A 72089-nucleotide genomic window follows, 5' to 3' on the forward strand; every position below is an offset into this window, starting at 1 on the left:
AGCTTTCTCTTAAATTTAAATGTTTATGGCATCCCTCGGGCAAAATAAAAAAATGACAGTGAAAAAAAAAACAAATTAAGTCACTTTACGCAGTGCATTTGTTCATATTTTAATAAAAAAATATAAAACAAGTTTTCAATGCTTAATAAAATAAAGTACTAGTTTTTGTTTGTACTGTAATTTATTTAAAATGAGTTTAATTTTTTCAAGAAAGTTTATTTTATGATCTAAACAAATTAGCCATGATTTAATCTAGACAATACAATTGATCTAGAAGTACAACGAAGAAGTCAACAATAAGTTTAAGTACCGAGGAAAAACTATAATTGCATGACTGCAATGTAATTTTTTCATGTAGTGAACTTTCTACTTATTTTCTAGAACTATTACGACGGAGTCAACAATAGTTTTTGTGGAAAATTGCAGAAAGTTTTTTTTTCTGTGACGTAACAAAGTAGAGAAGAGAGTAAAAAAAGAAACAAACTTTTCTTAGTAAGTTAAAATGATGTTTGGTTGGTGTGTGGGGTGTTGTTGGACGGAACGGGCGTAAGAGACAGTCAGCATTAGTGTAAAGTGTAGACGGGGTTTTCCAAACTTTTTTTCAAATTGCCCCCTTTGAAGAAATTAAAAAGGCTATTGCTCCCTCCAACAAGACTACCATTTAAAACACATAAGAATTTTTTTTTTGCTCTTCGTCTGCAACTCAAGAATATCTAGTGTAAGTTTCAAAATTTTAAAATCGCCCCCAGGGGGCGGTACCGCTCACTTAGGAAAACCTTGCTGTGGAGGAAAATTTATCGAATTGAAGTAAGATAGAAGAATTGACCTAGTCGTTAATGGGTCTCAGCCGATAGTTAGTTACTAAGCTTACGAAAGCCTCGAGTCAGTTGTGGTCATCTTTATACTTTTTATCTCATATCATTGTTTTTGTAATCGCATCATAAAAAGCACATTTAAGTTAAAACTGCTTTGTTAACATTAGCTTAGTAGTAAAATTGATACATTAAATTTAACGAGCGTTCCATTTGAACTTTTGTAATACTGTAATTAAGTAACCTACTAGATAATGTCGTCTAAACGCTTATCGATAGACGACATAAACAAACGTATTACAAGGTAGCAGGCTCGGGGAAAAACCCAAATTAATAAACCCCATAACTTAACCCTGACCGAACCATCGGTCAGAAGTTATAAAGCGCGTTGCTAAATTGATTAAGCTTTTTTTTTTGCTAAATAAGCTATTAAAAAATATCTATTTATGTTTACAAAAGCTAGTAAGTTTAGTATTTTTTTATTCAAATTTTCTTCAATCACTTTAGTCTAATCAGTTTTTGTAGAAGTTTTGTACTACAAACAAAAAAAGTATATAGTGGTTATTTGATCAGTAAGTGAAATGCACAAGTGTATAGTTTTGGAAACAAAATTAATGTTAAAACGTGCTAAATCAGACTACTGAATGCAAAACTTCAGCTAGAAAGTAAAAAGCATAATTTTGTTTTAGTTAAGACTTTTCAGGCAGTGATTTTGTACTTGTTAAAAAAACTATCAGATTTAGAAAATTTACAAACTCAAATCATTTTCTTTGTACTTGTATTAACCAACAGGTATTTAAGCTTTTTTTTTTATAGCTTGAGTTGTTCCATTATAAAGATAGCTTTATAATTATTTTAAAAACTTTATTTACATACTGCAGTTAGTAAAATCAAATCGTTTATAACTTTTTTTAAAATAAAAATAAAATAATGGAAGTTAACTGCATGTTAATTTCATAAGTCTAATATTTAAAGCATAAATAGTTTTAGAAACATTAAACTTATTTTTACTTCTACCAAAAACTTAGATTAATACAATTTATTGTATGTAATTAACGAAGAGATAGAAATATTCGGATAAATAATGACAGAAAACTTACAACAACAGCTTGTAGATCAACCAGCTGTTACAACAAATAAAGATGAAAAACTACTTAAAACAATCAAACACATAAGTGTTAGTGTTTAAATAACAAACGCGTAGATTTAGATGTAGTTTTTAAATATTCTTTTTACAGATTGCAGTTATTATTACTTCGGTCATTTGCTTTTTATGTGGCATCTCAAAATCTTTCATAGATTCACTATACTGGTTTTTAATATGGCTATTGGTTAGATTTTGTTATTAAAATTTTGCCATTTAAGTTGCACTTCTTGGTTAAAACAGCTAAAAAATATATTAACTTTTCAGCCTTTTGTTGCTGGAATACTCGGACTGGATTCAAAATCCAGTATGATGGTAAGTCTACTTTACACAATTATTACTAATAAAGCACGAATTTAAAATACTAATTGTCTAAGACTTTTTAAAGTTGATAAAACTTGCTGTTCAAGAATTTATTACTATTAATGTTTATCTTAAAGTATTGTTGCTTGAAAATTTCCCTAAATTCTTTAAGTTTACAGACAAAAGCAGTAACCCATTTAAAAACGCATAGCTCTTCAAAGTGTTTAAATATATTTAAACGTTAAAATTAGAGCTTCAAAGTATACTTAGTATTTGCATTTTTCTGTAAAGTTTCATAATAAAAACCATAAGAAAAAATATTAATGAATTAAATATTAAAAACTAAACATAACAACCAGTCAGACTGAAGCTTTAAATTATTACTAAGTGTTATGTTCATTAAACAAGGTAAAGTAAATGTTTTTTAAACCATTTTAATTTAACTCATAAATGCTAACAGGCTATATATAGAGTTGCTGAAAAGTTGGTTAGAGTACAAATATATTTTTATATTTTCTATTACTAACCCTTAAAATAAAGTTTGTTTACACTATTTAAATTCATTGTAAAATCAAGTGATAAATTTTATGTAAAATTATTTACTTGATCGTTCATATTTAAAAAAAAACAAGGAAATTTCAAAACTTAAAATATTATCAAACTACATCAGGTTTAAATTTAAAGTTTCTGCTAGTTCATGCTACAAAATAAGTTTCAACGTGATCAAAATTAAACAATTTGACAGAATGGAGTTTTTATTGGTTTCGCTGTGGTCGGAACTAACTTTCGGTTGCTGATATCGCTTTAGAGTGTTGGTGGCTCGTAACAGTGGGTTTTAGTTTAGATAGAATTAATTTAACAAGCAAACATTAAGTGAAAGCTTGGAAGTTTTTAAATAAAAAGATATTATATTTGTTATTTAAAATTAAAAAGCTTACATATATGTGATTTAAAAGTAACTAGTTTTAGTTTCCAAAAAGGCTAAATCTTTATTTTTTCTTTCTAGGGACTTCCTTATAAAAGGTTGATTGAGGGTTACGGGTTGGTATTTTTCATAATAATGTGCGCATGCGTACTGACCGTTTTGCTCATCACTTTGACTGTACTTGGATTCATGCGCTGCAGTACGGTCTGTAAATATTAAACTGTTTTGTTTGAGCAAAAGTTTTTGTTTATTATTCTGTTTTGTAACGAGGCTTTTTAACTTATTAAGTGCTATTTGTTGAAAAAAAAACAATACACTTTTACTCATTATGTTCTAGCCTACAAGTTGTAATTTTTTATTATTAAAGTTTAAAATTACCGTAATTCGTTTTGCAGCGAAAAACTAATCAAGTTGTATACGTGCAATCAAGCATCGTTCAACCAGGTTCGTGTTACGTTAAAAAAAAAGTATACCAAGTTTATTGTTTTTTATATATTTTTTAACTGTGGTGTAATGTAACTTTATCAAGGTTTTCAAAACCTCTATTCGGAAGAGTTGATTAAAAGCTTGACATGAATAAACAAATTGTATTTGTTTGTGATTCAAAACTGGTTTGTATTAAACTATGTGCACTTTAAATAAGTAAAACGTTATAGTGATGTTCATTCTTTTTGAAAATAATATATCAAAAATATTGATTTATTGCTTATGCTTATTGTAGAAACTAACAAATAAAACTAAAAATTTCAATTTACTTAATCACACATGAACAAAATTCAATTATCACGAAAATTCGTTTTTATTGTACACTTAATGTAACTCCACATTTTTCTACGGAAATAAGTAGAAAATAAAGAACATATCTATTTATTAGTTTAGTCTTGTATAAATTTTCTTACTAATCGAAATTAAAATTTTTAAATAAAGTCGACTTCAAAGTTTTAAAGATAGTTGCAGTAGTACAAAGGACGTAACAACACAAATCAAAAAATAGAATTAAACTGTTTCAAAAAAATTATAAAGTCATTAAAGCAAACAAAATTTTTAGACATGAATTCAGAAATGACAGGAATGTGAATTTAAACACAAAAGTCTTAAATGTGAAAACAAAACCAAAGTTTCAACTTTTTATGTTAAGATGCCATTGACAAGTTTTGAAATAATTTCCAGTAAAAATAATATATTTCAAAAGAAATGGGCAACAAAGAAATCGTTTATTCATAAAAAAGATTTGTTTATATTTTTTAAATGAAAAATTAAAGCAAAAAAATATTTTTCTACGAAAAAAAAGTTTTAACTTTATCTCTACGCTGCTATCAAACTAATAAATCCAGAACCGTTTTAGTAAGGAACAAAAGACAAGTTGTAGTAATTAAAATTTAGTTGATTTTTATGCTTAGTTATAAGCTCCTTCTGTACTTTTTACTTAAATAGAAAACTTTGTGCTTTGTTAAAGTAGCACTGACTCTACACATTTAAAAGTAAATGTATATTTTTAATACTTTTATTGATATTTCATATATATTAAAACGAAGTATTTTCAGGAAACTTATTCGTTCCTAAAAACCGAACATTTCATATCAAGAGCAAAGTCCCAGCTATTTCTAACAATCAACCTTTTTTTGTTCAAATGGTTCCAAACTCTAAAGTAATGGTTCAAAATAATAGTGATGTGGTTCCAAACGATAATGTAGCAGCTCAAAGCGATAATGCTGTATCCACGAGTGAAGACATTAAAGTTTTAAGTTCTAGTGTAACAGTAATAAAAACTATTGCAAAGACTTCGACCTCTCAAGTAAATGAAGCTTATGAACAGGAGGAAAGTAATAAAAAAACTTCCGCAAAAACAGAAGATAATTCAACCCCTACGTTTGTATCACAAGTTATTGATGCAATTATTGATTGATGAGTACTAACGGTTTTTTTATCAAAAGTGTTTTCATTGTTTTAAATAAGTGTTTTTTGATTGAAATAAAAACGATTAAGTTGTATTTTTTAGTTGTAGTTAAATTATTAAGTTTTGTTTAAGCAATGAAACAAAAGTGTTAACTTTTATTTTTGTCATGAAACTTTCTAAATGTTTTATTTTAACTAGTTTAACGATTTGTAGTTTTATAACAACAAAAATAGCATGTAAACAGCGTAATTTTCTACTTAAAAAAATGTTTTTATTCTTCTTAATTTTGTTTTTGTATTACTAAATTACAAACTGAAATTAACCGTACCAACCTTGATAAAATATAGTTTGTAAGTATTTATAATAGTAAATAATTAATTTAAATACAATTTAGTAATAAATTTTTATTTTGTATATGTACATATAAAATTTAACATTTTTTTCAACTAAAAACTTTAAAACTGAATAGAAAAGTAATGTTGTAGTTTACCAATAAAAATTATCCGTTTGTGTTTCCTAAATTTTAATCAAACTCTTTGTAAGATTTTTAGTTATACGGAAAGTTAATAGCTTGAAAAAGAAAATACAGATAAAACTATAAAGTGTTCAAACTTATAAAAAATATTATTTTGTCTGCACAAAACGCTTAATAATTTACATGTTCAAATACAGTTTCAAAAATATTTGAGGAATAACTTTCTCATCAATTTAAATGTTTATGACATCCTTAGGGCAAAATCAAAAATGTCTAAATCGTTTTGAAAATTTTAGATATTTTAGACTTAAAGATAACATGGTCAATGAAAACACAAATATATATATTTGGAAACAAAATAAATCTTTAAACGTGCTAAAACGAACTTCTGAATGTAAAGTTTTAGCTAGAAAGTAATAAAAAATAGTTTTCAGACAGTGATATAATGCTTTAAAAAAATTTTAAAACTGCTTAATTTTATATATTTATATAACCTAGAACCATTTCGTTTTTACTTATATAACTCGACAAGTATCTAAGTTTTTTGTTGTGACTTGAATTTAATTACGTGAAGTGTGATGGTTCCTGGCTCTAATGTAATGGTTCCAAATACTATTGTTGGTTTTGCTTATCTACCAGAGAAAGTTGATGTTCCTCCACAATATGAAAAATTAAAATAATGAATAAAAAACTTAAATATTGTTTGTTAAAACGAAATGAAGCTGTTTATCTTAAAGAGTTGATTGTTTTAATTAAGAAAAAAAAAATTACATTATAGTTTACAATCTAGTACATAACAGCTTTTTTTAATATTGAAAAATAATTAAATTAACTGCTAAGCAATTAAAAAAATATATTTTCTGTGATAATTCAATGGTGTTTTATATGCATAACTTTTAAAAGCAATTACTACCTGTAGTATTATGTGATGTATGACTCGATAACCGATATTCTTTAAATACACTCTTTTGTGAACTAGGTCGTTAGACCAATCATTTTAAACTTTTTTCTTTTGTCATTCAATAAACAGTATTAGTAAAATAAAAGTTATTAAAAAACTACAAAATAAATTGTGAATTAAAGCTTATTTTATAATATAACTGTATTAGATTGAAATTAAATTAACACTTTACTTTCTTTGATTAAGCATTTATTCTGTATTCGCCAAATTTTTTAATGTAAGTTCGGAAAATTGCGAGGTTTTTCAAAAATTTGTTTATTTTAAAATAAAAAGAGCTAAAATAACAAAAATACCAGTGGCGTCGCGCATGGTATTTTGGTTAGGGAGTGCTGAAAATTGAAAAAAAACCTTAACTTAAAACTTTTGCCTCTACTCGAGTTATCCCTGCGTGACTTACCCCTGCTCGAGTTGCCCCTGCTTGAGTTTCCCGTGTTTTAGTTTTCCCTGCTTGATTGCCCCTGCTTGAGTTGCCTCTGCTCGAGTTTCGCCTGCTCGAGTTTTCCCTTCTCGAGTTGCTCCTGCTCGAGTTGCCTCTGCACGAGTTGTCCCTGGTTCAGTTGCTTCTGCTCGTTGTTTTCCTGCTCGATTTTCCCTTGCTTAAGTTTTCCCTGCTTGAATTGCTCCTACTCGAGTTTTTCCTGCTAGAGTTTTTCCTGCTCGAGTTGCCTCTGCTCGAGTTGCCCCTGCTCGTGTTTCTTCTGCTCGTGTTCCCCAGAAAACGTTTATCGTTGCAAGGGGTAGAGTTTGAGACTGATGTTTTTTTACCATAAAAAAAAACTTGTCTTATTGTTCTCGCGTTATAGAGAATTTTCAACAACGATCGTGATTTTATATGGTACTGAAAGTTCATGCAGCTCCAGAATTAAGCTTTTCAACATTTTGTATTGAAAACACGAGCGTTAACTTAGCGTTAACTTAGCTTGATTAGCACTTTTTACAACTTTTAAAAAATGTCCAAACTTTAGATCCAATTATTTTCCTTATCTTTAAAGCTAACTAAAAATTTGTTTTTACTTTTAGAAAACGCTCCTTTGCCTTTAATTTTTTAAAAATCCATTGGATTTGAGTTTGAAATTTTGAGTGATGCCCCTTAAAAATTTTATTTTTATTTTTCTGAATTTTTACTCTAGTGGATGTTTGAGCCAAAATATATAATTTTATTTTAATATTCTCTGTTTGCTGTGTTCTCAAGGGTTGTTGTTTTTTTTTTCAGATTTCTAACACTTTAATAATATATACAAATACTGCCGATTGTAAACTTCAAAAACCTTCAATTTTCTAACGGTCAATTGTAGCAAAAAAAAAAACTTATTTTAATACACTTAATTATGCCTATTTTCGATGGTTAACGCTTTTTTTTCATCTAAACTGTTTTTATGTAATATATGACCCATGTACGTATTACTGAAATTATCATTATTTCAACATGAAAACCCTCATATTTCTTTTATGAAGGATTTCATATTAAAATAGTGATAATTTTAGTAAAACGTACATGGGTCATGTCTTACGTAAAAACAGTTTAGATTAAAAAAAAACGTTAACCATTTAAAATAGTTAACATTAAGTGTAATAAAAAAAAAATTTGCTACAGTGACCGCTAGAAAACTCAAGGTTTTTGAAATTTACAATCGGAAATATTTGTATATGTTATTAAAAACATTTTATTCTAAGGGGCCCCACTCGAAAATTCAAACCCAAATCCAATCGATTTTTTTAATTAAAGGCAAAGATGCGTTCTCTAGAATTAAAAAAAATCTTAGTTAGTTTTAAAAATAAGGAAAATAATTGGATTTAAAGTTTGGAAATTTTCAAAAAATTGTAAAAAATGCTAATCAAGCTAAATTAACGCTCGTATTGAAAACTTGTATACGATTAAGATTCACACAGATTGAGCTTGCAGCTCTAATTTTACGAACATTTTGTACATCAACTAAAGATTTTGAAACAAAACTAATTTAGCAGGGAAATTAACGACGGTCATGTGTACATTTAGCTGTATTTTTTGTACAACTATAACATTTAAATAATTTTAAAGCTTAATTCCTAAGCTTTGAGATATAATTATTTTAATTTAGTTTGGGCTGGTACAGCTGAAGCAGGGCCCCATTTAAAGCAGCGTGTTTAAAAGCTTAAAATCTAAAACTGAACCATTTTTAACAAATTTTTTCCTTCCTTAGGTGGAGCAATAGCTCCAGCATCCCACCTCACGCGACGCCCCTGAAAGCTACAAATGTAAAAGTATTTTCGTTTTTAAATGCTTTTAAACTATTGTAAAAATTTCTATTAATCTTTTTTTTTATAAACTAAATGTAGATACTAAACATACTCAAAAAAAAAACATTAAATCAACTATATTTTATTCTGTTCGTTTGTATTAATAACAAGTCTTTAAAAGCTCATTATAAAAAACATTTTAACAAATTTTTTTCATATAAGTTTAAATTACAAATTGAAGCGTTTTTTTAATTAAAAAAAGTTATTACTAACGATGAACAGTGCATAAAACAAAGCTACAAAAGTCATTAATTTTATGTTATAAGTATTTAATTTAAAAAAATGATAATGTAACTGTAAGCTGTTGTTTAAATTTTAGAAAACTATTTCATATAACTTTTAAAAAACTCAAAATAACATTACAAAACAATAATATTTTATTTTTAATAAAAGATATTTAAGAAGTACAACATGAAAACTATCTTATGCCTTAATTTTATATTGTCTTCTTAAAGTTCATAACAAAGAACTATTAAAAGCTGATTATCTATTTTGTTAAAACTTATAATTTTAAATTGATGATAAATAAATAAAGTTCATATTTTTATCATACTTCTATACAAAAAATGCATTAATTATTAAACTGCATGAATTAAAAAGCAAAACTTCTTTACTTATAATAAATTTCTCAACTAAGCTAATGTTACCCCAAAAAAGTACACGAAAAAAAAATTAAATACTAAAATAGGGTCCTAACGTGTTTTTGTAAACCTTTGAATGGTTATTAATGAAAAAATACAACTACGTTATAAGACAAAAATTTGCAACAAAATATTATAAGTTAGAATGTATTAAAATTAAAAGTAAGTAAACGACGTCGACCAAAACTTCAGTATTGAAATGTTATGCACTTTGTTTAGATATTTTTTAGCTGCAAATAAATAAATATTGCTTATAAATTAATTATTATACAAATATTTCCTGATGATAGAGAAAATATTAAAGCTATTTTCTTCTACAGTCGATAAGGAGTAAAGTATAGTTTTTATTGTAAAAGTTGTTGCTCATTAGATTTTTGTCATAAGATCACACAGTTTAAAATAGCTACTAAAAATTCATAGCAGTTTATGTATCAAGTTTTTGACAACTCGTTTTAAGTTATCATTTTCATTAGCCATCTATATGACCTTTCGAATATACAGTTTTTTATATATCAAACGCTTAATAAAAGATCGATAAACTGCGTTCCGCCTTGTAAAAATAATTTTAGCTTGTGACGATTTTTGGCTTAAACAACTAATTTAGCAGATTTAAGACAAAACTTTTTAAAGTAAAATTTTTAAAGTGTGCTCATTTTTTGCTTGCCAGTTAACTGCCCATTTTAAAGTTGTTTTCATTGCACAACTGTGTATACCAATTTTTTTATAATTCTGAAAATTAAATGTTTTTTCAGATATCGTAAACATTCAATGTAATAGTTCATCAAAAATAATTATCCTTTTTTTTAATTAAAAAAAAGCTTCTTGTATAAGGTTTAGAACCTTGACAACACTAACACCTTGACACCAAAGGCAGATAAAACTATAAGGTGTTCAATTTATAAACTATAAATTTTTACATATTCAAATATGGTTTTAAAAATACTTGAGGAATGAATTTCTCTTTAGTTTACATTTTTATGGCATCCCTAGGGCAAAATCAAAAATGTCTAAATTGTTTAAAAGTTTTATTTAAATACTTAAAGGTTATATGGTCAGTAAAAGCACAAGTCTATAGTTTCGGAAACAAAATTAATGTTAAAACGTGCTAAATCTGACTACTGATTGCAAAGTTTCAGCTTGAAAGTATTAAATGTATTTTTGTTTAGTTGAGGTTTTTCAGATAGTGATTGAGTACTTGTTAAAGAAAAATTAATAAACTTAAATATAGTTTAATTGCAAATATTTTTTAAGCAAGAACCATTTCATTTTTATTTATATAAATCAACAATTATGTAAGATTTTTTTTGTTAAAAATTAAATATTTTTTTTAAAAAAATAGTTTTTTAATTGCTTTAATTACTTTATTCACATACTGCAGTTAGTAAATTATATTTATTTATGAAAGTTTACTGCAAATTATTTTGAAAAGTCTAATGTTTAGACACTAAACAGTTTATGAAACACTGATTTTTTTTGGTCTTTACCAAAAACATATTTCAATATAAATTGTTTGTATAATAAACGAAGAGATAGAACTTTTCTAATAAAAAATGACAGAAACGTTACAACAACAAGTTGTGATTCAACCGACTTTGCAAAGTGTATCAGCTATAAAAGCAAATAAAGATGAGAAGCTGTTAAAAACAATCCAACGTTTAAGCGTAAGCACTTAAATTTCACATGCGTGATGTGTAGTTTCTAAACAATTTTTTTCTACAGATTGCAGTTATTGTTATTTCTGTTATTAGCTTTTTGTGCGGCATCGCCAATTCACTCATATGGTTTTCAATATGGCATGGAGTCTGGAGTCCAGTATTGGTTAGGAATGTTGTTTTGAAAATTTTCAACCCAACTTTAATTTTGAGATAAGTTAAAGGTTTCTTTTCATGAGTTTCAAATTGAAACCTGTTTAGCCCTTTTTATAAAAAAGTTAATTTAAGTCCAGTAACAAAGTACTGTATATTTATCAGCTATTAAAGTTTTTACCTTAAGTAATCAGTAAATTAAGTTTCCATCTTAAGTTTGATTTTTTGTTATAAGAATATTTTATTTTTAGCCCTTCGTTGCTGGAATACTTGGAGTATTGATAAAGTCAAATTCAAAATCAAATGTTTATGTGAGTTTATCTTACACAATAACTACTTATAAAAACACGACACTTGAACCTATAACAATAATTGCTTTTTATTTTAAATTGTTATAATTTGTGGTTCAACAAAGTTTTTTAATTATTAATTTTTACTATTGACGTTTGTGGAAATATTTCCTAAACTTCTTTGAAGTTACCGAAAAAAGCGGTTTACCATTAAAAACACAAATCTCTTAAAATTGTTTAAATTGATTTGACCATAAATATTAAAGTTTTAAAGCTTGCTTTAACTATGCATTTTTTAAGTAAGATTTATAATAAAAACTTTTAGAAAAAAACAGTATTAAACAAACTGAGCATAGCGACTAATTAAATTTTATTTTTAAAACTATTAGTTTTAATGTTATGTTATGTAAATAAGGTAAAGTATTTATAAACTTTTTCAGTACATTTCTTTCGAAAGCAAAAATGAAAAAAGGCTGTAGAACTACCGTAAAATTGTTTAAGTACAAATATAGTCTTAGTTTTAGGTATACTGACCCCTTAAATAAAGTTTAGTTATCTTTTCTAAACACTTGGTTGTTCTTAAAAAAACGCAAAGTAACTTTTACAACCACAACAATTTTTCAAACTAGATTAGGTCTAAATTAAAAGGTTATGCTTGTGTATTTAAATTTTTTTTTTTAAAGTTATCTGAATAAAATTTCAACAGAATGGGGTTTTTGTTGGTTTTGCCATGGTCGGAACTATATTTTCGATTGCTCTTATCGCTCTCGAGTCGTGGTTCGTAACAGTGAGTTTTACTTTTGATTAATTCTACAAGCAAAAAGTGTTTATAGTTGAAAAAACAATTAAAAGCTTTGGATATAAAAAGTCATCAATTTCTATAATCTTACAGTTTTGTGATTCAAAACTAACTAGTTTTAGTTTCCGAGAACACCTGTTTTTAGTTTAAATTTCTTTCTAGGTACCTAGATTTAGAAGGAGGATTAAGGCTAGCTACGAGTTGGGAATTTTCATAATTATATGCGCTTGCGTGCTGACTATTTTGCTCATCACTTTGACTGTACTTGGATTCATGCGCTGCAGCTGTAGTAATTGTAAAGTGAGTTTATAAATATTAAATTGTCTTGTTTGAGCAAAAGTTTTTGTTTGTTATTTTGTTTTATAACGAGGATGATTAAATTAAGCACTGCTGTTTGGTTAAAAATCAGTACGTTATTACTCATAACATTCAAGCCCAGCGGTTCTTAACTTTTTTTTCATGTTTTACCCCTATTAAAGATTGTTATCAAATTTACTTAAAATATACTAAAAGTGTTTAGATTAAAAAAAAAAAAAAATTAACTTTAAGCTTATTGAATACAAAAGATCATTAATTTTATTGAGTTAACTTAATTTCAAAAATAGTTTGGTACTAACTTAAAAACTGAAAAGACAACTAAGAAACATAAATTTACATAGCCAGTAATACAGAAAATTTACCTAAGGTTAAGAATCGCTAATCTAGCTTATAAATTTTAATAAGCTTTTTTAATAAGAACTTAAAATAAACGTAATTCTTTTTGCAGAAAAAAACTAAAAATATTGTATATGTGCAATCAAGCAGCGTTCAACCAGGTTTGTGTTACGTTTTTTTAAATTGTTATATTAAAGCTATTGTTTTTTCTTACTTCTTTAACTATTTAGTAATGTTTAAAAATCTGTATTTGGAATTATTGATTTAAAATTAACCATGTTTAAACAACTTATCTTTGTTTGTATTTTTAAACTGATTTGCATTAAGCTGTATGCATTTTAAATAAGTTAAACGTTATAGTATCATTAAGTCTTTTTATAAATAATATAGCAAAGTTATATATTAATTGCAGTAGGACTTTTTATGGGTAGTACTTTATGGGCACTATTTTATGTGTAGAATTGCTGCAATCAATTATGCCCATAATTTGATGTGATGTCATGAAAATTATGGGTAGTATTCGGTAGGACTTTTTATGGGTAGTATTTAACACTATTTTATGTGTAGAATTGCTGCAATCAATTATGCCCATAATTTGATGTGATGTCATGAAAGTTATGGGTAGTATTTAGATGTTGCTGCAATTAAATAAAAAATAAATTACTGTCTATGCTTTATATAAATATTGTGGATAGTTTTTTATTTTTAAATTTTTAAACAAACAAATAAAAAATAACTTGAATACCAGTAAACCAATAGTTTAATTTATTTGAAATTTTATTTAATTATACTTTGTAAACTAAGAGAATTAGTGGCTAGACTTGTTGAAAGGTTATGGATAGTTTTATTATGTAATATTAAAAAAAAAAAAACTTGAATACATTTAAACCAATTGTTTGATTGTTTATTTAAGTATTGTTTATGTAATTTATATTTTTTATACTAACAAAAGTAATGGCTTGGCACATTATAAATATTTTGGATATTTTTTTTATTTAAGATTTTTAAATAAAATAAAAAAACTAAAATTGAACACACATACACCAATTGTTTGATTTATAGTTGTATATATGTAATTTATACCTAGTAAACTTATAGAAGTAGTGGTTTGGCCTTATGTGTACTATTTTATGGGCACTATTTTATGTTTAGAATTGCTTCAATCAATTACTCCCATAATTTGTTCTAGTTAATACTTTTGTTAGTTTACAAAATAAAGTTTTAATAAATCTACAAAAAAAATCTATTAAAAATATCTATTGGTCTATGTGTATTCAAGATATTTTTTATATGTTGGTTTATAAATTTAAAACTATCCACAATATTTATATAAGGCCTAGACAATATTTTATTTTTTATTTAGTTGCAGCAATTTTATTGCAGCAACATCTAAATACTACCCATAATTTAAATGAAATCACATCAAATTATGGGCATAATTGATTGAAGCAATTCTACACATAAAATACTGCCCATAAAATAGTACACATAAGGCCAAATCACTACTTCTATAAGTTTACTAAATATAAATTACATATACACAACTATAATGCAAACAATTGGTGTATATGTGTTCTACTTTAATTTTTTATTTTGTTTATAAAATCTTAAATAAAAAAATATTGAAATCATTTATAATATACCAAGGCAACACTTCAATAAGTAAAAAAATATAAATTACATAAACATATTTTTAAATCAAACAATTAGTTTAAGTGTATTCAATTTTTTTTTCTTTAATAAATACTACATAAAAAATTTAACTAAAATCCTCAATACGTCTAGCCACTACTTCTGTTAGTTTACAAAACATAATTTAAATAAATGTAAAAAAAAATCAAACCATTGGTTTATGTGTATTCAAGTTATTTTTTATTTGTTTGTTAATAAAAAAAAAACTTATCCATAATATTTATATAAGGCCTTGACAGTATTTTATTTTTCATTTAATTGCACCAACTTAGTTGCAGCAACATCTAAATACTACCCATAATTTTAATGAACTCACATCAAATTATGGGCATAATTGATTGCAGCAATTCTAGTCATAAAATAGTGCCCATAAAATACTATCCATAAAAAGACCTACCCAATTAATTGCTTGTGCTTATTGTGAAAATTAATAACTAAAAATTTAAATTTACTAAATCACACAAGAACAAAATGCAATTATCACAAAAACTCGTTTTTTTTGTTTATACTTTTGTAACTCCACAGTCTTCTATGGAAAAAAGTAAAAAAAAATTAACATAACTATTTATTAGTCCAGTCTTTTAAGAGTTTTGTAAATATTCGAAACTCAAGCTTTCAAATAATAATGGCAGTTGTACAAAGAACGTAACTACACAAATCAAAAAATAAAAAAAAAATTCCCAAATAGCCATAACGGCATTATAGCGAACCGAATTTTCAGATATGAATGTGAATTTAAACACAAAAACCTTAAATCTGATAATAAAACCAAAATTCCAATTTTTTATGTAAGAAACCATTCAAACCACTATTGACGAATTTTAAAATAACTTACGATAAAAAATGCTATACTTAACAAATTTTGGGCTATAAAGAATTCGTTTGTTCACAAAAAAAACTTGTTTTATATTTTCTAAAAGCACTAGTTCTCGAAATAACACTATCTTCGAAATAAAATTGATAACGTTTTATATACATTGCTATCAACTTAGCAAAGTAAAAAAAAGATCTAATAAAGAGCTTTTACAACTTACATGTTGTAGTAAAAGTTAATTTTTTATACTTTGTAATAAACGTTTGCTGTAATTTTACTTAACTTAAACACTTTGTGCTTTGTTAACGGAAGACTGACTATATGTATTTAAAAGTATATATATAATTTTTATTACTTTTACTGCTAATTATTTTAATACTCAAAAGAAATATTTTCAGGAAACTTAGTTGTACCCCAAAACCAACAGTTTTATATCAAGAGCAAAGTCCCTAACAACCAGCCTGTTTTTGTTCAAATGGTTCCAAATTCTAATGTAATGGTTCCAAGTTCTAATATTGTGGTCCCTAGCACTAATGTCGTGGCTCCTAAATCTAATATTCTGTATCCTAATGTTAACGCTGTTGCTCAAAATGACAAAGTTGTGGTTACAAACGATAATGTAGCAGCTCAAAGCGATAATGTTGTGGCCAAGAGTGAAAATGTTAAAATTTCAAGCTCTAGCGTAACAGTAATCAAAACTATTGCAAAGACTTCGACCTCTCAAGTAAATGAAGCTTATGAACAGGAGGAAAGTACTAAAAATACTTCTGCGAAAACAGAAGATACTTCAACCCCTACGTTTGTATCCCAAGTTATTGATGCAATTATTGATTGATATCTACATGGTTTTTATTTTCAACAAAAAGTTAAAATTTATTTTACAATACTATTTGTAAACTTCAATTTAAATAAATTCAAACAAAATAAAACTTTTTAGTCTTTATGACATCTAAAAGTTATGTATAAGCAGCTAAATTATAGTTTTTGATTGCTTTGATGTTATAGATGTTGCTAATTTTTTGATTTTAAATAACTTAACGATTTATCGTTTTATCCAAAAAATTAAAAACAAACAGCATTAAAACTGCGTATTTTTGTACTTTCAAAAGTTTAAAGATATTTTATACTCTTCGTATGCATACTAATTCACAAATTAAAATAAACCGTACTAACCTCGATAAAGTATATTGTGTATGTAATTTAGTCTTAAAACATAAGTTAAAAACTAATTTTGTGTACATATAAAACTAAGCAGTTTTTTAATAAACACTTTGCAAACTATATTTAGAGTATTACTAAGTTTAATAAGATTTTAAAATTAAATTTTTATCATAATCTAAATTTAAGATTGTACCAACTTGATTACTAAATTTTCTTAGATATACTTTTATAAGTGTTACAAGTATCAAAGAATAAAACACATTATTAATACCTATTGTAAACCATGTTATACTTAAAAAATAACTTTATTTACGGTCCTAAAAATACTAGTCTGAAGTTATTAAAAAATTGTTTGTTTGTTAAATAAAAGCTATTAATAGTTTTTACTATATTGGCAGCTTCCACATAAGCCCTTTTTTACAGCAATAAAAACTAGCGTTGAAATACTTAAGCTAACCTAGCAGTTTAAGAATTAAAACTAGACATATAGATTCTTATTGAATACAATTTGTTTTCAATCAATTTTTCACAATTACTTATTAATAAAAAACGAGCAGTTTTAATAAATGTTACATCGATACTAATTTAAGCTAAGTTTAAGTATTATATTCTAGTCAACTAATTTTCTAAATAGATGATTATTTTTTAATTCAAAAAACAATCGTTACAAACAAACTTATTTAAGTTGCCCATATAGTAAACTAATAAAATTTAATTAATTTTTCTACTAAACAATTACAATAAAAATTAGAGAAAAATTTTTTTAAGGAAATGTGTTGCTTTATTAATTTCTCCACTTTTTTTAATTAAGAAATAATTTCATATTTTGTCTAAATTCCGTGAAAAAAGATTGAATTAGTTAATTATTTTCAAAATAAATTCTTTATTAGTTTGCTTAAAAATTATATTTATTTAGCAAGTTTTTTTCAGAACTAATGGTTGTTTTAGAACCATAAACATACTTGAAAATATGATTCTTCAAGTTTTTGAAAAACCTATATTATTTACGTTGGAAACTTAACAAAACGCTTTACACTATTTTTTCATAAGTTTTCGACGTTTTCCTGTGCTTGTTTGATAACTAAACACTTAGTCTTAAAATATTTAAGCTCTTAAAAAAAGTTGTTAAAAACAGCAAATAAACTTTTGCGTTTAGAAGTTTATTTTAACAAATACTTACTTTTTTTCATAAGCTGGGAAATCAGCTACTAAATAGACACAATTAAGGTTACAAGTTTAATAAGTTGGAACTTGATAAAGTAAAATAGGCATTGAATATATAACAAAAAAAATATTTTCATCCTTTGTATGTATATATTTAAAGTATTTAAATTTAAACAAAGTTTTTTAAATATTGACAAAAGTTATACAGAAATGGAGCAAAAATGCATCGAATAAAAAACGGTCAATGACTAAAAAAGGACAAAAAATTAAATGAGGTTTTTAAACATTTGATTAGAACTAAGATTAGCTTGTATACATATTTAACACCTTCATTCATAATTGCAACAAAAAAGTATCCAAGCCTAACAAGGCGAGTTTCGTTAAATGAATGTTCTGTACCATATCAAGCGAAGGTAAGAGAAGCAGGCAATGTTGATGATGAACAGAATTCCGGCACTGCACCAGTAAGCAATGAAGCTCCACATGTAAACCAGATTGCCGTGATCTAGTGTGGGACGTCCACAAGCCCAACCCGCTTATTTGAAGAACAGGTGAAGTTTCATATCGTAAAATGTAAACAATACATCTAGATCGCATATGAAAAAGAATCGTTATTATTGGTGTTCTCTAACAAAAAAAATCATATTCATAAAAATATACCAACAAATTTCCATTGAAACTCATGTAATATGAAAAAAAGTAATAGAAAAATACTTTGCTTGGATAAAACAAACCTGCCAGTACATATAGAGCAGTGAAAATTAATGCTTTTTTCTTACTGGGGATTTTTTTAGCGCTATATGTAACTGCCCATGCAAAAAATCCAACAATGATCGCGGAGACCAGAAGAACCCTTGAAGCAATGATTTCCGGGTCTGATGCTGGAAAAGCATTTTAAATGTAAAAATATTGGTCAAGGTAAAGAATATCGGTCAAGGTAAAGTAAAAGATTTGGTTGACTTTAAATTAGTTATTTGCTACTAAACATACGAACACAGCCGTTAACATTTTTAAAAATTCGAAAACTTTTTTATGAAACAAAGTTAAACGAATCGATGTTAACAAAATAAAATCTCTTTAACTTAAAACTTTTTAATAAAAACTTTAAATAGTAATTAAGTGAACACTTTAGTAGATTGCAATCGTTAAACTAAATCATTGCTTTCGTAATATCTGATATCTGCAACAACACTTTAATTTATTTGCATCAAGGATGTACTCACTATACTACCATGCTTTTAAACTTTCTTACTTTCAAATCACAATTTCTTACTTTCAAATTTTGTGCATTTTGGAGTGCAACTTGTAAAAAGTCCAAAAGTCGAGTTGGTCCCTTCCACGGCGACCCACGAGCCGTTGGTGAGCGGCCAAGCTGAAAACCCTAAACTCACCAACCCCGAAAAACCAATCGACCATAAGATGCAGTCGGCCATTTTGATATTTAAAAATTGTTGTTTTATAAGAGTAATTTGTTCAAGTTGTCTAAAAGTAAGAAGTTAACGATTATTTGAAAAAAAATAAGACTGAACTTGTAATTTTACAAATGTTTGAGAGTTTTATGATATACAGACTGTTGAATAATTTATTTAGTATAAATTTAAAAAGTTTTTACAAAGTCAAATACGATAATAGTGTTAAGAAAAGTTACAATGTTTTATATTATGCACAAATTTTTGTTGCTAAAAGTATGTAGCTTAACTAATAAAGGAAATTTTAATTATTAGTTATTTTTATTTGGTGATCTGCTTCATAAAAAAACTGATATATAATCGCAATTATAAATCTATTTTAAATTAATTCTTTAACCGGTTCTTTTTTGATATGTATTCTCTACAAACAAAAAAGTAAACAAACAAGATAAAATTTAAATACGTACGCATTTATTAGAAATAATAATTATTTGCTTTAATAACTTATTTTTTTAACAACTTTATAGCACATGTTCATCAAACAGGATTTATACTTCCAAATGGACTTTACTATGCTACAGAAAGTGTTAACCAAAAACATAATTATTGACTGACCTTTATAAGTGATACTAACAAAACTTAATGATAAAAGTAAAATTAAAATAGATAGATATTTTAAATTAGAACTAACAAAGAGCATTAGTAGTAAGTTTATTTATACAATGCTTTGATTATTAAAACGTTATACAGTTTAACTAATACTTTTGTGTATTGTAGAAAAAGATAAAAGAGTTTTCTTCGAATTATTAAAAAGTAATTGTTTTCCTATCTGTCTAAAATTATACATAAGTTTATCTAAAGGAATTTTAAAAGAATTAATAGTTATTATCTTATCGATAACCAAAAGGTTCTTCGTGCACTAGGTCTTAAGACCAAATTTTTTGAGCGTCTTAATTTTCGTTTAATAAACCATATATCGTTTAAACAAAAGCTTGACCTAAGAATATTTACCTAAAAAAATCAATAGTAAAGCACTTACAAATGAAAAATGTTTAGGTTTATGTAAAAGTACTTAAGTTATTTAAAAATTTTTGTTTTTCATGAACAGTCTTCCTTATTTCTAGTTGTGTTACTATATGAAGCTTTTTTTTTTTCAAAGTTATAAGATTTAAAATAAAGTTATTATGTGGTTTTTAATAATACTATTTCAATTTAAGCTCTTAACTTATTTAAACGAAAAATTGTTATTTGAAAACAAAAAAAAAAAAAACACATCTTAAACAGTATACAAACTTTCTTTTTCAATTAATTTTTACTAAACCAAATAATTATTCAAAACTTTTACTGCCTATGAGTAAAGCTCAATTATGTGCTGTTATGAACAGCAAAACTTAACGCGTGACGTATTTTTTTTCAGTTCATGCTGTTTACGCATATTTTTGCTTGGAAATCACAAAAAGTTATTTCATAAATTTATATTCTCTGCAGATCAAACTTTCTAATTCATCGAAAAAATAAGTAATCTATTTTTTTATGTTTTTTTAAGTGTAAATATAAAAGAAGAGAAGCTAAAGTGAACCAAGTTTAATATTCAAGCAAAAACTATAAAACATAATTCTCAATTTTTTAGGTATGTAAATTAATTTTGATTATTTACAATAACTATTGTTTTTTATATTAAATCTTTCAAAATTTTGTTCTTAACCTTTACTTTGAATACACCTGAATTTTGTTTAAAAGCTTAATTTAAGAGCGAAAATGACATCATCTTTTTTTTTGTGAATTTAGTAAGTTTTTTTAGGATAATAAAAAAATAGAATACTTGGAAAATTTATAAGCTTCTTATTTAAATTAATTAATTATAGCTTCTATTATAACTAATTTGTAATATTATAATTACCTTATGATTTATAATACTATTTTATAGTTTGTTATTATAACTTTAGCTTCAGTATTGATGAACTACCTTAGTATGTACTTTTTAAAACAGCTACCTTTTATAAACCACTTTTCAGTTTTTTATCAAACAGGCATGTTTTTAAATTAACAGTAATTTCCATGATACTTGAATATAAAATTAGAAACATGTTACATACATTCAAATCCATATCTGCATTCGTTAATTGTATAAACAATACAATAGGTTTACAATAGATAAATAAGTTTTAACAATAAGTAGTGTGTTTTAGATAAAATTAAAAAACAATTTGCTTTTTATTTTGTGGTATGTCAATTACAGTTTTTAAGAAAATTATTTGATGCCTTAATTGTTTCTTGTGTAAATTCGTCAGTAAAAAACTCACGTTAGTAAAAACTAAATTACCTTTTTGTTAATAAATAATCACTTAACAGTTGTATTTATTTAATGTAATTATGAAACTTAAAAACATATTTCTGAATGGTAATGGTTATCTTTTGTATAGTAATTTCGTTTTTTATTTAAATGCATTAGTGTATTCAAAGTAATTAAACAAGATCTTTAGTTAGCTCAGTACAAAAGTTATAAGTCAATGGTTTTTTTTTGCAATGAATTAACTTTCTATTAATAGGGTCAAAATTTTATTAATATTTAGATACCGTTGCTGCTTTAAAACCTCCGAGTTTTAAAAAAGCAGTCTATTTTATTTCAGTTACTTAAGCCTGTATTATCCTGACTCGCCTATCTGACCTGAAATTTTGTGGTTACAATGTTAAAGTTAAACAAGCTAAATAAAAAATAAACTTTTAAAACTAGTAAATACATTAAGCACTTTTTCTGAAATCTATTATTGCCAATATTGATTTTGGAAATCACAGTCTATTATGAGCAAAACACCGTTCTATATTTTGTTGATGTTAAGATTTATGTTCTGTTTTCTACCAAGTAAATAGTCAAGTTGCATAAACTTGCTAAATAACATATTAGAAGGACCAAAATAGTTTTATAACCCTAAACTAACTCTTTTGTATTACCACAAACTAGTAAAAGCATAATAAAGTACTTATGTTCTTGATAAAAAAAGTTCTATAATTTTATAGGTTTATTACCGTACTTTGACAAAAAATCCGAGTGTAAAGTTGTTTTTAAAAAGCTAAAACGTAACAACTGAGGTTTATTTTAAGTATTTTTCTAGAAAGAGCATTTAGAAACATTAAAATAACTAACTATATAGAAGTTTTTAATATATTTATCTCTCCAATGGCATAAAACTGAGCTTTTACAATGATTAATAAAGCAAAAAAAAAAGGTTACTATTTTTGCAAACCAAAAAAAAAATATAATATTGAAAATAATTTATGTTGGTCGTTTTGTAAATTAAGTGCTTTTTGTTTTTAATCAAACAAGCATTTGTAAAACTAGATTTTATGAAAGTTTGATATTACAAAAACTGGCGAATACAACTTTAATGCTTAATTAAGGAAAGTTGAGAAAATTCTAATTTTAATCCAGTACAATTACATTCGTTAACTACTTTCAATTCAAAAAAAATATTTGAGATTCCACAATTTTGCATAACACTTCTATTGCACTGCATATTTTTAAACGTACTTAAATAAAACACTATTAAAATTTTACAAGATTTAAGAGCTTAATTGGTGAGAAAGTTATTTTTTATAAAAAGAATAGTTTTGAAATTTTCACAATATTCAAACTAGTTTTGATATAGTATATTTAAAACTAGGAGTATTAAATTGTTTTCTTGTTTTCGTTAAAACAGTCAACTCTTTTTACAGCTTCGTTTTGTTTTGACAATTAATGCTTAATTTCTTTGTTCAATTATTTTTATTTTTCATATTGTGGAGGGGCATCAACTTTCTCTGGTTGATAAGCAGCATTAACATTAGCATCTGGAACCAGCACATTTGAACCAGGAACCACCACATTTCCGTTAGTAACCATTACACTACCGCTAGGAACCATTTGAACAACAACAGGCTGGTTTCCAATATTTGGTTGAACTACAAGTCGTTGGTTTTGAGGAACGACCAAGTTTGCTGAAAATTTTTCACTAAAATATTTTAATAGATATCAATATAAGTAAACAAAGTGCATATACTTGAAAGTATACAGTTAGTGTTTTTTTAACAAAGCAAAAAAAAAAAAACGTTTAAATAGGTATAAGTTACAGACAAAGCTTACAAGTAAGCATAATAAATAAGTTGTTATAGTTCTTTACTAGACCAGTCACGCCTTTTCTAAGGTAACAGCAGTGTAGAAATAAAGTTAACAATAATTTTGAAATAAGAGTTATTTTGCAAACTAACGCTTTTATAAAGCATAAAACAAGTCTTTTTTTTATGTATAAAAGATCTTTGTAGTCTAAAGTTCGTTAGATAAAGTATTTTTACTATCAACTTGTTTTAAAAGTTGTCAATAGTGGTTTAAATGGCTTCTTATATAAAAGTTTTGAACTTTGATTTTTCTATCAGGTTTGAGGTTTTGTGTTTAAATTAACATCCGTACCTAAAAATTTGGTTTGAATAAACGGCTTAATGGTTTTTTCTGTGCTTCTTAACTTATTTTTAATTTTAATCTTTAAATTACTTGTTTTTTACGGCTGATATTAACTCTTAAATTCCGAGGTCGCCATTATTTTAAAATTTAATTTCGTTTTAGAAAAACCCTGGCAAGACTCGACAAATTTAAGTTCTATGTTTTTTCTGCTTATTATTTCCGTAGAAAGATGTTGAATGAGTACCAAAAAGACGAAATTTTGTGATAATTATATTTTGTTCAAGTGTAATTAAGTAATTAGTAACATTGGGTTTTGATTGTTGGTTATTGTTTTGAAATATTTTACGATAATAATTCTAAATAATTTTAAAAAGGATTTAATCATTAATTCATAGTAACGTACAAGCAAATTTTTCAAACATGATAAAACTTCCAGTCAACAATTCAAGTTACACTACTTATTTTTTGAAATCCTTGATGAAACTTCATTACATTAAGTTAAAAAATCATAAAGGTTTAATATATAAAGAGTTACGAACCTGGCTGAACGTTGCTTGATTGCACGTATACAGCTTGTTGAGTAGCATTATTCTCCTGCAAAATTTTTGACGGGTTGTAAAAGTATATACAAAAATGTTGTTAAGACTTGAAGGTTTGAATATCTCACGTTACTGTTTTTTTCAACTTTTTCAACTTCTTAAATTAACCAGCCTCGTTATGAAACAAAATAATAAATAAAAACGTTTGCCACAAAAGTATTATTATCTATTATTTGCAAACTTACTTTACTATATCCACAGCAGCCACCGCGCATCAACCCAAGCACGGTCAAGGTGATGAGCGAAACGGCCAACACGCAAGCGCACATCACTATGAAAATTCCCAGCCCGTAGCTGGCCTCATGCCACCTATCAACGCTGGGTAACTAGAAAAAAAAATCGAATTAGGTTGTAATGTAATCTTCTTCATAAAAAAAGCTGGTTACTTATTAATCAAAAAACTGTGAGCCAGTAGAAACTGATGATTTTTTTAATTCAAAAACTTTTAAGTTTTCAGTTAGTTTTTGACTGTAATGTTAATTTAGCTACAAGTAAAACTCACTACGACAAATGCCGTTTCAATCCCAAGAAGTATAAGCGATAATAATGTTCCGACCATGGTACAAATAACATAAATTCCATCCTATGAAAATTTCTAGCTCACACAACGTTTAAAAAAAGTATTTATATAATATACAACAGCATGAGCTTTAAAATTAAAGCAATAGAAGTTTTAAAATATACTTTGCTTTCTAATTTTTATTTATTTATGAACAACCAAGTGTTTAAACATATACTTAAATTTAGTTTAAAGTTTAGTAATAATAAAAATTACTTTTACTTAATACAAATTTACGGCAATTCCATAGCCTCTAAGCATTTTTTAGTTCGCTTGAAAATGCAGTATAAATACTTTACTTTTATTTATATACTTAACACTTAGTAAGAATTTCAAAGTTTCGAAGTAATATGCTCTATAACCTAATTAGTTAATTTTTTCTCAAAAAAATGCATTAGTAAGTGTCTGTAAAAGCTTTTAATTTACCGCTTAAAACAACTTAAATATTTTTAAGAGCTTTGTGTTTTAATGACTAACCATTTTTTTTGTAAATTCAACGTATTACAGAAAACATTGTAACATTATACGTCAATAAAAAGAAGATAAACAAAAAATTTTGGTGAATGACAAACCTTAACAGTTAATAAATATCTAAGACAATTAGTATTACAAATCTATGCTTTATTAGTAATTTTTGTAAAAGCTTACTTACTGATACAGACTTTGAGTCTAGAATGCCAAGTATTCCAACAACAGAAATCTAAAAAATAAATATTATTTTTTACTTTTAAGTGCAACTTTAAATTGAAACTTATTAGTTAAATGACCGTAAAAGAATATTAGTGATTTAAAAGTTTTAAAATGCAAATGCCAATATGTATAAGATACTTTTTTTACTGCTAAAATTGTAATTTTTTAAAGTAGCTGAACAGTTTTTAGTTTACAACTCAGTTGTGAAAAAACGAAAACTTCAACTTATCTGAAAATAACAGTTAGACTAAAAATGTTTAAAACAAAATTTAACCAGTAGAGGACACCACACAGCATGCCATACTGAAAAATACATAAGGGAATTCGCGATGCCGCATGAAAAGCAAACGAACGAAACAACAACAACTGCAATCTGTAGAAATAAACTGTTAAAAAATTTCGACTACAAATAAATTAATTAAGTACTTACACTCATGCGTTTGATTAGTTTTAAGAGTTTTTCATATTTATTTGTTGTAACAGTTGATTGCAAAGTTGGTTGAGTCACAACTTGTTGTTGTAAGGTTTCTGTCATTCTTATCAGAAAAGTTCAAGTTATTTGCAAACTACACACAATAAATTCTGCACACAAAAATATAGCTATTTTGGTATAAAAAATATTTTTGAATATTATTCTTACAAAGTTATTTTTGAAAAAACTACCATTATTCTATTTTAATGCAGTAAACATGTATAAATATATTTCACTAGCTTTGGTATGTGATCAAAGTGTTCATTATAGTTTAAACGAATTCTAAAAAATAAAATTAATAAAAAAAAGATCACAAAGTTAATGATTTTTATATTTAAAAGCAAAATATTTCTAGTTTGTATAAACACTTTTAGTTTTAAAATAATTAGTATTTATTAAATTAATACTATTATTATACTATTGAAAATAAAACGAAAATCACTTTCTGAAAAATCTTAGCTTAAATAAACTTATCTTCTTATTCGAAACGTTAAACTTAATAGTCTGATTTAAAAAAAGGTAGCTAGAACGCGTAAAGATTTTTTCAACAAACAAAGTTTTGTTTCCAAAACTATGCACTTGTGTTTTTACTGACCAGACTATTTAACCTTTAGGTATTTAAATACATCGGAATAGATTTAAACACTTTTGATTTTGCCCTAAGGATGCCATAAAAATGTAAACTAAAGAGAAACTTATTCCTCAAATATGTTTGAAACCGTATTTGAACATGTAAAAATTTAAAGTTTTGTGCAACTACTAAACCACATTTCATAAAAGTTCCAGAAGTTATACTTTTAGCTGCATTGGTTGTCGAATTATTAGTTTTCCGTATAGTTAAATAAATTACAAAAAAAATTTCTAAAATTTAAATTACCAAACATATAATTTAGTTTTGTTGATTTACTAATACATTAGTTTTTTATTAATATTTTCAAAAGCAGCCGTTTAACACTTGAAACTATTTTTTTACTTATGTTTTAACTTTACTCTGAGGTCAGGAGTCCATTTATTAAAAAACTCCTCTGAAGACTGTTATACTGAAAACAATGTGTGATAACAAGTAAGAACAATTAAGTTCAAATGAAAAATAACTTATTTTTTTTAAATAGTCATTAGATACTTGGAAGGATACTCAGTTTGATATTTAATGATTTATTTTATGTATCTTTATTACAGTAGAACTGTACCGCAATAGCGTCTCTTATTTTATGGATTGAAAACAAAACTTAAAATAAAACTTACCATCAGGTATGTTCGATAAGACAGCACATGTTTAAGACTGTAGTAAAAAAAAATATATAGTAAATATCTTTATTTGAACGACAGTTTGCTGAGTTAGTTACGGTAACATTTAGCAACATTTACGATGCACTAAAAAGTGGTAAAACGTAGGGTTTCTGCTGTGTTAATTTCCAAGTATCTAATGACTATTTAAAAAAAATAAGTTATTTTTCATTTGAACTTAATTGTTCTTACTTGTTATCACACATTGTTTAAGTTTAGTTTTTGTTTGTAGTATTTGACAAACAATTTACAAGTTTGTTTTAGCTCGTGTAAATTAAATTTTTTATTTAATCTGCTTTAGAATTAAATGATCATTGATTTAACTAACACGATACTCTTTCTATATTTAAATGTTCTTTTATTACCCGTAAGCAACCCTGTTTGCTTGGCAGCATTAGATTTCTTAAAAAAAATATTTAAATGTAGAAGTTGTATTATTTAACTCTAGTGACTTGGTCACTAATAAATTTTTGTTTTTACGAACACACAACTGAAAAACTTCAGTATCACATGACTTAAAATATTCGAAGTTTAATTGAAAATAGCAACTAGTTTCTGTAAATTTCTTATAGTGTGCTTTTGAAAAGTAAAATAAAGTAAGACCTTAAATTTATAATTAACTCTATACTTTCGAAATCTTTTCTTGTCAAAAATAAGTAAATACATTTTTATGTGAATACTTTTATCTTTTAACCACGTAGTAACAACAATTGACCTAAACCTAAACTAACAATTCACATTTTCTCCATCAACTTAGAATACTTATAACAAAATTTCTAGTAAATTTTGTAGCTTAATTTTTGCACTATTAATTGTTTGCATGTTATTGATTTGCCAAAAAAAAAAAAAAAAAACGAACAGCTTCTGTTCGTCGTTTAAAAATGTATCAAGCAAAAACATTAGCATGTTTTATTAATGATCAAAACTTTGGAATACTTTTTGTTAATATAAAAAAGTTTTATAGTATGTAGTTTTTTTAAAATTTTTAAGTTTTTAAAAAGGTAAGAGATATATAAATCATAAAGTAGATGTTTGTAGTGTTAGCTTTCTAAATTTTTGTAACAAACAACATTAGTGTTATTTTATCAAATTTTGGCGGATTTATTAAAACATTTTTAAATTTATAGCAAAATTTCTGCTTTTTTGTATACTTTTTTTTTTAAATGTATAGGTTTTGGTTGTTAGTTTATCTACAACTTGGCAGTTTAAATTTAATAACAACTTTAATTTTGATTATCTTACGATCAAAATTAACTTAAAATTACAAAAATAACCGTCGTTTTAAACTTATGTTTTTAATAAAGCTACTTTGTTAGTTAGTTTAAAAAAATAAAAAACTTTTTTAAATCTTGTAAAAAGATACGGACCTAGACAAAGAAAACTATGTCAAATAATTGTAAATTAAAGTTTATGGAATTTTTTATTACATTGTTTTAAAGTTAATAAAAATAAACGTACTAGATTCCTTATAAAAACTCTCTAAAGCTTTACTTTTAATGACTAGACTACTTTATTTGAACAAAACGATTTTTTTGAAAAGTAAAAAAACTTAAACTTATCCAATGTGTACCTGCATGTTTTTTGAAGTTTAAACTTGAACATAATGAAGGGAAATTTGTTCACAAAAAAAGCAACGGTTTACAACGAAGATCTTGTAGTTTGGAGTCGCTGTTTGGTAGCGGGTCGTTGACGGTCTGGGCTCTGGCACCGGACTGACCGTTAACACTACCTACCTCTCATTTACAAGCTCTGCCGTGAAAGCCGGTACGAGAACAAAAGTTGCTCCAGTTTCGTAAAAGAAAGAATATATATAATATATATAGAATATATATTAAGAATCATCTAAAATTCTAAGAACAATCGAATAATAATAAAACAGTTTATAGTTATATCTTGACTGCATTCTAAATTCTTATATTTAATTGGGCCGTTGCGATAGCTTAGAAATGTTTTTTTCAAGGTGACGTAACAAAACTTATTTAAAATGATAAAAGCTGCTTGTTTACAGGCAACCAGTGGCGGCGTGCGGTACTTATGTTAGGGGGTACGGAAAGTTTATAAGCGTTTAAAAAACCCCTTAACTTTATACATTTTAAAACTACTTGGTAGAATAAAATATTATAAAATAAAAAAAATACATCTGTAAACAAAAAAATTATAAAAATAAACATTGTTGTTGTCCCTTTTCTTCATCTTTAGGTTGATTAGGTTCGTATTTTCCAGACCGTATTTTCCAGACCATTTATTTCTACCTTCTACAGCTTTCTTCCGTTGGCTCGTACTAATCTTTTTGTTTTCAAGTCGTTTTTCTAAAAATTTTTAACCACTGTCTTTATTTAAAGGTTCAAAAGTTTTTATTCCAAGCTTTTAATGATTTCAACTTTCAACAAAAGCGGACTTACCATGGCGCTGCGCTAAAAAGTCAAGAAAAGGGTTCAACGTGTTTTTTGCCGAAAAGCTTAACTAAAAGGTCTTGTGAATATTTTTTTTTTGGAAGAACACCTTGATTTATAAACAAAAAAAACTTGAAACTTGATAACGCTATATACTAGATTAAAGACGCTTATACTTGCTTGTTAATACTTTGTGCAAAAGCATTCTTTAATTTTTTTTACGATAGTTTATTTAACTGTTCTAATGTAAAATTATTTTTACTATTCAAGTTGAATTATTAAGTAAAATAAAAATTACCTTTTTAACACAAAATACTTTAAAAGAATTTTTGTAAAATTATTTCAGCGTATTACATTTTACTTTCTTTAAAGAGGTTGTAATCTATAATTCAAGTATTCACACGTTTGTTATTAGTATTGTTTATCGTTTTTTAAAGGCTAATTTGAAGTTATATATATATATTTTAGTTCTTATGTTACTAAACAAGATTCATAGTACATTATTAAACACAAAATTCAGTGAATTTTCGTTTAGCTTTATTTTCTTTCATTTTTTATTTCGTTTAAGTGATTGTCTTATTACTAAAGATTTAAATACTTAAATGATAAAAAAAATTATGTGTACGACTCGATAACCGAAAGGTTTCTTAGACCAAACTTTTTGAGAGCTTTTTTTTATCGTTCAATAAACAATGTTAGCAAATTGAGTAATTGTACTAATGGTTATAAATATTTTACTTAAAAAAGAATTTCAATGTAATTTACTTGTACATAAATTTTTATTTTTACTTTTTTCAGAACAGTGTTACGCTAAAAAATCTCATTAGGTAAAACAAATCAAAAAAAAAATTAGTTATTTAGTTAAGAAAATATAGTTACGTAGAAAAATAATTATTTGCTAAAACTTTGATAATGTAAAAAATAAGTTCTTAGTTTAAAACCAAGTACTAAGAAAGCTTAAATAACTAATGTATGTTTAACTCGCAGATATTGTTAGTAGGTATTAACTATTTATCGAAATTTTTAGACGAAAAATGTTAAAAGTTATAACTTTAGACTTTTTTTAATAAAAAAAACATTTACATGTACTTTTTGAAGAAATTTTCTTTAAGTTACTATTTGGAAGTTTTTTTTGTATTAAAATAGCTTTAATCAGCATTGAATTTATATTGTGCTTAACTATTTTGTAAAACTTAAACTAATTGTGCAAAAACAAGGTCTAAAACATACAGTTTACAAATTTATAATTCGGGACGTTATTACATATGAATACATTTCTAATTTGTTTTATAAATTCATATGAATACAAAATCAGAAAATTAAATCTTAGCGAAAGTAGGATAAGTTATTAAGCTTGAAATATTACTATTTTTAAACTAATCCTTGGATTTTTTATCTGCATAATTTGAATATGTTAAATAATATACTATTAGTAACCAAAAACAACTACCTTTTTTAAAAATTCACCTTTAAAGATTAATTACGTAAATAGTTGTTACTTAAGGAACTTCCTTGTTACTTAAGGAACTTCCTTGTTAGTTAAGTAACAACTATTTACGTAATTACTTCTTTGAAGGAAGTATGATTCATGACCTTAAACTATAAATTTATACTTAAGGTTATTAGCTAACATTTGTTTTCGGTAACTTCTTATTCATTGGATTGAATGTAAAGTACTATACTAAAGGAGCTTTAAGTTTTTAAATTATGTTTTTAATGAGGTTTGATCTATAAAGTATTAAATTAAAACTTAATATACAAAAAAATTACTTGAAAAATTTAAAGCAGCAAAAAAATGTTAAAGCATAGTAGCCAAACATTATAAAATACAAACTCCTATTTGTAGTTATTATTTAATTGAACAATGGATGAAAAAATTAGCAATATAAAAACTGGTGGTTGGAGCGAAGTTATGCCTGCCACTGACAGCGTTCAAAATATTGCAAACGAGGTTTTTTATAAGTTTTTATTTAAAACGTTCATGTGACATAAAATAAACTAATACTTGTTTCATACAATTTGTAACAAAATTGAAGTTGTTCTGAAATGTAAAATTAAAATTAACGTAAATTAGGTGAGAAGGTACGTGGAACTGAGATACGGAGATTTGAAAATTTACAAAGCAATCGAGTATAGAAGTCAAGTTGTTGCCGGGGTGAACTTCGAAATCAAGGTTTGAAAACATACGACTTTGAAATGTTTTCACATTAATTTTTCAAATCAATAACAATTATTTTATGTACAAATTAGTATGTGTATCATTTTTATTTTATTTTATTGCTTTGAAGAAATAAGATTGTTTTATTAAATGTAAAAATAACAGATCCAAATTGACGAGGAAAAATTCACAACAATTTTCGTTTTCCAACCTTTGTTGGGAAAGGAGGCGGAGTTCAAAGGGTTCAAAGAAAAGTTTGTTCCCATAAAACTACCTGTAGGTTATGATGAGATAGCAAGAGCGAATGATGATGTACAAAGAGTTTGTGATCAGGTTAATTAGAATTTTAAGTTCTCTATTTATTTTTTATTAAACTATTAGCTATAAGTTTTGATACCAAGAACTAACTCCCAGAGAAACCAAAGCCAAGACAATATTTTTTTTAAACAGCTGTTTTAAACTTTATTGTACATTAGCATATATAAAAAAAACTTAGTACTTAGTAGCTAGCTTAGTTTTAAGCTGGAAATATAAAAAAGAAAATATTGTAGTAGTTTGAAAATAAAACACATTTTTTTAATTTGAAATCTTTAAAAGGTAAGAATAAAGTGGAGAAAAGCTACGGATACGATGTTACTTTTGGAATGTACTTGGCTTTACAATACCAAGACTTTGTTGACGGCGTCAGAATTTTGAACAGCAGAATTTTAGTAAGTTTTTTTTCTAATCTAGAAGTAACAATTTATGTGTTTGACAGATTTTAAGTTTACTGTTAACAATTTTAACATGTATAAACTAGGTATGCGTACTATAAAAAAAACTTTAGTGTATTTATTATTTTAATAGAAACAAAAAGTTGAAGAGTAAAAAGACCTTTTTCGATGAACAATTAAAAAAAAATCTTTATTTAAAACATTCCAAAATAAAAAGAAACGTTTTGTTTTATGCGAAATTATTATAAAAAAAATTTAGTTTTATGTTTTTCAGATTCAAATCGACCCTGCTCTAGTGTTCATTACAATTGAAGTGGGCTTTGGTTTAGATGGAACTCCTACTTCTAGCAGAATTGTTCAAAATTAACTCTTATAAGCTTAATGCTTTACTCATATTTTTTGTTGTAATTTTTTTTTCCGTTTTGTTAATAGGTAACCACACAGATAATGGGTTACCGTTACAAGTTAAAACTGTTTTCGATTTTTTTTTAATGTACGCTTTGATATAAGTTTCTGATGTTGAACACCAAATACTGTAATGTACTGCTTGAGTACCAGCTTTTGAGCCAAAATGCTCTGTGTTTAAAAGTACTTTTATGTTAAGTTTGTCGTTTAATTTTTTTTATATCAATATATTATAAAACTTTTTTTGTTGTACTAAGTGTCTTCAAACAAAACATAAGAGAATTGTTACAAAAATAAACAATATTTTAAGTAAACGTGTAAAGAACATATTATTATTCATAAACAGTAAGCATCTATATTAAAAAGATTTGTTTTGTTTTACTTAAGCAAATAGTTAAACTTGTATTTACAAATCAAATATTGAAATAATCAAAATAATGTAAAAAAAAAAACATTCAACCAAGATATCTCAAAAAAGTAAATATTGACATTTACAAAACTTAAAAGTTAAAGATAAATGTAAGTATTTTTTAAAATTCACTATTAGAATCTGAATGACAAAAATTTATAGTTTATAGCATCTGACCTTCAAATAGAACTTTATATGCACTCATGCTCATTGGCTCATTCATTCTTATCTAAGAATTAAGTAGATTTAAAGTTAGGCGATAACAAATTGTATGATTTGAAAAAGAACAACTTATTCACTTATAGTTTGTACTCTACCTTGTGGAATTATTTTTATCTTAAGTTTTAAGGTAATTTGATATAATAAATATACTTTTAACATACTTATTTAGGTTTAATATATGTATGTTAATTTCCTTCTTTTAGACTTTTTGTAGTAACTGCTTTATATATTTTAAACATATTTCAGCTAACTTAATTTTAGTTTAGATAATTATTGTTTTTTAACTTAAACTTTGAATAAGATCAAACTTCGTCAATACCACAGCTTACAACATTTTACCACAGCATACAAGCAATAAACGATTAAAAAATATTAATAATCTTAGATTAACTAAAATAAATACTGTCTAATCAGTTAACAATTTTATTTAATTAATAAATTTGTTTTATACGTAATTAAACATTACTTACGTAATCAACACTTCATACATCAACAAAACATACTCAAAAATCTCGAGTTTTTTGAGTTTACTAATAAAGTAAACATATATATATTTATTTTTTCGATAGATATAATTGAATTCAAAGTAGAAACGTTGGCCATGTTTATTATAATACAGAAAAAAAAAACTAATTTATATAATAGCGATTTTAAAGTTAAATAAAACATCACTTTACAGCTAGATATATGTATTTATATATATATTTATCTAATTATATAGAAACAATATTTTAGACAGCTGTTTTGTACATAAAATATAAAACTTCATGTACTCCTCAGTAAGCTACAGTTTATTATAATAGTAAACAGAAATTTAGATTTGAAATTTTTTTTATAATAATTATAAATAAATATGTTTGCGGCTTAAATTTTACTTTGTTTTAATATTTAATTAGTTTTAATTTTGCTAAAAAAGTATTTTTGGTATTAAATCGACCAGAAATTTTTATAAAATCTTTTATATATATATATATAATTTATTCAAATGGCGATTTTAAAAATTCTGGAACATATGTTTCACAAAGCTTTAATTTTTCATAAAGCTTTGATCATCAGCCAGTTAAATTCAAAATACAAAGCACTGTACTAAACAAAGATACAAAAGTTATGCAAAAAAACAAAAAACAGTATGACGTAATATTGTACATTACAAATATTCAGTACAAAAATCGATCTACCCTCTAACTAATTAAACAACTAAAATTAACGAAAACAACAGTTAATTGACTATAAAATGCTTCAAAATTTGTTGTGTTTTAAAAGAAGCTTTTTTATATGTCGACAAGACGATATAAATTCGCTTCGCTTATTTAAACAACCTTCCTTTTTTAACGCACACATAACGGCTGTTGATTCTTTTAAGCACAGCCTACAAACAGGGTTGTTACCATCTGCTATTGGCTGTGCTCTTTTTATCACCTCCCAAGTTAATTTAAAATCAATGTTTTTGCGCTTAAGGCCGCAAACATACTTCGAAAGCTCAGTTTAATTTTCGTATACACCACCTTTAAAGGATTTTTTATGGTTGGCATACCGAAATCTGAATTGAGTGGAGCATAGGCCGATGTAGAACTTCTTTTCAAGGTCAGAGTTAACTGTTGCCTTGTAAATAATGTTCTCTGACCGACAATTGCCCCCCTTCAAATTGTATTTACAGCCACCGGCGCAATTACACTGATTTTTGATTGAATTACTTTTGTTTAAAATCCTTTGATTATGTGACTTGATTAATCTCTCCAAATTCGCCATACATGAATAACTGATTCGCATATTATGTTTGTTAAATATCTTTGATAATGGGTTATTTTTGTTGAAATGTTTTTTTACTAGATTTATAAATTCTCTGCCGATGTTTGTTTTAACTGAAGTACAGAATGGGGGATTATACCAAATTATATTTCGCTTTCTTTTACTTTTATTGGTCGTTTTGTTTTTTTGCTCCGTTGTTTCAAAATTAAGTTTATCATTGTAACCGCATTTTTTCATTATTAGTTCGTAATCTTGTTTTGTCTTTAAAAAGTTTTCTTCGTTGCTTGATCTTTTATTTAAACGTTTATTAATTATTTTTGGTATTTGGTTTATAATATTTTTTGGGTGGCTAGAATATTTATTTATATACATAATTTTTGCGTTTTTCTTTTTATAAGGCATATAGGAGAGATCATGCAAGTTGAGCTTCACATCCAGGTAGTCAGTCGTCAACATTGGTGATTCAATAGTGACTCTTAACCCCATAGACTTGAAGAAGGCGTGCGTTTGTTTTTTTAGCCTTTCAACTATAAAGCCAGAAGAATTGGGCAGTACAGCTAGACCATCGTCCCTGTACAACCCAACTCTTTCTAAACCAAAGATATTCTTCAACCCATCTAACAAAAAAAGACCTACTAATTCACATAACTCTGCACCCATGAACGATCCCTGCGCTACATCAAAAAGAGAGCTGGTGTTATTTGCTCTCTTCTTTTGCCACAGGTTTCCTTGTTCATAAAGTACTGATTTACATGCGTTTTTTATTAGACCTAAATCTTCAGTAGGTACGCTAGTATAAATACCAGCAAATTTTAGTGATTTTGTTACTAATTCTTCGCTGATAGAAGGATAAAAATCGACTACATCAAACTTAAAAAAGCTGTACGTTTGTTTTTCCAAACCAGTGAACCAATTTAAGACTTGGTCTGTATCAGTCCACTGCATAAGTTTAGATTTTAAACGCACAGCCTTATTAATACAGTCAATCTTAACCTTAACTATACGACCTACATCGGACTTAGAAGTATTAATCAATCTACACTTGGGATGTGTCAAAAAGTTATCTTTATGGTCTTTGACCGTTATGTATGCGTTTTTTAAAGGCAATTTTTTAATCCTATCGTGTATTTTTAAGTTTTTAGTTAAATTTTTAGCTTCTACATTAATATCATTTAAAGTTTTATCAGTACATTTTTCGTAATCTTTAGTAATATTGTCTTTTAATAATTTTTTATAGTCATTTACTGAAATTTCGTAAAAATTAGAAGTTTTATCAGAAGGCACAATCAAATTTTTGCACTTACTTATGTCCTGCACAATCTTTGAAAGTTCATTTTGGAAACGGCTTCTACTTGTTCTGAACTTCACGTTTTGCACCATTTTTATTAGGTCTTCTTCAAATGCCTGTAGATGTTGTATTGGCTTAGGTGTGCGTGTTGTTTTGAACCCGTATGTTTCGTGCAAGAAGAAGATCAGGTGGCTGCAGAAGAACAGCCGTACTGCCCAATTCTTCTGGCTTTATAGTTGAAAGGCTAAAAAAACAAACGCACGCCTTCTTCAAGTCTATGGGGTTAAGAGTCACTATTGAATCACCAATGTTGACGACTGACTACCTGGATGTGAAGCTCAACTTGCATGATCTCTCCTATATGCCTTATAAAAAGAAAAACGCAAAAATTATGTATATAAATAAATATTCTAGCCACCCAAAAAATATTATAAACCAAATACCAAAAATAATTAATAAACGTTTAAATAAAAGATCAAGCAACGAAGAAAACTTTTTAAAGACAAAACAAGATTAAGAACTAATAATGAAAAAATGCGGTTACAATGATAAACTTAATTTTGAAACAACGGAGCAAAAAAACAAAACGACCAATAAAAGTAAAAGAAAGCGAAATATAATTTGGTATAATCCCCCATTCTGTACTTCAGTTAAAACAAACATCGGCAGAGAATTTATAAATCTAGTAAAAAAACATTTCAACAAAAATAACCCATTATCAAAGATATTTAACAAACATAATATGCGAATCAGTTATTCATGTATGGCGAATTTGGAGAGATTAATCAAGTCACATAATCAAAGGATTTTAAACAAAAGTAATTCAATCAAAAATCAGTGTAATTGCGCCGGTGGCTGTAAATACAATTTGAAGGGGGGCAATTGCCGGTCAGAGAACATTATTTACAAGGCAACAGTTAACTCTGACCTTGAAAAGAAGTTCTACATCGGCCTATGCTCCACTCAATTCAGATTTCGGTATGCCAACCATAAAAAATCCTTTAAAGGTGGTGTATACGAAAATTAAACTGAGCTTTCGAAGTATGTTTGCGGCCTTAAGCGCAAAAACATTGATTTTAAATTAACTTGGGAGGTGATAAAAAGAGCACAGCCAATAGCAGATGGTAACAACCCTGTTTGTAGGCTGTGCTTAAAAGAATCAACAGCCGTTATGTGTGCGTTAAAAAAGGAAGGTTGTTTAAATAAGCGAAGCGAATTTATATCGTCTTGTCGACATATAAAAAAGCTTCTTTTAAAACACAACAAATTTTGAAGCATTTTATAGTCAATTAACTGTTGTTTTCGTTAATTTTAGTTGTTTAATTAGTTAGAGGGTAGATCGATTTTTGTACTGAATATTTGTAATGTACAATATTACGTCATACTGTTTTTTGTTTTTTTGCATAACTTTTGTATCTTTGTTTAGTACAGTGCTTTGTATTTTGAATTTAACTGGCTGATGATCAAAGCTTTATGAAAAATTAAAGCTTTGTGAAACATATGTTCCAGAATTTTTAAAATCGCCATTTGAATAAATTTTTTAAAAGCCCTTCAAGTGGGCTCAGTTGAAAGTGTTTACGTTTAAACATTAACCTTATTTTATATATATATATATATATATATATATATATATAATCAAATAGATATTTTAACATAAGTTAAAAGTTTGTTCATTTCTATTACGTCAGCTATTAGAATTATGTAAATAGTATATTTTTTCTGAGCATAAGTCGTTTGATTTTACCTTTATAGTTAAACAAATTCTAAATTAAAAATTTACTCCATTTAAACTTTTTCTAACTTTAAAAGTTTATTTTTAAAAGTTACATACAACAATTTTATATTAAAATGAGTTAAAAGCCAAAAATTAGTTTAGTTTTTTAAAGTAAGTTATTTATAATTTTATCTTTTTTTCGTTTAATTAATTTGTTACTAGTCTTTAATTGTTATGAGGTTTGTTTTTAAATTAGGTAGTATAAAATGGGAGCCGATCATTTCTAACCTGCTATCATTTCTAACGCAGTCACTTCTAACCGATAACTTCTAAACTGAGCACTTCTAACTCAATCACTTCTAACCCTTTCATTTTAACCCGAATACTTCTAACCCAATCAATTTTGACTCGGTCACTACTAACCCGATCATTTCTAAGGAGATCATTTCTAACCCGATTTAACCCAATAATTTCTAACTCGATAACTTCTAGCCAGATCGTTTTTAACCCATTTTACTTGTTTATTTTATTTTTATTTTTCAATCTGGATTTTATGCAAAAATAAACTAGTTTTAATAAAGTTATGAAAAAACAATCTAGGTTCTTTGAAAAATGCTGGTTTTAATGTGTTACGTAAAAAACATTTTTAGTATAAATTTTAATTTAGTATTAAATTGAAACAAATTTAGTTTATTTTGTACCTCATTTTTCGATTTTCCATCTTACACATAACTTCATTTTTTTTTTTATTATTTCATACTTTTTTTTTCTAATTCTACTATAATGTACGTTTTTCGTTAATCATATAAAATTTATTAAATCGTTTACTTTACAATATTTTGAACTCTTCTTTGTAGTTATAACTATACTTAAGTTGGATCTTATTGTGATTCACGTGACTATAAAAATTCTAACATAAGTAAATTAAAAAAAGTAAACCTTTAGAACTGTAGTATTCAGATACAAATTCTTTATGTTACGATCTAAAAGCTACATTTTAATTTCAAAATAAATGTTGTATTATTGCTGAGTAATATATTAATGTTTTATAGTAGGTTAGTTTTAAGTTTCATCTTAATAACTTATACAAATTGTTCTACAAATTGCATAGGCCTATTAAGATAAAATAATTCAAACAAACATCAAAATAAATTAAATATTTTTGTTATTTAAGTGGAAAAACATGATAATATAGATATAACCTAGCTATTATAACAGTTATGTCATGTAACAAAAGTATGTTACATCGATTCACCGTCTTGATTTCACATCATTAATAAATTCTTCTTAATCCTGGATCAAAATAAAATCATTAATAATTAAACAGACTTGTTTATTTGTATAACAAATCCGAGGGTAATTAAATTTCGCCTTAATAAGTAATTAGATAATCTTCTTTAAAACCTTCATATAAACTTATATAATATACGAAATGTTTCAATTACGACTTAAATTAGTAGTTTAGTTGACAAATATTTCTTTAAAATTTACTTTATCATGAAAAGTTGAAATAACGTAAGTGAAAAAAAAAATACTAAAAATCATTTTTAAATAGAATAATAAATTAATTATAGTTAAAATAAGTATGATTAGGAGCAGAAGCTTAAAAAACTCCATCAATATCTTTGTTTCCTTTAATCAACTATTTTTTCAGACGATTGTTACACGAAACATTTTAACTTTTTATACATTACAGTAAAGCCAGCTTAAGGTTTATTGACTTTATTTTCGGTGTTTTTTGCACCTCTAAATTTCTTTAAATGTCTTGAGTTTTTTCTTCATTAGAAATTAAAACCTATATTATAGGTTTCACAATACAAACTACTTTTGTTATTTTATTTAAAGTTTTTAAGTTATATAAATTAATCTAATCTTAAATATTAATTAAATTTAAGTTAGTAACTTATATTTATATCTCATATTTGATGATCGCTAAATATTTTCTTTTTGTTTTTGGAAACCTCTGAAATAATAACTTTTAAAATATATCAAGAAAATTACTAAAGAAATTTATATTATTTATCGTGAGAAATCGTTTTCGCAAATTTAAATTTTGAAAACTTTTAAATTTCAATAAAAATATAAATTTATTTTTCTCTATATACATCATATTTTAAAATAAAAAAGCAAAATTATAAGTTTTTGACACTTAACTTTTATAGTTAACTTTAATATATAACATTTCTTATTTGTTTTTTAGATATTATTTACCATTGGCTAAATGAAAGAAATTAAATTTAAGTTTATTCACAACTGTACAATGATTTATATTTTCTCTTGTGATATGATGCATATACAGTTTAAGCTAGGTTTACTTTACTAAGGTAATTATAGTACTGAATACTATTTTTTTTAACTGATGGCATCAAAAAACAAGCTATCATCATATTTTCTTGTAGAAAAATAAACTAAAAACAAATTATTTTATAGTTTTAAAGTTTATATAAAAATTCTGTATAATACTAGTAGTAACTATTAGTCTACGAAGTTGAAATATTTACTTATTGTTTTACAAAGAAGTATTTATGATACTAATATTAAGTTATTAATAAACTATTGAAGTAGTTCATCCGTACTTCTAGTTTAATTTCTTAAGTTATTTTTTAATAAAAGTCGGTTTGACTACTATAAATAAACATTTTACCGAAAGAATATTTAAATATCATTCAATAATCAATCAAATGATTTTTAAGTATTCTAGAAACAGTTTAATACGTTATTTAACTTAAAAAGCATTAAAATGGTTTGAAACTTTTAAGTTGTAAGCTTAGACCTAACTTTTTGGTACCAAAGACTTTTCTTTCTTTTTTAGTAGAAAGTTATAATTATAGTTAACTTTTTTTAACGCCATAAGTTAAAAAGTAGTATTTGGCACTAAATTTACCTCAGCATAGTAAACCTAGCTTAAACTATACAGGTGTCATATTACAAGAGGAAACATAAATCATTGTATTTTTGTGCATTTATTATGTTTTTAAAAATTAATTAATTGTTTAATTTTTTGACCCAAAATAAAGTATTTTTATATAGTAACAGATAAAATGTAAAAGTTGCATGTAAGTATTGTTATTGTAAGCATATCACTATTTTAACTACGAAAAGTTTGAAAATAATTCTATCGTACCAAAATTATCTTAATTAGATTTTTTTTAAACAGATATAGCTTACTAGTTAATATAAATTATTTTAAATATTATCTAAACTATTCGTTTCTAATGGATTGAAATAATTAAAAGACATAATTTAAATACAAGCATTATAACAATTTCAGACTAATAACAAACAAATGGTATGAAAAAAATGGAAAAATATTAAATGTTTTACTTAAAAAACCTTTTTATTTTATTTCAAACTCGTTTTAATATAAAGTTGTTGTATGAACCTTTTTAAATAAGTTTCTAAAATTGGAAAACTTTCAAAAATTTTTCAATTTAACATTTATTTAACTACGAAATTAATATTAAACTAATTAATTTAAACAAGTTTTCATTTTAAATAGTTTTGATAGCAGACGTGATAGAAATGAACATACTTTTAGATTAGGGGTGGGCAACGTAAAAAATTGACGGGCCAGGATCCTAAGAAAATACGTCCTCACCGGGCCGGAGCATTTCGAGTTAGTGATCTACCGGATTCTGCTGGATCCTTTTTTAGATCCGGATCCTAATTTGGAAGTGTTATCCGGATCCGGCCTAATAATAACCTAGAACAAAGATCCCGATCCTAATGGAAACTAATTTCAAAAAGGTTTGGATCCGGCTTGATGCTAATTGATCGGGTATTTTAGAATTTTGAATCAACTTTTTTATTATTAAGTTTCTCAAGTATAAATGTTTATATTAGTTTTGATTAAGTATTCATAACTTTATAATTATTATAACTCTGGACCGAAATAATACTAGTTGTAAGAATAATCTTTCAAAAACAACAATTTACTTATTAAAAGTTACTCGAGTTTAAAATTTCAAGACAAAACATTAAAAAATTGTTAACTATTCGAAATTATATAATTTTGCAATCCTTGTCTGGAGTTTACATTTATAATGTTGTTCAGAAGTTAACTAACATTACAATAATAAACTACCTTTCAATTTAAACAAATTAATAAAGATTCATTACACATTTAGCACGTATAAAAGAAACAAAACAACAAAAAATTCTGATATAATAAACAGTTTTACCATAAAAAGCAAAAAAAAATTAAAAGATGTCAATGAAACATTTAAGGTTGATCATTTATTAGAGTTGTTTAAATCTATTTACAAGACGCTTTGGGAAAATCTGCAAGTGCTCTGGAATACCGATTAGGTTTGAAAACCTTGTTGATGTTTATGGTCGGAAATGTTTGTTTGCAAATGTATGAAGTCTAAAACAATACAACTAGTTTCATGGTAATTTTTTTAAGTTGACAAAATTTGAATTTTACTTTTTGACAAAAAAATATATTTAAAGCAACGAAAACTATATGTTTGGTTTAAACTTTTATACCAACTTATCTAAAAAACAGTTAAACTTAGATAAAAAATTACTTTGGCTTAAAATTTTAATACTTTTATTTTGAAAATATTAAACAGTTATGAATAACTTATGAAATTTAGCTAACTTCTGTACTCTAAAAATAATGTTATCGAGCAATACATTTAAAAGACTTTCAAAAAAGTACTAACATAAAATAACGAAATATTGAATTAAAAAAGATTTTAATTAATATATTTAATATGATAAACATATAAATTCTATAGACTTTTATATTAAGATCAACTTCACTAACAAAAATATAATTAAACGAAAAACTAACACATAAAACTGTCAAATTATATTTTAAATGTAAAGTTTTAAGAATTTAGCAAGAATACTTACACTAAAAATAAGTCACTTGGATTATTTTACTGAAGTATAAAGTTGAGCAGTTTGACTTAAAATTATTGTCAATGTTTAAAAAAAACCTTTAACATTTATAAAAACAACTCACTACTAATCTAGAAAAGACAGCATTTTTTTGGCACGTCAATTTTTTATGAAAGTCATTATGGTAGGTAACATCATTAAAGTTAGTTTAGCAAACAATTGTTTTTCGATAATTTGAAAAACGATTAGTTTAAATTAGTTGAAACAAAACGAGGTACTATAACAAAAGAATGTTTTTATCACTATAAAATAAAAAGCCATTTAAAATTTGATTTTAGGGTCAAAGTCTTACAGTTTTGTTTTGTGAAAACAATTCAAAATAGGTTTTGTACAAATTTTGTAATAATTACAAAGAATTTTCGGACGGATTTCGTTTAAGTTTTAAAAATTCTTAGCGGGCCGGATCATCCACTCGCGGGCCGGATCAATTTTGTCCGCGGGCCGGATTCCACTTAAATTCAAAAAAGGTTTGGGGGCCGGTTGTTTTCACTCCGCGGGCCGGATCCGGCCCGCGGGCCATACGTTGCCCGCCCCTATTTTAGATTGTGTATAAATACTTATTTGGTAAAAACTATATATATATGTAATTATAGTTTGATGCTATATCTAACTTGAAAGACGTTACTTTATAAAAAAAAAATTCAGTATTATAATCCAAACTACTTTTCGGTTTTCTTCTCATTCAATAATGTCTGTTTTAAAAATAAACACATCTGTTTATATTGTTAGTAAGCTAAAACAATGAATTTTTTTTAAGTTTTAAATTGTTAGTTACGTAAACTATGATTAGTTACGTAAAAAACAAAATTATTCATGAACTAAAAATATAAACTGATTAACGGATATTTACTTTAGTTAATCTAAGATTGTTAATATTTTTTTATTGTTTATTGCTTGTATGCTAAATGTTTAAAGTGTTTAAAAAACATATTTAAACTGTGGCATTAAAGAGGTTTCAAAAAATATGAAACAGTTACTACAGAAAGAAGTCTAAAGATAATGTATTTCACAAACAAATATTAAACCTAATTTGAGTATGTTAAACTTTTATTAGATTAAATACCTAAAAACTCAAGACAAAAAAGTTTTTTAAGAATCTAGTAGAAATCTTGGGTAATTAAGCTATTTATTATAAAACCATACAATTTATTAGTTTCTCCGGTATCGTCTATCTTTAAGATTTATTTAACTCTCTGATTACTACAAACCAATAAATGTTAATACTACTACTTAAATGCTTGTAAAGTTAATGATCACGACATTTGTTTACCAGTTTTGAAATTATTTTTTTGTAAATTTTGTATATTTACATCTTACTAATTGTATATGTAAATGTCAACTGTATCGTTAGTAATATTTTTGGAATATCTGAGTTAAAAGTAGTTTTTTTCATAATATTCTAGTTCTTTTTTTAACCATTGTTTGTTGTTTACGTAAAAAAAATAAATCTTTAGTATAGATGTTTTATTTTCATATCACAATCATACGTACTTCAAATGTTACTTAAAACTTTATATTTAGCCAATTAAGTTTTAGGTGTATTTCTTTGTTTTCGCTTTGTAATATTTAGTTAAAGATTAAAAATTTTATCATCAATCTGAAGTAGATAAATTAAACAACAAATTTAACACAAAGTTAAAGATTGTGTTAAAGAAACAAAGTATTTATGCCTAGAGGTAGGTACTCAGGAAAAAATTACAGTGTTTGGTAATTAAACTAAAAAAATTAAATCAAATGTGCACTAAAAAATTTTTAATATTTAAAATAACTTTTTTTTACGAAAAAGAAAAAAAGTGTTACGGTAAAAAATCTGAGTAAAGTAGTAAGCTTAAAAGATTTAATTACGAATAATTTTTCTGAAAGTCGGAGTTCCATCAAAACCATAGCTTACTTCAATTGTTATGAAGACTAGAGCAAGGTCGATCTGAATCTGAAAAAAACTTTAATTTATATTTATTTCGTATAAAACAAAGTTCTTTTTTTTAGTCTTAAAATGTCTTACTAGTGAGTTTTGTTTTTAATAAAATCGGAATGAAAATAGTTAACTTAGATTGGTACAATCTTAACTTGATGTTACTTTTTAGGTCATAAGTGTGCTAAGCTTTTTTTATGTACACATACCTAGTTTATACGTATTTTTAAATTTGTCATTAGTTAACTTTACAACTGTTTAATAAAAAATTTAAGGCTTCTGCAATTATAACAAATTAACCAAAATTTCGCTTCGCAAAAGTTTGAGGCCTTCAAGAAAATCAAAGTGTTGTAAAGCCAAGTACATTCCAAAAGTAACATCGTATCCGTAACACTTTTCAACTTCACTTCTCACCTTTAAAAAATTTTAAACTAAAAAAAATGTGTTTTGTTTTTAGGCTACTACAACACTTTTTTTTATCATTATCCGAATTTTAAACTTTTAAACCTAGTTAGTCTTCCACTGATTTATTATTTATGAGTTTACAAAAATGTTTAAATATTTTTTTATCTTGGCTTTGTTTTAGTTTGCAGTTTTTTTGAAAATTAAAACGCTAACAGCTAAAAAAGTTAAAAAAAATATTGGTAGAATACTGATTTCTAGTTAACCTGATCACAAATTTTTTGTATATCATCATCTGCCCTCGCTACTACCTCGCCGAAACCTACTCCCACAGGCTTAATAAGGGGATCACCCTTTTCCTTGAACCCCTTAAACTCCGCCTCTCTGCCCAACAAAGGTTTGAAGACGAAAATTTTTGTGAACACATTGTCGTAAACTTGGATCTGTTTTTATCAAAGCAATCACGATTTAAAAAGTAATCAAACAAAAGTTTGTTTGTAAACGTTCTACTAAAAGTGGTACTGTTCTCGGTTTGAAAAGTTTTAAATTCATATGTTTTCAAACCTTGATTTCGAAGTTCTCCCCGGCAACAACTTGATGTCTATACTCGATTGCTTTGTAAATTTCCAAGTCTCCGTATCTCAGTTCCACGTACCTTCTCACCTAATTTACATTATATTAAACTTTGTATTTCAGCACAGCTTCAATGTTAAGTATTAATTTATATGAGGCCACGTGAATATTCTAAACAAAAAAAAACCTCGTTTGCAATATTTTGTACGTCGTCTGTTGCAGGCTCAAGTTTGCTCCAACCACCAACTTGTTTTTGTTCATCCATTGTTCAATTAAATAATATCTACACGCAGGTGCATGAGTTTTGTATTATGTATGTACTTATTAGCTACTATATATTTTTTAAATGTGTTTTAATTAAACAATATATTTAAAAGATTTTTTTTTAATCAAACCTAGTTTTGTACATAACTTTCATTATTTTTTAACCACTTTAAACTCTTTTAAGATAGTGTTTTTATGTTCAATGTATTTAGTAATAAAATACTAAAACAAATGTTAGCCAATCATTTTAAGTACATTTTAGTCGTGAATCATACTTCCTTGTTATTTAAGTAAGTAATTGTTTACGTAGTTAACATTTGAAACTTATTTTATAAAACTAGTTGTTTTGTTCACAAAAAAAAAAAAATAATAAGTTTATTCGTAAAAGAAAAAAAATAATAATACTACTACTAAAAATACTTGCTTTAAATAATAGTATTTAAGCCTTATCAATATCACACTTTTACTAGTATATTTTGTGTGTATTTATTTATTAAAGTCTGAAATATGAACTGGACGTGTATTTGCATTTAATATGTCAGGCGTTGTAAATATGTAAACTTTAAGTTTAGACCTTGTGATTGCACAATTAATTTAACTTTTACAGTACTGTTGAGCAAAATATATATTAAATGCTGATTGAAGCTATTTATAAAAAAAAAAAACTTCTTAATAATATACTTTAAGTAGATTTCTTACAAAACTACATAATACTTTTTTTTATATAAAGTACAGTTTAAAATTATAACTTTTATCCTCTTTTGCTTAAATTTCAACAGAAATTAATACCTACTAACTTTACCTGCAGGTTTATAATACACTTTTTTAGTACTTGTTTTAAACTTATAACTTGTTTTGCTCAGAGTTAAAGTTTTAGCTAATAGTTAATGTTTTCGTAACTATATACTAATACTATACTATATACGTTTTATGTTTCTAATTTAGTGTAAGTTAAAAAACTGAACTAAAACCCTATATTATCAAAACATTTTTTGAATAGTTTTTTAATTATTTTAAAACTTAAGAAGTTTTGTAAAAGTACTTAAAGTTAATTATTTATTTATTTCTTCAGTTCCATTAATAGACTTTGGTAATTTAATTTTAGCTTTTTCTTTTTGCATTGAAACATTTAAGTTTACTTAAATGCTTAATGTTATATAGAGTAAACTTTTAGTAAGTTTTGTAAAACAATAACTTAATTTAATTAAATTTAATTAAGTTGCCTATGAATTTTAAAAGCAAGTTGTAGTTTAGTTTACAACTTAAATTTTCTAGTTGTAAATAAGGCTACTTTATTATTATTTTAATGGTGTTTATTTCACTTAACGTATTTCACTTATAAAGTTTTTAAAATTCTTTCAATTGTTAATTAAATAACTACCACCTTTTTACTAGCGAAAATGTCTGTAGCCAAAAAAGAATAATATAGTTTAACGGTTACAATCTTCAATTGTTTATCTAAATTAATTGGTATCCTTGAAATATACTTTAAACAAAAAAAGAAACTATAATTTTTTAAAAGTTTTATTACAAAAGAACACTTAACATAATCTTTTACACAAGAAATTATTTATTGTTTACTTAATTTTAAGAAAAAATAAATTGATATTTTTAAAAAACTGATCTTAAAATAAAAATCAAGTGTTGAATAAAAAATATGTAAAGTATTGTAAGATTTGAATAAAAACATATTTATTAAATTTTCAAACTTAAGTGTTTCATTTTTATATCTAGTATAAAAGCAAAATTTTCAGTAGTAAAATGCTTATTATCCTTTTAAAAATCATATATAATAAATTTCAATCAATAAAAAGTATCATTTAAGTATGTAAGATTTTTTTTTTAAATCAAAACATTTACGAAAACTACTTGATAAACCTAAACCTGTTTTTACAAGCTAAAATAAGAAATCAAAAGACAGTAAATAATGGAATTAAACTTATTTAAAAACAACAAGTTGTGTATTATTCACGCATGTGATATTTAAAATTTTCAAATGATTATTGTTTGTTATTCTGGTTGAAAAGCACTTTTAGAATTAGCGTTTGGACCCATTTGTTGGTTTTGAGGAACAAACAAGTTTCCTGAAAGTTTAAATGTTTAGTAACTAAATAACTATTAACTAAATTAAAATTGTTTTCTAACTAAATTTAAACAGTGTAGTTTACATTTTTGCATTTAAATACACCCATTTTTTTCAAATCTACGTAAACAACTTCAATTACTTTAATAAATTATATACATTGATTAAACAAGTGTGACGCTTTTTTTTATAACTTGAATATATTTTTGCCGTGGTTCTAAGAAAGACAATTACAATAGCTTTCTAATTTCTGCCGTAAAACCACATTATATAAAAGTTCTACAACATGTGAAAATATTTACATTTATTACGAAGAATAAATTTATCGAACCTCGTTGAACATTGCTTAACTGAGCATGTACGACCTGTTGAGAGTCGACAGTTTCCTAAAAAAGTTGGTTGATAAGTTTGTAATTGATAAATAAGTTTAATGACGTTAAACATCTAGTGTTTCAAAAGAATAAAAAAACTGTTATTTTAATGAGTTAAACTTACTCAGTTTACTTTATTTAAAAAACGATTACAATTGTTTTGAATATTTTTTACTTACTATTAATGATAATTATCAATTATTAAATACAAACTTACTTTCTCACCACAACAATTGCAACGCTTAAAGCCAAACACACTCAAAATAATTAGTAAAATCATCAATATTCCAGCACAAAATGCTATAAAAATTCCAAAATAGTTTCTCAGAAGACCCACCTTGAGTACAAAAGTTATAAAGTTAAAAAAACAGTTCTTTTACAATTTAGTTACAGCACGGCATCATTTTAAACTTTTAAGCTTTTGAACTTAAACTTTAAAAAAAACTTAAAGTTTTTAAATGTTCAACTTATTTCGGCACTCAAGTTGTTACACTTGTATAAAAATACTAAAGCATTAGCTCACAAGGCCATTTGATATTACAGAGTTCAGCTAAACATGTTTGCTTAATAAAATCAGTTTAATTACTTTATAAACTTTAACTAAATTAAATCAGTTCAGCTGTAAAATTAATAAACAACGCACATAAATATTTAGGTTAAACAAGCAAAACACAAAGCAACAATTAAGTTATTTAAGAATTTAGTCTCATGTATAAAAGATTTGTATTTTGCTGAGTCAGCACATTCTTGCTGTTTTCAAAGTGGAAATATGAGCGACTATTTATAAATAACATAAAGTTAACCATAATATAAAGAAAGTTTACTCTGATAGACACACATAATATGCTAGCTACGATAAAAAAACACTTACATTAACAAACAATGCCTCGAATACCAATAGGGTTAACGACAAAACAGCCCCAGCAATGCTAAAACCCACAAAAAATCCGTTCTGAAAAAAAAAAGTTATTAGGTAGAAGCTTTAGGAAGCCAGATTTTTCTATGAATCTGGTAAGAGTACAATGTAATTTAAGTACTCAACAAATAGTACAACAAAATTATGAATTGCATGCTTTTGGTTAAATTTTGTCTTAAGTAAACTTACATATAAATTAGATTCCGCATTTGACTTTAGCAACAATCCAAGTATTCCAGCAACTAATGGCTATAAAAGTGTTTTAACTCAAAATTTATTAATTCCGCACTTGGTTTTTTTTTTAGTTACATAGATTTCAAATACACGTAGCACAGTTAGTTATAGGTGTTTAATATTAAAACATAGTAATGCTTATAATATTCTTGAATTTAAGTTGATTTTTTCTACAAAATAAGTTTTATAAATTCATGAACGTCTAAATATAACAACATAACTTAATGTCTATACTAAAATAAACAAAAAACATACTATCAATGGGCCCCAGATACCTTGAACTACTGAAATCCATATGAGCGTGTTTATAATACCACATAAAAAGGTAATAACTGTGACAACAATAACTGCTACCTAAAAAAAAACTTATTTCTAAGTTGCAAATAGCTATATTATTAAAATAAAAACTTACACTTAGACGTCGAATTATATTTAAATAATTTTCATCGTTGTTTGATGTTCTTTGTACAGAAGGGTGAACTACATTAATTTGTTGTTGTGTAGGTTCCATCATTCTTATTATTGATATAATACAACTTTATTTTAATGCTCTAATACGCTTACGTATATGAGTGTTACTAAAAAAACTTTATTGTTCGTTCTTTGTTACTTGGTATAACTTTTTTATAGTATAGTCAGGACATCAAACCTTTTGTTTGTTTATCAAAAAATAAATATTACATGTATTCTAAAAAAGGTTCTTAGTTGAATTATTGTTTTTGACAAAATTTTAACAACATGTAAACAAAATAATCATAAGTTGGCTCACTTTAATGATAAAAATAAGTTTTTAATGTTCAAAAAACGCAAGTGTTAACAAAATTATTTACCTAAAGTAAATTTATTTCTTATAAATTCAAACATATACGTACTTTTTCAAACAAATGTTTCGACTTCAAGAATAGAATTAAACAAAAACGAGAATCGTCGTTAAAAATTATTTCTGAAAAAAAACTTTTAAACTTTAGTTTCACACTTACTTATAAACTATTTTACCTTCTATAAAAACATTTATTCCTTTTAAACTTTTGCACTAAGAACTACTAAAACTATCAAAATATTTATTATACTTATTGTTTAAAATTTTTCAAACAATTTAAACACCCTGTTTTTGTTTAGTTTTTTCACTAACAATCTAATTTTGTAAGCAGATAAAGAAATCAATCAGCAAATAAAATATTCAATTGTTCCCTCATAGGTAAGTTACAACAAAAACTAAGTATTCTCGGAAATATAGCTAATATGTATATAATGTTTAAAGATAAAATATAAATAATAAAACTTTTGTATAATATAAATATGAAAACATTTTGTTTTAATGTAATTATATTTTAAAATATTAAGGAAGTTTTATTTTACATTTGTCTTGAATTTTAAACTGTTAATGTTATAAACTAAAACTTTATTACATTTTATGAAATTTAAACGGACCACTACTTTTGTCAAACGTTTATAGGTTTCAATTTATTCGAAACAAAGTTAAGCATATCATTTAAGTATATTTTTACTTCGATGAAACTTACATAAAGTTATAAAAAAATTAGTGCTTTGATTATTAATTTCATAACTTTCACGTTTTAGTTTTATGCACAAATTTCATTCGTATGAAACAGTTCGAAAGAAGTACTTATTTATGTTATATATCTTAAAAAACTATAATATTACTTTATAATAAAAGTATGTTTAAACAGAATGTTTATAAATTTACACGGGTTTCCTATTGTTATAAAGAAATTAGAAAAAAAAAACCATTAATATTACTAAAAATATAATCAATATATTGTCTAATTCAGCCTAAGGATAAAAAAGAAATGTAACACTTTAATAGTTGTCCAAATATTGTAGTATTTTTAACTATCTTACAAAGATAAAATGCATTTTTTATAGTAGTTATTCCAGACTTAAAGTAAGGTATAATTAATAATTATGAAAAAAAGTAGTAACAATTTTATGTTGTTTTTAAAACTTAAAACTTTTTAATTAATTTAAAACATATTGTTAAACCTAAGATAGATTGTTATACAACAATGAAACTATTAACCCTGCAGCTGTATTTAATATCTTCTTTCTCAACTTTTATACTATGTAATGTATACGTATATTGTATGTGTGACTTTAGTCCAGGGTTTCCCAAAGTGGTCCAAGTGGCCCCCTTGGGGGCCATGACAGATACTTAGGGTGCCACGAGCACCAAAGGGGTAAGAGGGGGGCATCAGCAGTAAAGGAGCCACAGGGGGCCATGAGGTCATAATTTGAAATTTACACTAGATATTCTTGAGTTGCAGATGAAGAGCAAAAAAAAAACGGTTTTCGGTGTTTTTTATCGTAGTTAATTAGTAATCTTGTGGCTTTGGCCATGGCTTTTTCTATTTATTTCAAGGAGGCCATTTGCAAAAAAGTTTGGGAAACCCTGCTTTAGTCTAAGTTGTAAAAATTATCTAAAACCCATGTTATAAAAATGTTTTTTAGTTATTTGTTTCAAATGTTTAAAAACTTACAGAAGTTTTGTAAACGTACTTAAATTTAGTTTATTGATTTAGTTTTCATTTTGTATCAAAAAAGTTTTGTATAAATTTAGATTTGTTTGCACTTCAAGTTAAAAGTCAATTTAAATTTATCATAGTTATATTAAGTAAACTATTCGAAGTTATGTAACACAAAAACTTAATTTGATCTTAATTGCATATAGAATTTTAGTAGAAAGTTGTAGTTTTGTTTTCGACTAAAATTTTTGTGTTTGTGAAAAAGGCTACATTAATATTGTTTTCACGTAACGATTTGTCACTTATAGATTGGTTTTTAATATTTCTTAAAATACTATCAACTTTTTTTAATAATTACAGTGTCTGTAGCCAAAATAAAAATAGTAATTTAACCTATACAATGTTCAATTTTGTGTCTAACGGATTTTTCTGAAATATACTCTAAAAAAGAACGTACTGTAGTGTTGTTGAAAGTTTACAAAAGAACGCTTAATGAAATAATTAATTTTACTGGTGAAAATATATCTTGATTGTTTATTTAAATGTATTTGAATTTTTTTGAAAAACTTATATGCGTATAAAAACTTAGTCGTTTAGTAAAATAGCAATGAACTTGAATTACTTACAAATTACTTAATTTACAGCTCAATTTTTTTTTTGTCAAGTACAAAAACAAGTGTATTGAGTAGCCCATTACTTATAATCCTTTTAAAAAGCATACATAAACATAAAAGTCAATCGAATAAAAATTAAGTAATATTTATTATTGCTTTTAACAATGTAAGTACGAGAAATTAAAACAAATAAATAAATTTTTAAGGTTAAAAAAGATTAAACTTATTTTAAAACAGATTGGTTATGTTATTTTTCCATGCGATATGATATTTAAACTAATGAATTGATTATTATCAAAATTTGTTTTTTGTTTTTCGGTGTCTTCTGGCTGTAAGCAGCATCTTCATTCACAGTTGGAACTATTTGTTGGTTTTGTGTAACAACTAAGTTTTCTGAAAATTAAAACTTTTAGTTAACAATTTAAATGTATGTTAATACAAGTGTATAGAACTAAATTAAAATAAGTTAAACTATTTTATAAAAATAACAAAAAATATTCTTTTTTCTTTTCATCTATTTAAATAACTTAAACAACTTATATAATGTATGAACAAACAAAACGCTATTTTTAAGTCGTATATAGTTTTTAACTCTATGTCGACCTACCAGTTTTCTTTATTCCTGCTGCATTTAAAATGTATTACATAAAATTTATAAGTATATAAATAGTGTTATACGTATAATGGTCAATTTAATTAACAAGAAATACAGATATGTACGAACCTGGTTGATTATTGTTTGATTGAACATTCACAAGTTGTTTATTATCGATACTTTCCTAAAAAAATGGTTAATGATTTATAATGAATAATTAAGTTTAACGACGTCAACTATCAAACTTTATAAAGTAAAACATATAGAAATCTATCCTAAGTTTACTTTTAATAAAAAAAAAAAACAAAAAAAAAACGATTACAAACATTTTAAAACATATCATTAACACTTATTAAAACTAAACACCAATTTTTTTCAATTTTCAACTATTGAACACAAATTTACTTTTTCACCAGAACAATCACAGCGTTAAAACCCAAAAAAACTTGAAATAATACATAAGATCATTATTCATTTTATAAGTATAACTTTTTAAATCATATAGAATTTAGCTTTTTAAATAAAACTCCGTTTAAACATTTTTTTTTACAAATTCGTGAGGTTTATTATAATCGTAAAATAATTAAAATACAATTATTTTTACTTCTTTTGACATTACTCAGACTGTAATTACTAAACTATTTTATTCAACCTACAAATAAAAAGATTGTAAAATTTTTATTGTTGTCTAAATTTTGTACTTTTTTTATCAATTTTTAAAATGATGAAAAATCTTTTGACGTTAGTAATTTTACATTCAAAAAATTTATTTTATACATGATTTAAATTTAAAAAAAAGTCACAGTTAGTTTATTAAAGTTTAAAACTTAAACAACTTGCAGTTATTAAAATATATTACTACTAACCCTGCAGCTCTGGATTATTTCTTTGTCAACATTTATAATTGTTATACTAATAAAATTCAATAAATAATGAACTTCATTTGTTGTTCAAAATTGTTAAACATAAACTGTAACATATTGTATGATAATTAGAATTTAATAAAAAATGTTAAATTATAAGCTTTTATCAAACTAGTCTAGGTTTCATAAAAAACGAATGCAAAGATAAAATATTGTTTATGAAATTATAAACTTAAAATAGTTTCTCTACAGGGTAAACTGTGTTTTTTATAAGTTCTATAACAGAATGTACTTTTTGAATAATAATGTTTTAACCCTATAATCAATTACTTTTTGAGCAGCTATTTATTAATATTAATCCGAAATTAATGAACTAACCAACTAAAATAAAATAAAAAGCATAAAACACTATCATAGTTTTCATGGTTTTGATCACAAAGATAAAATTTTTGTAATCTTTCATTAAACGTTTTTTAATCTTCAAGCGAAACTGTTTTTTTTTCGCATGAATTTTTACAAGTAAAAAGTGTCTGTGGTCAAATAATTAAAGTAAAACTATTTATAAACGTTTCAGTTGCATGTAGATGTGCATGGTATTTGAAAATAGGTTTGTAAATTTAGTATTTAATAAAGTTTAATTACATAAAAGCACTTAGTATAAAATTTAACTTCAAAAACTAGTAACTTTTTAAAAGAAGACTAATATAAAACTTAATTAAACTCAGAAAAACTTAAAAATTTAGTTGTTAAGAAAAAAAAAAAGATGTTGTGTGAATTAAATCATGAAACAATGAATTTTAAACAATTACAAACTTAAATATCGAATCTTTTATGTACAAAAGCTTGTGTTTTAATTATTATAAAATGTTCTAAACTAAAAACTCACGCTTAAACTAAAAATTTGAAACTTACAAATATTTAAATAGTGTATTTGTTTATTATCTACAAAACAGTTTAAAGTAGTTGAACTTTATGGTGTTTAAGACTATGGGATCTTCAAATATCCAGTAAAGCACATTGTCATATGTTTAAATTCAAGCACTACATGTAAAAAATTAAGAAATAAGTGTAAAAATTTAATAAATATTAAACATTCAGCATTTTACATATCAACACATAAATTAGTATTAGCTTCCTTTTTATGTAAAACCACCACTTTAGAATACAAAATGCTTTTAGTAAAAACTTAGTTTAACTACCTATAAAAAGCAAATGCTTATAGCTTACTACTAAAATTATCTTGTTTAGTTGTTTGATAACAAATATTTTTTTGCAAGTTTGATGTTGTTTATTAAACAGAATTTACAAAAGATTTTTTTTTTGTTTCTAAAAATATATAATTAAAAAATTTGATAAAGCAAAATAAAAAGTTTTATGGTCGCAGAGTGAATTTAAATAAATAAAAAATTTTAATACAAAAATTAAGAATATTAGATAATTTTTTAGCTTTAAAGTAACTTTATATTACTTTTACAGCATAGAACCTTTAAAAAAAACATAGTTAATTTGTAAAACTGTAGAAAATTTTAATCAAAAATTACAAAATATTTTTTTGTATAAATGTAAAAATTCTATAATAAAACTAAAATAATACTATTTTTTTGAAACTTTTTGACAAGATATATTTTGAAAAAGGTGAAAATAAAAATAAACTATATTTAATTATTTTTTTAAAAACGGTCTCAATTTTTTAGAAATAAATATAAGTATAGGTTGATTAACAAAATTTTTTTTGTCTATTCTTTATAAGGTGGTGGTTGATTAAACAAAGGGTTAACAACTGGTCCTGGTCGATAAGAACCATTCACGTTAAAGTTTGGAACTATTGGATTGGAACAATGAACCATTAGATTACCACCTGGGACCATCACGTTGGGACTAGCGACCGTTTCATCACCGCCTGTAACCATTACATTACCGCTTGGAATATTTTGATTAACAAGATGTTGGTTTCCAAAGCTTGGTTGAAACACATATTGGTTTTGAAGAGCAGCTGAGTAACCTTAAAAACAGAATTTTGATTTCTGTAAAACAAGAACTGCTATTTGTAAAATTTCAAACTAGATATAAAATAACGTTCTGTTATATCTACAATTGTAGCTAAATTAGTTTTTATATACGTAATTATTAATTAGTATATAAATATTTATAACAAACCTTGTTTAAACATTAGTTTACTGTAAAAAAGTTTTATAAATAATGTGGTATACGACTCGATAAGCGAAATGGTTTTTCGTTCACCAGGCCCTTAGACCATAAATTTTGAGCGCTTTTTTATTGTTCAGTAAATAGTAGAATATTCTAATATATATAAAGGCAGGTGTACCTGCGTAGTTTTTAGTTCGACACTCTTTTGTCTTTTAAATAACGACTGTTGCTATTTTCTTAATTATATTTTAACGTATTAATTAAATTTATAAAACGACTTTAAATAAAAAAACAAAAAAAGAGTTACCTGGATGAACATCGCTTGGTTGGACATATACAACTTGTTGAGTAGCAGATTTTTTCTACAAAACATTAAAGTAAACATTAAAACTTTGCTGCTTACAGTTAAACCACAAGTTTTTACACAAATAATAACCTCTACAATTTTTTAGAAAAGCACAGTTGCGTTTGTTAGCTTTATTTCTTTAGTAAAACAAAATTAAAAATTTTAAACTAGTTACTTTTTTATTGCAGCATGTAGTACGAAAAAAACCGAATGTAGTCGCGATAATAAGCAAAATTACCAGTACTGCAGCGCACAGTACTATGGCAGCTCCCAGCCCATGTAAAATATGCTGAAAAAAAAACTTCTACTAATTTAAGGTTTGTACATTATAATAACGTAATTGTACTTTTAAATTTAGGATTATTGTTTTAAAATTAAACTACAGTAACCTCTCACATCTTTACGCACTCGTGACGTTACGCACTTTCGTTTAGTTACGCATTTTAGAATTCTAAAAAGTTCAAAAAGTAAAAATTACAGTTTTTTTAATATTGCATAAATTAGGTTTACTGTAAATTTTTAATTTAAAATATGTTTTTAAATGCTAACTTACTTCTTTATATCTTTAGACTATGTAAACTTATGTTTCTTGACTAATTGCTAATTATTTAGTTATACCTCAGTTTATTAGAAATTATGTTAACAATAAGAGATAAAATAAATATTTTGAAAGAAATATGACTGTCTTAAATAACGAAAGTTTAAAACGAAAAAAATAATACAGCACTCTTGCTCTATATATGAATAAAGCAACACAAATTTTAATATAGACACCACCCCATTTCTTAACTGTAAAAAAATGCTTAATTATAAATTGAATTTGCTAATAAAAATAGAATATATATGTTTTGTATCGAATAAGTCAAATTTAAATATAGATAAAGATAGAATCTACTTATAATTAAAAATAATTAAAACTATTTCGAGTATTATTATTTTAAATATTTTTTTTTAATAGTAGATAAATAAGTCTACATTTAACTAGACGCAATATCAAAAAACAGCAGTTATAGTAGGTTTTTTTGTACCTCTCGTATCTTTACGATCTCTCATATCTTTACGCATTTTTTCTGTGGACACAATGTGCGTAAATAAGCGAGAGGTTACTGTAAGCTTCTTTTGAATGTTGAAAACAAATTATTTCTTGAAAATTAATTGAATAAAACCCTTTTTTTTTCAAAAAAAATAAAAATAAAAAGTTACCACATGACCAGACACCATTGCAATTAGTAAGAATGACATAGTAGTCCCAAAAAAACTGAATCCCGTAAATATTCCGTTCTATAAAAGTAATCAATAACATTTTACGAAATAAATAAGCGTAATACTCTCAGCAGAAATACTTAAAAAAAAGTTTTTTTAAATAATTTAATAATTATTAGTAAACAGAAGTTACCATAGCGTATAATAAATGAAAAAATATATTTGAAAAGTTGCTTCATATCAATATACTAAAATGAATTTTTGATCCGATAAGATAGCAAAATTTTGTTCTTTAATATTTTTTGTCTTGTAAAAAATTAAGAACAATCATTATTTATTTCTGTTTTAAAATGTATATAAGAAACAATTAAAAAGTACTCATTTAGAAATTAGTTTAGTAAAACTTTGTTCTTCTAAAATTTGTGTTAACTGTTTTATTATGTAGATTTCGTATCGAATACCTATAAAGAAAGTAATTTTTATTGCTTAATTTGCAAAACGTTGAAGTACAATGTTTATTGAAACATCTTTTTCAAAACAAAAAAGATTTTTGAATGCTTTATTTCAACCATTTTATATCTTAATAATGTGTTAACACCTATTTTAAGAGGCTAACAAAAAATGTTACTAAAAAAGCTTTTTTGGGTTTATATTAGAACTAAATTATAAAAAGTCTCTTTTAGAATTATTAACGTTAAATTACGTGTTATTTCTAATACTAGATTATTTTGAATGGTCAAGCTTCGCTTAACTAGACTTATATTTCAAATTTGATTGAAAAATAAAATATCTATAAATTATTTTAAACAGAACTTTTTGTAAAACTTAGTTTATCTTGAAAAATGTTTCCTTTAGATTTAAATGTACTTTAATCAAGTAGATTTTTGTGTGTATAAAAAAACTTACCAATGCATTAGATTTTAGATATGACTTTAAACTGATTCCGAGTATCCCAGCAACTAAAGGCTAATTTTTTTTTTCAATAAAAAATCAGTATTCTAATTTAACTAAATTATTAATATGTATTTTTTTAACGAAAAGAATGTTCACTGAAACAATTATGAAGTAGTTTTTAGTTTTAATGTAAAATTTTACTTTCTTTTACTGTTTTTTGAAGAATAACATCGTTAAAAAAACTAACAAATATTAGGGTTGAAAGCCATACAATTTCGCCTGAGATACCGCATAAGCTACCGCAAATTACTGAAAGAATCGTGACTGCTATCTGTAAAACTAATTGTTTCAAAACTACAACATATGCTTTTATTAAAAAAACTTACACTTAGGCGTTGTATTATATTTAGCACCTTTCCATCGTTGTTTGTAATAACAACTGATGTATTTTGTAAAGTTGGTTGAACTAAAGTTTGTTGAACAGTTTGTTCTTGTGAAATATCATTCATTTTTCTTGAAACAAAGCTATAGACTGAATGATAAAAAAACTTTTGTATTGACTTTTCCTTATTGCATATGTAAACAAATTTTCTTTATCCAGATAATAGACGTTTTGACTTAACGTATGGTTACCTGTTGTTTAGTTTGTGTTAATTCAAATTAAAAATGCTGACTTAAGATTTTGTTATTCATATCTAACTTAATTAATTAGTTTTTATATATATTAAATTTATTTTCAATAGTTTTACACTTTTAAAACTAGTAAAAAACCTAGTTTTGATGTTTTCTTTTGCTTTTTTAGATTATTCTTTGTTGTTAAAGTTTTAGAACAAAAAACTAATTAAGCTATTATTTTCCTTAAGAACTTATTTATCTAAACTTTATTATTATGCTTAAAAAAGAGTTAGTATTTTAGTTATTCAAAATAAACCATTCTCTTAAAAAACAGGAGAAGAACTTATTTTTGAAAATGAAGTTTTTAAATATCAAAATGTTTCATAAAATTAGTTCAAACATTAAATAACTGTTAGACTCTACTACAGCTACAACATAAGTAAAGTTAAGTTACAACAATTAAGTTTATAACAAAAAGTTATTATTTTTTACTTCTAACAACTTACCAAATTAATACTCAACTCAAAGAGTTAAACATTAGATAACCAAAACCTAAATTGAGTTATTTTTTTATTACTTTTGAAATAGATTATGTTAAAAAGAATGAATTAATTATCTAAAACCTCTGAACATATTTTACTAATGCTATAAAATCATATTCTAAAAACACCTGCTTTAAAAGTTTATAAAAAAAATTCACATGTATAAATTTTTAGTAACTTTCAGAAGTATGTTTGTTCTTAAACGTATTAATTGTTTTTACATTTATTTTGTATTCTTAAAACAAAAAAAAAAGCTTTTTCTATCTCAAAATTAGGTAACTATTGCTAACAAATTTTTAGTTTGTAACTAAAAAACTGAATTTTAAATAAGAAATACTTTTCTTTATTTGAGTTTTTACTCAACTTTTAGTACAATAAGAACATTTCTTTTGTTCTAAAACTTCCTTAATCTACTCAAAATTTAATACCTAAATTCAAAAGAAGTTATTCAATTACTTTATATTTAACAGTCACATATATGTTTAATGTACAACAATATAATTAAGTGTATATGTTTATAAAGATGTTACAAAATTAAAAGTTGTATACATAAAAATAAGCTTACTTGAATTTATGCTTCTTTTTTTATAATTTAAGCAAATTTGACTTTAAATAAACTTACGTTTAAAAGATTACTGCCAGATAAAAAACTTTAAAAAATACTTGTCAAAAAAACGTTTTTGTTATAAAACTTTTCACTCTAAACTGATTAGCTTTCACAAAGTAGTAAACACGGTTTACTATCATTTTTAACTCGCGATAATTTTGACCAGATCATTTTTAACCCGATCATTTTTAACCCGATCATTTTTAACCCGATCATCTTTAACCCGATCGTTTCTACCCGATCACTTCTAACCCGATCATATCTAACCCGATCATTTCTAACACGATCGTTTCTAATTCTATCAAGAAAAATTTTTGTTCCTTAGATTTATTTTAAACTGTATGTACTTCAAAAACAAATTAATCTTAACAAAGTTGTTTTTATATTAAAATTTAGTTAGCTTTATCTTGAGCAAAACTTAAAGTTTATATAGTTTTTATTAAAATAATTATAAGAATTACTTTTTTTAACTTACTTTTAATTAATATTATTTACTTTTTGTAATTATTTCTTATTTAGACTTTTTTCTACATATCAATCTGCTAAAATTGATTTTTATTGATTAAATAAGATATGCTACATTGTTTTAAATTCTGCTCTGTTGAATTCTTAAAGTTAGCTGTTATAACTTTTATTAAGTTATATATTCTTTTCATTTACGTCACTATAATATACTTTTAAGGCAAATAAATTTAAAACATTAAACTGTTACAAATGTAATATTCACATGAAAAGATCTTCATATTATAGTCCATAAGCTATGCTGTAAGTCTAGCGCAAGCGTTGTATAGTTCTTAACTAGTTTATTACTTGTCAATGACCCGTAAGTTTTAATTTTTAGCTTGAAACTAGCATAAATTAATCTGAAACTTGCACAGACCTTTTTAGATTTTGGAATTAAAAAAAAACATAGCGAACTTAAATACCTTAGCTTTATTTAGTGAAGAATCATAACTTTTCAGATAGAGCATTTGTTTATTAACATAACAAGTTAGGGCTTACTAAATCTCGCCTAATTAACTTTTTTTTTTTACTTAACTTAAATAACACCAAAAATGTTTTAATTACGACTTAAATTAGTACTTAAGTTGGTATATTATTTTTCTAATTAAATTTACTTTATAAAAAAGAATAATTTTTGCTCGTAATTACATTTAGTTTAACTATTAATACTTTAAGGACAATTTCCTCTAGCTTTCCTTTTGATAAAGTATAATATAAATACTATCTTTCAAGTTTGCCATTTATGCCTCGGGAACCATAAATGCTTGATCAAATTATAGAAAGTTTCTCATAAATGTAAATTTTCGGGGAGATAAGGCTAATTCTCTCGAACAATTTCGGCATACAAGCTTAATTTTGCTTAATGCAAGGGGCTTTCTTGTGGTACGAGTTAAAGTTAGCCAGGCCCCTGGCCAGTGTTTCTTACAAATTACTTAAACATTACGACGTTAAAAGGTTACAAAGAAATAACGTCTTTAGGTTGTTTCTTTTAAAAAAAAGTTATGAAGTTAGCAGCTCAGTCAAGAAGCCCTAAATGTCGGACAGTGAACCCTTCGCCCGACTAAAGCAGGTTAACCATACTAAATCTGGAGGAAGTTGCCCTAATTTATCTCCCAGCTTAAATTTTCCGAGTGATCTCACTGAACGGGGACTCTTCGGAATATTCAATCGTTATTGACAATGTTAGTGTCGTTTTGGGCATTTTATATAGTATTATTACAAGTAGTAATAAATACTGTTTTGTTTATTTATTCGTTTAAACTTAACTTTAACGTGAGTATTTTATTTAACTTAAAACTAGTTTCTCTTACCAAAATCGAAAATTAACTTTGTTAGCTTTCGCGTTTCTGATATTTAAGAAGTTGTTTATTATTTTTACTTTTAGGAGACGTTGGTCCTATAGATATATCATAAATTTAGTAGTAACTAAATTCATAACAATTAATAACAATTAATTGTTAGTCTATAATAACCGTTATTAGATTTAGTCGTAATAAACAACTATTTTGTTACTAAGTAGTGCAGTAACAATATTTAAGTTTTTAAGCTTTCTCAAATCGTCCCCTTAAATACCTTTTAACCATCTTGACGACTTTTCCACTAGGTGTAGTATTTTTTTTGAAGTTCTTTTTCTATGTTATTTTATATGTGCTTACGTTGTTTTAAATCTCTTAAACAAAGAAAAATAGTAAATATATCAACATAAAATTTAATTTAGTTGTACCCCCTTTTGTTGTAACAAACAAGTCTGTTCAGGTTTCATTGGTTTTTTTTTGCTTTCGGTCTGCGTAGAAAATTTTTAATAAATAAAAAGCTAGACGGTCAGTCAAAATATATGCTTTTTATATTTGTTAAATGACATAACTTCTTTAAAGGTTTTATATAAAAAAGTCATATTTAATTTTTTTTTTCTAAATGAATAAAAGTATTCAAGTTCGCTTAATGTTTGTTTTAAATCCATTATCGAAACAGGTCTGTGTATTTTGCAAAACAATCTGTGCTTGTTTTTGAGTTAAAAATGGAAACTAATCGACTTAAAGTAGTAATAGATTAGTCAACAACTATACAACGCTTGCGCTAAACCTACAGCCTAGCTTATAGACTGTAATATGAAGATATTTGTATCTAAATATCACATTTGTAAAGGTTTAACTTAAAAAAAACTTTTTACTTATAACATTAAAAATATTCTAGCTACGTAAATGACAAGAAGATCTAACTTGAATTTAGTTGTAACGGGTAGGTATCAAATATGCACAAAGGGATACTTTTGCACGGGTTGAATTTTTTTTTTACATATTATTTTTCTTGTTTTTTTACTATCACTACTACCCCTTACCCTTACCCTCGATCGTATATTTATTTTTTCTTCTTCCTTTTTAATTTTTTATTAATCTATTTATTTATTTAATATACTTTCTTATTAATTAAATCTTATTTTCATTTTTACCTTTCACTGTTACCCATTACCCTTACCAATAGTTTTTTATTTTATTAATTAATTTTCATTTCTAGGTATTCAATTTTGTTATACTTGATTTTTACTCTCGTGCGAAAATGACCCTTTCTTCAAAAATGTCTTCGTGGAAAAATTTCCCATCGTGCGTGTTTGAACGTTCGTGCGAAAATGTCTCAATGCATATTTAACCCGTTCCCAGTTATAACAACTTACGTTAAAAATCCTACTAAAAAGATTTAAAAAACTTATAAAACTGTTTACAAAAACACATCATTCATTTTTAGGTTCTATATTTTAGAATAAGGGGAAATTAAATACATTTTTTCTAGGTATAAAAATTTTAGTACACACTAATTAATTATTTCTTAAAGAAAAGTTTTACAGAAATTGATAGATAAATATTAAAGCTAAAAATTTTTTTTTGAGTTTGAGATTATTGGGTCAGTGCTAGTGTCCATAGAAAGTGGTACATGTTGGCCTTCTTTTAGTCTGCGTAGCAAATCTCGAAATTTTTTACTAATTTTCTCATTAATATATTGACTTTTTTCAGTGAATTAACTTTAGTAGTCAGTGTTACTGTTTTAATATAAACTTAATATTTTTTGGGATATTGGTCACTTTTGCTTTTTATTAGCTTCGGTCTTTAATTAAAGACTGTTTACTTAGTCAAAAATAATATGTTTAAGGAAGTCTAAATTCACTAATTAATAAAGATATTTTTGGTAAACAATTAAAAAATAAGCTAATTTTATACACTTGTGTGATTCCTAATTTGCTTAGCATATTAAAAATTAAAAAAAACACCTAAATTAAAGACCAAAACTGTAAAACACCTGATTATGATATGATAATGATCTATATCACAAAAATATTAATTGTAATAAATAAAACAAAAAGACACTAGCTATCTAAGTAAATTTACTGAAGAACATAAAAAACCTAACTAAAAAGTAAATTTATTTTTTGAGATTAACTAAGCAGACTAAAAAAAGCAAAAAATTCCTACATTTTCTACGGATTCTAACACCGACCAAATACACTTGAACTAAAAAACAAACATAATTTATTTTAGGTTTATCATTTAGCTATAAAAAATTGTAAAAAATATACTTTAAGAACAAAGATCATAATACTATTGTGTATCAAATTTTATAAGTCAAAAATGTCTCAACTTTCAATTATTTTAGAATGATTGTCGTTTAGCAAATCTTATATGATCAAAAAATAAAGTTTGACTTAAGCAGAGTGTTGTAAAACAAAAGTCAAAGTGAGGAATTTAATTTGAAAATATAATTAGTTAAAATAAAATTAATTTCAAAAATATATTCTAATTAGAACTATATAAATACTATGATCTCGTTGAAAAAAAAATAACTTAAATTTCAATGATAGAACAGTTTACTAAAGTTTCGTTTGTTTTTAAATTATATTCTTAATTGAAAGCCTAAAAAAGAAGAAATTTTTATTGATTAAATTAGAAATGATCGGGTTAGAAGTGATCGGGTTGAATACGATCAGTTAGAAATGATCGGGTTAAAAAAAAATTTGTTAGATGTGATCAGCTTAGAAATAACCGAGTTAGAAATGATCGGGTAAGAAATGATCATGTTAAAAATGATCGGGTTAAAAATGAACAGGTCAGAAATGATCAGGTTAAAAATGATTGGGGTAGAAATGATTAGGTTAGAAATGATCGGCTCACATCTAGTACATATTTGAACTAAAGTTATATATGATCAGGATAAATTTGTTCTAAAAAGACCTTGGTTTTAGCTAATATTGTCAAATTTATTCACTTTAGTGATTGACAAGAATATTTTTGTTTACATTTTACTAATTAGATTATTTTTATAATAGACGTGTTTTCAAAAATAAAACTTTATATAAGTTAGTAGTATTTATAACTTGGAAACTTTTTTCTGAGGTAAATTTTTAGCAAACTTATTATTGCTTCAAAAACAAAACCTTGTCATTACGTTTTTTTTTTTACAAAAATCCGATTCCTAAAACAAAAAACTTACAACTTAGTTTATTCTGAACAATTTAAAGTTAGATAATATAATATTTATACTTTTTAGATCATTTTAAACAACAAACATAACTGTTTTATATTTTTTCATAAGATAAGAAACAAATAAAACACACATACAAATTGAGTACTAATAATTTTTCACTTATTTTAGATACTTATGCTCTAAATTTTTATAAAAGTACAGAAAAACTGTTTCTAGATTGTATATATTTAGGTTTTTAGTTATTATTTACTCTAGTTTTTTTTTACCTCCTGTTACTATAATTTTTAATGATAACTAAGAAGTCGTTAAAAAAAGTCTACAGTGTTTTACTTTTAATCTGATAGTACACTAAAATAAGTAATTTCGTAAACCAAAAGTTATACAAATTAAATATTTTTACTTTTTAGTTATATTAAAACATGTAAGTTTAAAAATGGTCCGTTGTAAAATTGTTCTATTTAATGACTCTTAATAAAACTGCAGACTCTTTTCATTTTTTTACTAATTAAATTAATGTACTACTAAATTACTTTATACTACATGATAAACTTTTATTAAAAAATCAAATACATCACAAGCATAATTTTAAACAAATTGTACTAAAATACAACAATTTGAGAAAATTGTATGGATAACTTAACTTTGCATAGTAAAGTTATCAGCTTTTTTAGTATATAAAAACGTTGTAAAACTTCAAGCTCAAAAACAATTACTTATAAACAATATAAGAATGAATTTCTAAATTAAAAGATACTTGCTTAAAATCACAAAAGTTTACACATAGATATCGTATTGTAAATATTTAAGTATTTTTAGAAATATCTTGAAGGCAAAAATGTTCAGTTTTTTTTATTTGTATGCTTAAATGTTAGCCAGTTAGCATGAACAATTGAAAAGGGTATTTTAGTTTAGTTGTTTCTAAACAAAATAACGGTAAATGTTTGGTGGTATACGTAAAATTTAAGTCTATAGACATATTTTAGTAGTTAAAGCAAATTTATTTAATTTGTGCTGATATAAGTTTTACAGTAAACCCATTTTTCAATTTGATCGGAATTTTTTTTTTGTTCAAATAAAACAAATCTGAAAAATTTTGAGTTTAAACTTTTGCAGTTTTTTTTGTTTCTAAAGATATTTTTAAGCACTATATTTATATATGATAGCTAGTAATACGATGGTTGTTGTGCAAATTTTTTGCTACATTATTGTATAATTAAAAAACATAAAAAATTTATTAATAACATATTTAGTATAAAATAGTTAACCGCTAAATAATTAGAATAGTTTTTTGTTCTTTTGTTTGTAAAAAGCAAACAAAAGAATTAGTTATATATAAAAATAATTTATTTGAAAAATAAAATTATAACCTGCAATACAATTTTTCGCAAAGATAAGTAATAAAACCTTCACAACCTCAAAATGTGATTTTGTAATAAATGATGATTTTTTTAAATTAATTAAGTTTAATTAAAAACACAAATGAAAACTAATTAAGTTGTATTAAGATTGTTTTATGACGTCAAACAAACACGTATAAAAAAATTTCTAGAAGTTTCACGTAACATTGGCAAGAAAATTTTACTCGTAGAATAATGTTACGTGAATTTTACGCAAAAACTAGTTTCTTAAGCAATTACTTTTACAAACAAACAAAAAAAGTTTAAAATAATGTTAGTACTCATCTTATAAAACTTAATTAACAGGTACAAAAAAATTATTGTTAATTTTTTTTAACTTCTAGAAAACCTTATTTATAAATCGTTTTTGTATTCCAATAGACTTAAATTTCTTAAATGACAAGAAGTTACTTAAACGTAACATCATGCAGGAATTGATATTTAATTTCAAGTATGTTTGTAAAGTTTATATCATTTTTAAAGTTGTTAAAACTATAAAATATTTTAACAATCAAATTCTATGTAAAGTAAATAAATAAAATAATAGTTCTTTTGTCGTAAACACAACTATAAGATTGTAAAAAAGTTCTGTAACTTTCAAATTACTTATTTTTTTAATTAGAACCACTTACTTATAAAATGTGATCTTATTTTTCTGGTTTTTGAAATTTTAATTACTTTTTTCAAATATACATACTACCTCATAAGTATTATTATTTATTATTGCACCCAAATTACGCTTAAACCTCACTACATATTTTTATCAAAAGATAAATTTTTATATTTTAGACTTGGATAGTGTATTAAAAATTTTGTCCCTGTTTAAAATATATTGTTAATTAAAAAAAAATGGTTAAAAAAAATCAGGCTATTCAGTTCATACCGTTAAAACTTACAAGCTAACGTTGAAGTTATTTGATAAGTAAGTCAACAATTTCAAATAAATACGTATAGTTTGAAAAACACAAAGATAGTGTTTTTTAAATTATTTCATAAGTTTTGGGTCTAATCCTTAAATATATCTTTTAAATATCTCGAAATTAATCTGTTTGCTTACATTTTAGAAAAAACTCATATTTGGTTTAAACTTAGTTGTCTATTCTAAAGAAACACTATTGTTAAGCTCGAGCCTTAAAAATATCTATACTGAAGCTTTACCAACGATTAAATTTTAATTCTATGAAGTAGCTTTGTATATTAATACTATTGTCGACTTTCATGGTTACTAAAATTACGTCAACAAGCAAGAGTGTTTTATGTTATAGCGAGTAAAAAAATGTAAACTTACGAAAACAAAGTAGAAAACTATGAATATTTTGCTGCGTACTTTTGAAGTTTTAAAAATTAATAAGCAACAATTTATTGTTATATATTTTTCAAATTATTAACGGTAAATCTGTTGAAAATTTAGAGATGCAAGAACAAAAAGAATTTTTTATCTTTAACTTTAAAGATCGAAAGAAATATAAAATTAAAAAACTTAAAAACGTTTTTAAAGGTTGTCTTTTTTTTAAGAGAACAACAAATTTATTAGTTAGAAAAAATCACTTAAATAAGAAAACAAAGTTATACTATAACAAACTTATACTAACTAAACAACTACAGTGTCTTTGTGTAAAATTGATTTTTGTAAGAATGTGTCTTTGTGTAATTTTGTCCACTCGTGCAATTTTGTCTTTGTGCTATTTTGACCGGTTCCCGAATACACTAGTTGTAATAGTTATAATGTACGGCTTAGTAACTTTTAGTTTGAAAAAATAAATACTAATTTTAATGATAAGGCTTCTACAAAAATTAACTATGTTAACTGTATTATATTACATAATGGAATAGAATTAGCTGTTTATATGTTATGGTTATTTTAAACTAAATTTCCGTCTTTAGATATTCTTAATGTCTTAAAAAGTAGTTTAACGAATTTTTTAGCAAATCTTAAAAAAATACACAAAGTTTGATCACTTTTTTATGCATAACTCCTATAAAAGTGTTAATTTATTGAAATAATATAACATAATAAAATTTATTTGCCAAACTTATTTGTTTAAAATAAAAATGTTTTTTAGCTATTTGTAGCTGGAGTACTCGAAGTGTTACTAAAGTCAAATTCAAAATCTAAAGTGTTTTTGAGTTAAGTTTATATGTAAAAACTAACTAGAAAAACAACATATTATTTTTTATGGCTAATTGTTAGAAAAGTATTGTATAGTTTAAGTTTGCCCTAAAGTAGTTTTTCAAACATTTTTGCTGATTTTTTTTTGAAATTCTCACAAACTGTAAACTATTTAAAATATCCTAACAATACCTGTTGCTGTGCTAAAACTTATTCAATTATTAAAAGTAGAAGATGTTAATTTTATTTATTTATAAGTTACCGCTTTTTCGTTTGGGAAGGTGGAACATTTTCGATTAAAACTATAAAAAAATATTTAAATAACATAAACACCTGTAAAATACAGTGATTATGGATTAATAAAGTATTATAATGATGGTTTGAAATAGTTTTTGTTTACTTATTTCAAAGTATTAGTATCACTAAGAATATTTTTTCTTCCCTACGCCTTCCCACTACAGATTATAAATTGTTATATCAAACTTTTTTATGATGATTTTAAATGTGCAATCTTTGATAGTCAATAAATAAGTTTACATATGGAAGTTTATTTTGTTTTGTTTTTTGTGCATACTAAGTTATATTTGATGATACAGGACTATTTGTTTATAATTTTTTAACTATGTTATGTTTAGTTTTTTTATTTTCTTGAATATAATTTGTTTCTTTCTTTATTCGTGTGTATTGTTTAAGCGGCTCAGATTTTAATGCCCGAGTCCATCTTCGCACAACAAACTTCAATAATAATAAAAAATACATTTATACTTTATAATTAGGTTCTAATAAAACATAAAACATTATGTTACTTAAAAAATTTGAGTTTTTTTATTAAGTGCTGATTATAATGTTTGAAAAGAAACAAGTTCAACATTTATGAATGTATTAACAGAAAGCAATAAAACAAAAACTTAGAGTCTTTTTTGTCTTTTAAAATCAAACATATTAAGTGTTAACAGTTTTTTTTTTGATTATTTGATTCATAGGCAGTAAAACTTTTTTTAAGAAAATCTTCGGTAGTTTTGTTATAAAAAACTATGAAACTAAAAACTTTGTTTTGCTACTATTTGTGTAAAGGTATTGAACTGACACTTTATGTACTCGTACCTAATTAATAGAAATTTAGTTTTGAAAAACTTTTTATAGAAAAAATTATGTTTATTTTTAGAACAAAGTTTTTGTGGGCTTCAGTGTAGTCGGGGCTATTATGTCATTCACACTAATCGTCATCGAGTCAAAATTTACAGCCGTAAGTCTTTTTTGATCACGTGTAATTTAATTAAACACTTAATTTAACTAAAAATGTTTTTAAATACATTTGAGTGAGCGTTTTGAGATTTTAGAACTTTTTTCATTCTTTTAGATATTTTTTCCCTCACTAATACAACATCTTATATTTATTTTTTTTCTAATTAATTTTTTTTTCTAACCTAGTTACAGATTGAAAAATATTCAGAGAACAGTTTTTTTTTATTTTACTGCTTTTAAAAATGATTTTAAACAAAATGTTGTAACCAAAACTGTAGTTTTAGCCGGCAGTGTGAACTCTAGCGGAAGCATAATGTAATTACATTTTCATACAGTTGCAATGATTAAAACGCCAGTATAAAGATTTAAAACGTTTTGATTTTTATAAAAACTTATCGATAAAAGCTTTTATTTTTTAATACGGATAACTATAAAATAAGTTAACAGATAACTTTATTATTTACAATTTTTTTACTTTCGTAATTATCTGTTTAGTTGGAATATTATGATGACCTCAGTTTTGGTCTGGTAATTTTCGTTTCAATATGTGCTTCTTCAATTACTAATTTTTGGCTTGAGTGTATTTGGGTTCGAGCGTTGTGAACTTTTTGGTGAAAACGTAAGTCTACGACTAGTTTAACTTGTTTATTTAATCTATTTATTATAACTATAAAGTAACTAAAAATGTTCAAAGCGTTATATTTTTTGTATATTAAAACGTCTAGTTTTTAAGCTCATTGAACAACCATAAGTAAGTTTAAAGTTTAATTTAATTTTAGTTACTTAATTTTGCAGGAAAATACTAAAGAGGTTGTTGTTGTTCAATCAGGAAACGCTCAACAAGGTTCGATTTTTTTTCTTTTCTATCTATGCATTAATCTGTATATAAATTTAAACTTTGATCAAATGTAATTAAAGCAAAATTAAATAAAGGAGCTTAATAAGTTTATGCTTAAAAGTTGTAGTGTTAATTAAAGAACCGGCGTTCTTTTATCGAAACTAATAATTTATAAAAACAAATATATTTCCTTATAAACTCAAACTTGATCGTGCATTTTTTTGCTTTTGCAAATATATTACACAATGAAATCTTTGTTCAAAATATCTTTACATTTTAAATAATATTTTTTATGATTAAAAATATAAATTTTTAGGAAACTCAGTTGTTCAACCGAACCAACAAATTGTAGTTCAACCAAGTTTCGGAAATCAGCCAATTGTTATTCAAATATTTACTAACGGTAATGAAATGGTTTCAAACTCGAATGTAAAGGTTTCAAATTCTAATGTTGATGGTGCCTATCAACCAGAAAAAGTTACCGATGAACCGCCACAATATAAAATTGTATAATAATTGAGTAGTAAAATTCAGTATTTATGTAAAAAAAATGTTAAGCTATTGATTAAAAAAGTTAATTGTTTATTAGCTACAACAAAAAAATAGTTTTCTGTTTTTAATCTAGCTTATTAA

General features: G+C 25.2%; 5 protein-coding genes across 10 annotated transcripts; 3 read left to right on the forward strand and 2 right to left on the reverse strand.

The window, feature by feature from the left end:
* Window positions 1–543: 543 nt before the first annotated feature.
* Window positions 544–5404, forward strand: LOC145840604 (uncharacterized). Of its 5 annotated transcripts, none has more exons than XM_082947912.1 (7): window positions 544–853; window positions 2058–2143; window positions 2224–2271; window positions 3005–3087; window positions 3266–3388; window positions 3580–3628; window positions 4729–5404. In XM_082947912.1, the coding sequence occupies exons 5-7, from the start codon at window positions 3320–3322 to the stop codon at window positions 5088–5090; spliced, it is 480 nt and encodes a 159-aa protein (XP_082804038.1). In that variant the 5' UTR covers window positions 544–853; window positions 2058–2143; window positions 2224–2271; window positions 3005–3087; window positions 3266–3319; the 3' UTR covers window positions 5091–5404. The 5 variants fall into 5 exon arrangements, with proteins under 5 accessions (XP_082804038.1, XP_082804040.1, XP_082804041.1 ...); XM_082947911.1 differs by lacking the exon at window positions 544–853 and adding an exon at window positions 1846–1989 and having other exon boundaries at window positions 2051–2143; XM_082947914.1 differs by lacking the exon at window positions 2058–2143.
* Window positions 5405–10818: 5414 nt separating this feature from the next.
* Window positions 10819–16660, forward strand: LOC145840752 (uncharacterized). The gene is made up of 7 exons (XM_082948080.1): window positions 10819–11096; window positions 11155–11253; window positions 11492–11551; window positions 12237–12317; window positions 12492–12629; window positions 13096–13144; window positions 15888–16660. Exons 1-7 carry the CDS (start codon window positions 10986–10988, stop codon window positions 16322–16324), a joined length of 975 nt encoding a protein of 324 aa, XP_082804206.1. The 5' UTR covers window positions 10819–10985; the 3' UTR covers window positions 16325–16660.
* A 5797-nt stretch (window positions 16661–22457) lies between these two features.
* LOC145840905 (uncharacterized) lies at window positions 22458–26070 on the reverse strand. Of its 2 annotated transcripts, none has more exons than XM_082948255.1 (7): window positions 25937–26070; window positions 25781–25879; window positions 25469–25516; window positions 24760–24840; window positions 24443–24583; window positions 24198–24252; window positions 22458–23198 (listed from the first exon to the last, which is right to left on the reverse strand). In XM_082948255.1, the coding sequence occupies exons 1-7, from the start codon at window positions 26039–26041 to the stop codon at window positions 22987–22989; spliced, it is 741 nt and encodes a 246-aa protein (XP_082804381.1). In that variant the 5' UTR covers window positions 26042–26070; the 3' UTR covers window positions 22458–22986. The 2 variants fall into 2 exon arrangements, with proteins under 2 accessions (XP_082804381.1, XP_082804382.1); XM_082948256.1 differs by having other exon boundaries at window positions 23079–23212.
* A 5382-nt stretch (window positions 26071–31452) lies between these two features.
* On the forward strand, window positions 31453–33177 carry LOC145840760 (cystatin-A-like). Its single transcript, XM_082948087.1, has 5 exons — window positions 31453–31609; window positions 31733–31831; window positions 31982–32149; window positions 32414–32526; window positions 32804–33177. Exons 1-4 carry the CDS (start codon window positions 31523–31525, stop codon window positions 32510–32512), a joined length of 453 nt encoding a protein of 150 aa, XP_082804213.1. The 5' UTR covers window positions 31453–31522; the 3' UTR covers window positions 32513–32526; window positions 32804–33177.
* An 11842-nt stretch (window positions 33178–45019) lies between these two features.
* LOC145841011 (uncharacterized) lies at window positions 45020–46394 on the reverse strand. The gene is made up of 5 exons (XM_082948370.1): window positions 46299–46394; window positions 46103–46201; window positions 45805–45981; window positions 45437–45550; window positions 45020–45154 (listed from the first exon to the last, which is right to left on the reverse strand). The coding sequence occupies exons 1-5, from the start codon at window positions 46374–46376 to the stop codon at window positions 45062–45064; spliced, it is 561 nt and encodes a 186-aa protein (XP_082804496.1). The 5' UTR covers window positions 46377–46394; the 3' UTR covers window positions 45020–45061.
* Between the last annotated feature and the right edge of the window lie 25695 nt (window positions 46395–72089).

Source organism: Thalia democratica, chromosome 7, assembly GCF_965202585.1.
Source record: "Thalia democratica chromosome 7, ktThaDemo2.hap1.1, whole genome shotgun sequence".
In the NCBI taxonomy this organism is placed as follows: domain Eukaryota; kingdom Metazoa; phylum Chordata; class Thaliacea; order Salpida; family Salpidae; genus Thalia; species Thalia democratica.

What these genes read in the sequence shown, in the direction of transcription:
- LOC145840604 (XM_082947912.1), top strand. Translation starts at nt 3,320, where the DNA reads ATGTGCGCATGCGTACTGACCGTTTTGCTCATCACTTTGACTGTACTT. An exon ending in GATTCATGCGCTGCAGTACG is followed by an intron (nt 3,389 to 3,579) that starts GTCTGTAAATAT and finishes TTCGTTTTGCAG; the next exon opens with CGAAAAACTAATCAAGTTGT. An exon ending in ATCAAGCATCGTTCAACCAG is followed by an intron (nt 3,629 to 4,728) that starts GTTCGTGTTACG and finishes AAGTATTTTCAG; the next exon opens with GAAACTTATTCGTTCCTAAA.
- LOC145840760 (XM_082948087.1), top strand. Translation starts at nt 31,523, where the DNA reads ATGGATGAAAAAATTAGCAATATAAAAACTGGTGGTTGGAGCGAAGTT. An exon ending in GGGTGAACTTCGAAATCAAG is followed by an intron (nt 31,832 to 31,981) that starts GTTTGAAAACAT and finishes TAAAAATAACAG; the next exon opens with ATCCAAATTGACGAGGAAAA. An exon ending in TACAAAGAGTTTGTGATCAG is followed by an intron (nt 32,150 to 32,413) that starts GTTAATTAGAAT and finishes AATCTTTAAAAG; the next exon opens with GTAAGAATAAAGTGGAGAAA.
- LOC145840752 (XM_082948080.1), top strand. Translation starts at nt 10,986, where the DNA reads ATGACAGAAACGTTACAACAACAAGTTGTGATTCAACCGACTTTGCAA. An exon ending in GAGTCTGGAGTCCAGTATTG is followed by an intron (nt 11,254 to 11,491) that starts GTTAGGAATGTT and finishes TTTTATTTTTAG; the next exon opens with CCCTTCGTTGCTGGAATACT. An exon ending in ATCAAGCAGCGTTCAACCAG is followed by an intron (nt 13,145 to 15,887) that starts GTTTGTGTTACG and finishes AAATATTTTCAG; the next exon opens with GAAACTTAGTTGTACCCCAA.
- LOC145840905 (XM_082948255.1), bottom strand. Translation starts at nt 26,041, where the DNA reads ATGACAGAAACCTTACAACAACAAGTTGTGACTCAACCAACTTTGCAA. An exon ending in CTGTGTGGTGTCCTCTACTG is followed by an intron (nt 25,517 to 25,780) that starts GTTAAATTTTGT and finishes TTTATTTTTTAG; the next exon opens with ATTTCTGTTGTTGGAATACT. An exon ending in TTGAAACGGCATTTGTCGTA is followed by an intron (nt 24,584 to 24,759) that starts GTGAGTTTTACT and finishes TTTTTTTTCTAG; the next exon opens with TTACCCAGCGTTGATAGGTG.
- LOC145841011 (XM_082948370.1), bottom strand. Translation starts at nt 46,376, where the DNA reads ATGGATGAACAAAAACAAGTTGGTGGTTGGAGCAAACTTGAGCCTGCA. An exon ending in GGGAGAACTTCGAAATCAAG is followed by an intron (nt 45,982 to 46,102) that starts GTTTGAAAACAT and finishes TGATAAAAACAG; the next exon opens with ATCCAAGTTTACGACAATGT. An exon ending in TTTTGCGAAGCGAAATTTTG is followed by an intron (nt 45,155 to 45,436) that starts GTTAATTTGTTA and finishes AGTTTTTTTCAG; the next exon opens with ATTCAGATCGACCTTGCTCT.